Source organism: Sprattus sprattus, assembly GCF_963457725.1.
Source record: "Sprattus sprattus genome assembly, chromosome: 11".
In the NCBI taxonomy this organism is placed as follows: domain Eukaryota; kingdom Metazoa; phylum Chordata; class Actinopteri; order Clupeiformes; family Clupeidae; genus Sprattus; species Sprattus sprattus.
The window spans coordinates 8,062,668-8,134,756 of NC_137909.1; the positions used below are offsets into that span (position 1 = coordinate 8,062,668).

At 41.5% G+C, this 72,089-nt stretch overlaps 1 protein-coding gene across 1 annotated transcript; it reads left to right on the top strand.

Moving 5' to 3' along the window:
• Nucleotides 1–5,480: 5,480 nt before the first annotated feature.
• On the top strand, nucleotides 5,481–47,814 carry gfra2b (GDNF family receptor alpha 2b; the record flags this gene model as incomplete). The annotated part of the gene is made up of 9 exons (XM_080847452.1): nucleotides 5,481–5,520; nucleotides 6,440–6,754; nucleotides 19,326–19,403; nucleotides 23,984–24,371; nucleotides 38,082–38,191; nucleotides 38,689–38,829; nucleotides 39,188–39,384; nucleotides 47,122–47,172; nucleotides 47,662–47,814. The coding sequence occupies 9 exons, from the start codon at nucleotides 5,481–5,483 to the stop codon at nucleotides 47,812–47,814; spliced, it is 1,473 nt and encodes a 490-aa protein (XP_080703578.1).
• Between the last annotated feature and the right edge of the window lie 24,275 nt (nucleotides 47,815–72,089).

Sequence of the window (72,089 nt, forward strand, 5' to 3'; positions counted from 1 at the left end):
TCAGGGGTGGGGGGGTTCTGAGAGTTCTGGTGATGACAGACTGTGGTGACACATTGTCTAAATACATGGAATCGCAATGCCTCTCATCATTTCTGGAGAATAACCTTGTCAGTCAGCGTATATGGAGGTTTTGTTCCCCAGTACCCACACTAAGCACTGACAAACAAGATGCATTCCTGAAAAGATGTCTCTACTCATCGGGTCCCTAAGGAAGACTGGGGAGGCATGCGTGTGAACTGAACACAAATATAGTCACCCATACAAACATTTACCATGAGCCTACAATCCTAGAGAGCTGCTACCTCAATTTAGTTGTACTTGTGCAATGACAAATTCTATTCTATGCCACACACTGGGAGAACACTTGGAATGGAGCATCGGAAAGTAGGTGTTTACTTTGGCTTATTGTTCTGTCAGCATAACCCTCAAGTATAGCTTCTGGAACTGGAAAATAACCCACAGTTACAGTTACAAAAACAGAGTTTGTCAAGTGAGAGCAAGCTACTTCACCATCCCCATCGAGAATAAATTACTAACATTATATTAACCATTTTATTTACAACTGCTTTAACGTAAAATACGTTATATAATGGGCAACCATTGAGGTCTGAGATTTATTTGACCTGGGGCCACATATAAAACAACAGCAGATCCTAGCTGGACAGCACAGAGCTCTCCATTAGCTGCTGCTCCACTGCACCCTTCATGAGGGGACATAAACACAGATGTTAGGAATACTGCATGGCTATTGAGAAATCAAACAAAAGAAGCCACTGCGTACAGCCACAGCCTGAAAGCACTTAACCAACAAGTCGAGTCAGAAAGAAGACAGCAAAGACAGTTATTTACTGCAGACTTAAAGTGTCTGCATTATTCTTTGCTGGAGGGTACACCAACGATGAAAGGTGATCCAAGTGGTGGTACCCTTCTAAGCATTAAAGCAGAGCAGCTTCTTAGCAGAGCAGGAGAGAGAGGATGTGTGTTACAGATGGATGTTTCGATAAATGCAGCATGGCGCCCTGCCTTTTCATGTTGACCCGGGCCAAGGAAAGAGTAATCTGCATTCATAAATGTTAGCCATTGATTGGTGGAATATTAAGACAAATTAATATTATTAATGTTTGCATTATTTGTTTTTAAATTATTATGCTTTCCTTCAATTCAATTATCTTCATGCTACAACATGTATCTTGAACATGTACCCCTATTATATTGTAAAATAGTAAGGGACAGCTACCTTAAGCCTTACGTTAATCCATGCCATCAAAATGTAAACGCACAAACCTGGCGCTCATAAGCAAAAAGAAAATATGGAAAAGAGATGACATTATACAGACAAGGGAGCAAATGGTTAAGTTTCTAAAACAAGACACACAGAGGAGCAAGGTGGGACATTATTGTTGCAACACATTTGCCAACATGTGGTACTTATCATGTACACTACTAATTGTAAACTACTACTCTACAGGCTTGGCTAACACTATCTAGTTTGCTTGCTAGCCACTAGCATATTTGTAAGTTTAAGTGGTTAACAGCTAGCTAATTAAAGTGCGATAAAACTTTAAAAAAAAATTGTCTCAAGACTTATGGGTTGGCACTGCTTTCAATAGAAAACCAGCAGGTACAGTCTATGGACTTTAAAGACCTAAAAAATAACCAAAAAGGGGCAGTGGATGCAACATAAGGGTATACATTAAAAGTGATCTAAGGGACTGAGTAGTGTTTCACTTTTTACATTTGCTCGCTTATTCAATTGTCTGTTTTACATAACACTGACTATCAATATGAACTTCCACCCGCTTCAGAGTCCTGTGTGTCTTGTCGGGATTTCTTATTCAAGACTGACCAGCGGACTATACATTATTCCTTACGAGCCTGTTTTTTTGGAACATTTCTGTTGAAATAACAATTAAGCATGGCTGCTGTTTTTTTTTCCATTGATTGGGGTGGGGGGCCCCACTGAAATAATTTAGTCCTGGGCCCAGGCATCATGCATGTCAGCTCTGCTGATGACTGTAAAAGCTTGAACACAAGAAGAAGACAACAATAATTTTCTCTGCCATAATTGGCTTTTCACAGGCAGCTTTCACCCCCATTAAAGGCTCACACAGTGCTGTTTTTACAGTGTGTTCAAGAGCGGCTTTGTTGACCATCCTTTAATTGCTGGGGAGATGCGATAGCCAGGCACTGGCTTGTTGACACAGCCCCGTTTTTAACAGACCTTAGTGTACTGGCCTTCGACAAACAGTGCATTTAAGATTAAGATTACCCATCACCACTGTATTGACAGTCCAAATGGTCTTTTATGCCCCTGTCTGGCTTTGACTGGCTTCTTATGTGTATGCCCCTGAGGAGTCACTGACTGAGAGAATCGCCAAATGTATTCATGCCACAGAATGTATAACTTCTTAACGAGTGGGCTGCACAGAGACACTGCTGTCAATCAAATTCAATTGAACCATCAGTGCTATCTTTTTCACCTCAGTCTGTGTTTTTCCTTTGTGTTTTAAAAGATTTAGTTTTTGCAGATGTGTGGACTTCAGATGTTTTGCATGAAGAACTTATGTGGAGTGAGGGAGATGTTATTCTGAGTGACTGGTTTACACACTGCCAGGCCCATTAGTTCAGATAGCATATCAGACAATTGCCCTCTCTGCAACAGTTACATTATCCAAGGTAAAAGGTTAAGCAAGTAATGCAACAAGACATTCTGTGGGCAGAGGTTAAAATGCTTAAAACCAAACCAGACCACAATGTTAGAAAGCAAGGATGGAAGAGTGCGTAAAACTCAACAGAGAGGAGGTATGAAACCTCGCACCTTGAATATCCCATTGTGAAAGGTTTCCTCAGACCATCAAGTGGCTATTGACTTTTTCCTTGTTCAATATGTCCTTCTTTGCCTTCTCCTCTGTTTCTTTATCTGCCAACACCTCAACTTTCTGTTCCTCTTTACTGAATCCCATGAAAACTGAACCACTATGAGTCTTTAAGAGGATCCGATCATTGGTGGTCTGGCTGAATACACGAGTGAGACAAAAAACACTACTACACAATGGTATTCCGAGGCTTGGTTCCATAGGTTGTGACCTGATATGGATTGTCCTGAATCATCACATTAATGGCAAAGTCACTGGCATTTATTTGTTCTTTTTCCTCAATTCATTTTCGTAAAGGTCATTGGGACATACCATTGATTTCTGACTGTCAACCATTACCAGAAAGTCCAAAATAAAGGGGCATGAGGACAAAGGTCAATGTTGTCTCTAAATTAAACTAAGGAACTAATCTGGGACAGTGCTTTTTATTCCGATAATTGTTAATTAAAAACATCCACATCTGCTGAGGGGATGACATGATGGAAGCAGCATGCTGAGGTATTAATTGGTTATAGAGCCAATAAACCAGATGTACAATGTAGCCATTACGTCGATTCATGAGCAGTGTAGCTTTATGTCAGGGCTGTCATCATCTTAGATTATGATGTGTCTGCCAGTTCTTCCAGGATCTTACAAGGGGTTGTTGTGATTGTAGTGGCTAAAAGCGACTGATTTTCTGTTAATTGAAATTTGCAGAGCAGGAGAGAGAGGATGAAAATTGCTGTTATTTTGTATTTTTTGCTCAGCAGGACATCCTAGAAATTGCGAACCCACAAAGATCTTGCTAGCGTTTGTTGTGACTGAAATTGCGGTAATTTTGAGTAAAATAAATAAATCAATCAATTGTCAATGATTCAGAAACTCCATAACATTGCGTTTTTGCAGAAATGCCCTGGTAATAAAATTAAAAAATAGCAAACTTCGCATTTTTTTTTTTTGCAAAATGGCACAATCCTGGAGGGACTGGTCAGCACTGCTGGTGAATTGAGAGCATTATTCAGTTAATCTATCATTTCTGTCCAAACTCTTTGTATTGAAAATTAATTCCTGACCTATACAGATCATCACATCCTCAAGGCTACACAGTTATGTAACACTTCATAAGGCCATATTCACCAGGGAGTAGTATACCACATGCAGTGGCGGTTCTGCATAGAATTACGCCCCGAGACCCCCTCCGTTTTGCATACAGTGGATCCCCCGTTCCCCCACTCCCCTTGTCCGTTCCATTTGGGAGACAGAGGTGAACTGTCCGCCGCGCCCTTCTCTATTTCCCCTTTCTCACCCAGGCTCTGTACGGCACCTTCTTAGCGAGCAGGGGCGCCAATTTGCCAATTCCCCACACAGTGATATGACAGATAATAGAAAAGCACTTCGGGGCCAGTTGATTTTTCATTTTTTTTTTTAAAGTGCTCGTGCCGCCCCCCACGTGTCATGAAAAAGTGCTGCCCCGGGCAACTGCCCGGTTCGCCCGTGCCTAAAAAAGTTAAATTAACTGGCAGCATCCATTTATATCAAGGCATTTACAGATATGCCGGTTAATGTAGTATAGGCTAAGAGGCACCGGATGTCATCCTAACTAAGTAAGTGAGAATAGTTAACTCACTGGGAACATGATGCCTGCAGGTCAAAAGAGCAGGGGCTGACCTAAGCTGAGGACACTTTCCCTTTCATGATTTTCCCGTTTGTTTGGCTGTTGTTTGTATGGCATTGGTCATCTCGTTTTGAAAGTGTCCTAATCACCGTTACTGTGGAACAATTGCGTCCGCTCTGACGTGTGGAGCGGAGTACGCACAAGGCTCATAGGCGCAACTTCAGCTCACGGTAGAAACGTCTGAGCTCCACAGCGGTGCAAATGGAATAGACAAACGGAGGATAGAACGGGGTTTTATTTAGACTTCTCCGCAAACAGGACCGAAGCAGTTGACTGTTTGGACACCGATATAAGAGAAGAGGCATGAATAAAGAGAAGTAGGCTACATTACTTCAGTTTAATATCAGCTGGAGAGGACAATCGCCTAACTTCAGAGAGGAGGATCATCATTGCTCATCAATTCTAAACCAGACTGACATCCACTCCTTTCTCATAGCCTGCAAATATGTGGTTCGAACGAGAGCAATGCAAGAATAGCTTGGAGAGAAACGTGTTTGTCCATACGTTTTAGGCATTTGTGACCGTTGACAAAACGGACGCCGCCTAGTTTATTGAACATTACAAAAGTATGAGCGGTCAGCGAGCGTAAACCCCAGAGACGCTATTCAAATATCGACGTTAATAGGCTGATTCAGTGTTTGATTGTTCCAACTTTGAGCGTTAAATGGTTGTGATTTGTTATGTGTTGCGTTGGAAAATATTTGAATGAATTGCAAATTCAATAATTTTGTTTCAAATTTGAAATCTGGAGTATGATAATGGATTTCTAACTATTGTTCAGCATACTAACGGAGTCGTCGGTGTTGGACATGAACCTGTGGTGTGAAAATTGTGTCACTGGAACCACGCTGGATTTTTAACCGGGCAGCGCAGGAAATTACTCTAGTGATTCAACAGTGAAGGACATCTGGGATTTCTTTTCCGAGCTCGGAGTGCGCATTGGCTTTATCATGTTTTTACTTCATACTTTCACTGTCTTCTTCGTACTGGGTGAGTAGCCTATCCATCGGCAACTGTGACCGAATCCAACACATGTTTAGTAAAAATAGCAAGGTTATCCAAACTGTGGATTCACACAAATAACCACTTAAGACAATCATTGTCATTTCTTACAACGTTAACTCTGTGAAGGACACACATGTCTTAACATGTAGTTTGAATCTAGATATTAAACGAGTTATATTACGTTTTCTAAGAGTTCTTGTCGAATTTAGTAGGCTACCTGCGTGTCAGACTTCTGCGGTCAAAGGGACACGACGCAACAGAGGAAATGTTCGGAGAAAAGAGATCTGTGAGATGGTACTGAACAGGACGAATATCAAACCAACCACATTTTGTACGAGGGTTAAAAGTATTCCTTGTGGAACTACTCTTCATGCTCATGGTATTAATTCCAGCTGTCCGTGTTTTAGAAGAAAATACAGAGGCTGTGCTGAATGTACCTAAAAAGCTAACCTTTGTTGATATGTAGATCATTCTCTGATTTTAACTTTGTACTTAAACGGTTGGTTGAGAATATAATTTATTTTCAACACACATAGACTAATCAAAATGATGGACATAGAGGAGTGAGACAACATTATGTGTTATATCATTATATGGATAATACCAGTTGAAAATCCATGTGAGAGACATAAGAAAGGTGATTGTTTACGATCCACCTTTTAACGGGGTTCATGAGCCAACCATGACAAAATTGGTCAGTTCTTTTCTTTGAACATAGGTGTCGCTCTGGTTTAAACATTGGTGTAATACCAATTTTACAGTAATTGTGCAATATCATAAGATGTACCGAAAGTGGCACCAAACATTTTATTTGCAGTGTATTTTGTGTGAGTTTTCGACAATGTGACATAAAAGGCTAATCACTTCAACAAGATACTCAAACACAATCATGATCTTTACCCAGATGAACTTGTACATTCAGTGGCGAGCTCCTCGGCCTTGTCAGGGCTGGGGAGTCATGGCTGGCTGGCTCCCATGGACTGTGTACGGGCCAGCGAGATGTGCAACCAGAACTCTCAGTGCAGCTCGCGCTACCGCATCATGCGCCAGTGCCTGGTGGGAAAGGACCGGACCACCATGCTGGCCAACCGTGAGTGCCAGGCTGCACTGGAGGTGCTGCAGGACAATCCCCTATATGACTGCCGCTGCAAGCGTGGCATGAAGAAAGAACTGCAGTGCCTACAGAACTACTGGGGCATCCACATGGGCCTGACAGAAGGTAAGACAGGGCCAAGAGGAGTCCTATTAAAATACATTTTGATTGACTATCTGGAGAAAGTGTCCTTAATCCTACATAAGGGGGATATCTGCAATGTTGGAGGAGCAGCTTCTACTGTTGGTTCGCCATGCTTGAGGGTTCATGAGATCATATGTAGCATAAGTAGGGGAAAAACACCAGATGGAGGCTTTTTCACAGCAGATATGTAGACATTGTTTTAATGAAGGGGGGAGGGAGGGAGGGGGGGGGGTCAAGGGTTTAACCCACATTAAGGCAAACTGTTGGTAGAACATTCTGTCCCAGATAGGGGGCTTGCATTGTGCAGTGGTGTGGTAAAACTCCTCACTGTTGGTTTGCATGGCTCAGTCTTGAGGCCTTGCAAAATTGAATCATTCTGACAAATTGAGTGTATCATCACATACTTACTTTCTGCTGAGGTCAGTTGCCTTCTCGGGTGGACTCTGGCCTTTTGGCAAGGGTGTGTGTGTTTGAGAGTGTATGTGTGTGCGTTAGGGGGCAACTTGTTTGCTCTGCACAAGATTGCAGTCTGCTTTATCAAGGCAGTTCATCGTGAAGCGCTTAAACTTCTGGGACAGCCTTGGTAGTGCTTTGGCTTCAGGTAGAGTGGGAGAAAGAGCCATTGCAGGATTTAGGCACTGCAGCAAGGCAGGCTGAATTTCTTCCCATCAGCTTTAGCTTTTGACTGGGAAATCTAACAAAAAGGCCTTTTGATAAATGCATTCACAAAAAGAGAGAGTGAGAGAAAAAAAGAGAGAGTTTGTCAGGCCTGGCATTTCAATGAGGCCTCTTGACTTCTTGGGTCTGCTTGAGGCCTGCTCAAGGTGAAAATTGCATACCCCCTTTTGATGATAAGCTGTGTACTAAAAGAGCAAGCAACGCAGACAGTTCAAAGCATAGCACATGAGGCCATCATAAAATGTATTTATTGGAGAAGCACCTACATTATCCCCTTCATTAAAACCTAATTACAGCTAAATACGTGATAATGAACTGTAATGCTTTCTAATATCTAGGGTTCAAAGCGCACTATAGTATTTTCCTCTACAGCTGCTTTAAGATGCAGCCATGTTTGTGGCCTACATTTGCTTTTTTTGTTTCTCCGTTCTTTAGAAGCCATTTGTTGTGTCAACAATGCCTGAAAGATCCCAATTACTATAACTATAGGATGCACTTGAGTGCTTCAAAGGGACAACAACACAGCCAATATTAGAGATCAGTCAAACCCACCAAAAACACACACACAGTTGGCTCGTCTTACAATGATAGACTGTTCAACTGTTCGACTACTGTTTTCTGAGTGCCTTCCATCTCGCGAAAATAAAAGAGGGAGGAAAAGCCAAACAACATAAACGATTTGGTGCACACAGTCTTGAGACCACCCGGCTGAAATGAATGCATCCCTGCTCGAGCCTCTGGCCCACCATGCTTAGCACGAGGGGAATTAACAGCGAGACTGAAAAATGACTAGTCGTGGAGTCAGCCAGGGCTGGGAGCGGGTGTGCGGTTCGGGGGCTCGCCGTGCTGTGCCAAGAGAGAAGCTCCAGGCGAGAGCTGTCCCTCTCCATGGTGCTGAAACAGCATAATGCCTCCTCTCCCACATCGCCCCCACTCACCTCCCCATCGTACTGCCTCAATGCCTTGTCTGTGTAGGCAAAATCCCATTCTATCCTTAACACGGATAGCCATAGTTTTGGTAGAAGAAGCAGGATTTAAAAAAAACAAAGCACAAACACTCTAGAATCTCAATGTAGTGCGTCTACATAGAGTGCCTGAGTGCCTTAAAATCCACATGTAGTGGGGAAAAGCTCTACTGCCAGGTCCCCTGTTGGCTAGCACATGTTTGTGAGGTTTACATAGCTTCAGGGGGAAATGGGCACCTTGCGAGGCAGGTTGTCAGTTGGAGAGTAAAGTGGAAAAGGGTAGACATGACAACAACCCCCTAGATACCCTCAGAGAGCACAGACCAAACACCAATGTATCTGTGGGGCTGAATTGCACCAGAAAGAAAAATAAATGAGCTGTCTGGTCCACAGAGACTAGTATGCTGTTTGCACACATGTTTCCTCCCTAACACAAAGCCAAACAGAAGTATCCATTAACTGAGGAGGATTTTGATTGTGTTGACTTTAGAGAGTGCTCTGTGGTAAATGCACGACAGACATCCATGGACCTCATTAGCTTTCTGATGGCTTGTGTTAATGGATTCATAATGGAAGCAAACACTTGCAAAACATTTTATTTCCAGTAATAATTCAAACATGTCCTTTCCCTACTTTCCCATAAAGACTTACGCATCTTGCATCTTAGGTATTGGTTACAAATTAGCATGTAAGAGAAAAAAATAAAACATTAGGGCAAGGGTTGATATAAACAATTGATAAGAAAATTTCTAAATCATCTCACTGTATGTTTTACAGACATATGAATAGCGTCATTACATGTTATATCTCATGTTCTTTCCCTAATATCAGTGACAGCAGCCAGTGTTTGTATTTACCAAATACCACTGCAGTCATGGAACAGGCCAAATCTGTTTTCTTTCTTAGAAATATATATGAAAGTGAATGTTAATCTACTGCTTATTTCTTAAATCATTCAACGTGTACAACTAAGGCTTCTACATCCTCTTACATCATCAGGGATGGGGAAAACCCTGGGCTAGTCCTTAAGCACAAGACCTGCCACATCTAATTATAAAACAAGCCTAATCTCTCAGACTTTTATGAGCTCCCTGTAGAGGTGAACACAATATATGTTGTATAAAAGGAATATAGCTGAGTATTACATTTATCTTCTCTTAATGAGTTTAAAAAAAGAAAAATAAATAAATATGGCAGTTCTGTGAACAATGATTGATCATTTTAGCTGTTTTAGAAGGCAGGTCGTTTTTGATTCTAATATTTAAACATTGCAACTTCACATTGCAGTTGCACCATATACCCTGGCTAAAATGTGACATTTTTTGCATTTTACCTGAAGAGCCTAGTCGCCTAGTTGGGAGAAATGAGTTTTGCATTACAGCATGTTGTATCTCCTTCAATCAGACAGTGAGGCCAATTATGTAATTATTAACAAGCACTGCAGGCCCAACAGCCGTGTCCACAGCTTTGTAAATCTTTATTTCTGAGCTGTCTATGTTAATTAGGAGATTACATTTCACTTTTTGTGCTGCCATAAGATGTTCTCAACACGACTTGCAAGGCTTTGAGCACAGCTGCTTCTTGTTTTCTATTCTTGATGAAAGACTGTAATTTATTTATTTTTTGCTACAGGACCATCATTGGTCACTGTTATTATGATGTCTAGTGTACTGGGTATGCAGAGGAACATCTCGTTCGGCGTTGTAAAGGGATAGGTCATTACAAAACCAAACTAACACTATTTTCTTTGTATTTCAATGCATCTTTATGCTTTTGCCCCAGTAATATTGTATTATTATAAAGTTTGCTTTAAACCTAACAAAGTCACCTCAAATTGTTTCCAGATCTTCATGTTACATCCACAATGTAACATGGTTACTGGTAATTTGGGATATCGTGTGACATACTGCTGTATAAAAATGTATGCAAATGCACTACATAGCTGAAAGCTCTAGCTATTAATTAACAGCAATCTTGACATCCCTAATGGGCTATATTGAAGTATAACATTTTAAGCTCAGTGTGCATGGTCTGTAACGTGCCATGTCATCTTATAGAAGTTAGGAGAGTGGAAATGTTTTTGATTGGAGTATCACTAGTGAGTCAGCAGAGAGAAATAAATATATTATTTCCTTACTGTGGGGCCCTGAGATGGTCAGGGAGGGCATTCCACAGCCTTGGGGTAGCAGAGGAGAAAGCCCGGTCACCCATGGTGCAGAGCTTGGTTCTGGTGGCTTGAAGGGTGTTTGCGGATGCAGAACGGAGGGAGCGTGAGGAGGTCTGGGGGGAGAGGAGTTCCCTGAGGTAGGGGGGAGCATGTCCGTATAGGCATTTGTGGGTGAGGAGGGAGACCTTGGACTCTATTCTGAGTGGGACCGGGAGCCAGTGAAGTGCTTTCAGGGTGGGGGTGATGTGGTCGTGTTTACGCACCCTCATCAGGATCATGGCAGCGCTGTTCTGGATATATTGCAGTCTCTGTAAGTTCTTGCCAGGGATCCCAATGAGGAGTGCGTTACAGTAGTCCAGTCTGGAGGAGACAAAGGCGTGGACAAGCTTCTCTGCATCTGCCAGTGTGAGTGATGGACGGAGTTTGGCAATGTTCCTGAGGTGATGGAATGAAACCTTGCAGAGGTGTTTGATGTGGGTGTCATAGGTCAATTCAGCATCCATTTTAACACCCAGGTTGGTAACTGATTTGGAAAGAGAAATGTTTTGGCCAGAGAAGGTATTGCTAGTGATGGTGAAAGAGTGGAACTGAGGTGTGCCGACTAGTATGGCTTCCGTTTTCGAACTGTTCAGCTGTAGGAAGTTTACCTTCATCCACGCCTCAATCTCCTCCAAGCAGGTGGTCAGAGTGGATATGGCAGAGGTGCAGCATAAATATTCAGATTCTTCAAGAAGTAGCCCGTCTCTACCCATGTTGCTTTCATATGGAGTTAGAATAGTTTAAAAATTCATCAAACATCCCTTCATTTATTTGTGGATTTTTGACACTTTCCTGACGCAGCTTGATTCATAAGGACAGATTTCTTTTTTTTTTCAGCCAACCACATGAACGTTTATTCAGGGTTATGATTGAATGTGGCCACACTGCGTTGCATCTGCATAGTGTCCAGTTATGTGGATTACTACACCAAAACAGACATCAGCATACATCTGATTGTACAAAGAGGAATCCATGTTTGAATGGCGTCTGGTAGCTATTCACTAAGTGGGTATAAGGTGTTTAGCTTGTTAAACCCCTAGTCATATGCGATTGAACGAAATTAAAAGAATGGCCAAATCATCTGACCTGCCATCTCAAGCAAATTGCTTTCCAAAAGTAGAGCAGCTTCAGAGGGCACTCTAAACCAATGGGTCTAACTCAGCAAAATCCATTGCTATTTTAACCCGCCCGATGGGTGATAAGGACCAACCTGATGCTAACCTAGCCAACCTCACCCATTCAAGCAAACCATTTGGTGATCATGATGGTTTGTCGCTAGGAATTGCGTACATTAATCAGAAAGGTACTAGGTCGGGTTCATTTTGATGCCAGAGTCTTCTGCCACACCAGCAAAAGAGTCAGGAGCAGAAGAGGGGGAAAATACTGCGAAAAGATGCTCTTATATCTTGTATGTTTGAATGTGTTCATTTTTAAATACTGGAACATGAGCCTTCACAATGCATGCATACCAGTTTAACTAGCTAACACTAGCCAGCATTTAAGTTTGTGAGTGTGTGGTTACTGATTAGCACATATCGTTTGTTGAAAGGCTAGCCTTCACACCTGCTCCACATGTAACTCCACAAAGTATAGCATGACTTGTATCATTCCTTAACTCAACAAAGACACAGTTCAATTTCGTTAAGTGCAATATGTAATGGATATTGTTTTATAGTACCCTAGCCTTGGGGGGCGTAAACTCCTGTGAAATTAAAATTATACTCATAGTCACAGGTGGGGCCTTGGGGTGAGCTGCCCATTTCATGACGTCAGCATCGTCCTTGCAAGGTTCAAGGTTCAGGGTGATTTTGTGATTTTGAACAGAAGATGACGTGTTGAGCCATTTTATGGTTATGGTATTAAGCAGACACTTTTTTCCCCGCATGATTTACAAAATATTAGAAGACATTAGAAAAAATAGTGAATAAAAACAGGAAAAAGCAGTTGTAGAAAATAAGCCTAATGAAAACTAATCAAGAAACAATATAAGGTACCAATTCATAATAATAATAATAATAATATTAATAATAAAAACAACAATACCAAATACTAAAACTATGACTACAGAATAGGCCTCAATCAAATTAACTAATTAGACAGATGATAATTCAAAATGTGAGTTTTAAAGCATTTTTTAAATGTGCAAAGACCGTTGCTGGAAGGGACACCACTAGCTAGGTATCACCAATGACATTTTCACTATTTTATACAAATATAAATGTAGTCAATATTCAAGGTGCAATGTGTAGGATGTATGGGGAACTATTAGCAGCAATGGAATGTAGTGTTCATAATTGTGTTTTTATTTGTGCCTGAACTAGAATTTGTCTTTTTTTATTTGTACCCAAATATTTCAACATCAGCCCACAGATGCTGACAATTATTGGAAGTTATGTCTGACAACAACTATCATAGACCAACTTAATAATTTACAGTCCATGGAAGCTGTGACCAATAGTTTCACGACTGAGTAACTAAATACAATTTCTGAATATTCTAACTGGTTTCTAAAGTAATCTCATTTCACATATTATGGCTACTGCGGTTGTGGACGATCATTTTAGGGGTAGCTAGTGGCAGCTGACGGACACACATGCTTGGATAGAGAGGGGTGAGGGAGGGGAATTCAGTTGGTTGCAGTCTACAACCTCACCACTAGACGCTACTAAATCCTATCCACTGCACATTTAACACCAGCATTGATGTGTTTCCATCACAGCACAGCCAAATCATTTAGTTTACAGCCCCTAAAACACATTTAAGTGGGCAGTACCTCTTCAACTAAATATTATAAAACAGGTACACAGCAAAGTAAAGAATCTTAGGATAAGCAAAATATGTTATTTTGCAATTTCAAAAAGAATATCTAGTGATATTTATGATGATTGTAAATGTAAAGGTTTTTTATTGCTTTCTCGAGTATATCTACCATAAAACATTGTTTTGTATTTGGAAGGGAAGGGGAGGGCTAGTCTTATTCAATTCCAGCCAAAAAGAATCTGAAGAATGCCTGTCCAAAAGGCTACCAGGGTTTTCTACATTTTGCAAGCCTTGGATGAGACATAACATCATAACATCCTGTACCACAACAATTTCCTTCTGTTTATTCTTCTCCAATCCCCTTGGCAGTCACTAGATATTTGTAGGCCTAGGTTAAAGGATGTAAAGGAGGAAGCAGTAAAAGTGTGATTATTGGAATGTCAAGAAATATTGTTTTTTTATTTACAATGTATTAAGTGTGGTAGTATTGCATCAATCTAGTTATAAAAAGATTTACAAATATCCCACGAACAAACAGAATGTGATTTATAAATGTCCAAATATGCACACCCTGTTTAACAAATTCAAAACACATCTCTCAAACAAACACAATGTGCTTTTTCAAATGCTAGACCTGTCTATCAAAAATACAATGTGTTTGGCAAATAAAAATGCTACTCACAAACAAATTAAGGACAGTTCCGCAAATGTAAACAAAGAATGGAAATAAATAAATCCTTGTACGTATATATAATCTGTTGTACAAGTGCAACACATTCATATGACAGGAGAAGTGTAGGAACATGCCATAAACCTGTCATATACAGATTTTGGATTGTATTTCTTAGTACAGGAGTTACATTAGGACATTTTTGTAAATAATGCTTTCGGAGGATTACAAAAGTTATGCCAGAGAAATGGCATGCTATAGATTCTGAACACTCTGAGGTTGTTTTCTGTCTTAAGACAGATTTAAACTGTATGACAGGATAGCATAAAAAGACACAGTGCCAAACTCATTTGACCAAGTCATTAAAAGAGGTATAAAAGAGAGAAAGTGTGTTGCTGCCTCTGAACAGGCAGTGAAGGAAAGACCCACACAGTGGTGTGCATTTTTAAGAAGAATTGAGATTTTTCATTCATCAGAGTTAAAATATACACATTAATACTGTTCTGACCTTGTCCCTTCTCATTTACAATGACTTTAAATTGGAAGAGCAACTTTAAGAGCACCTTTGCTTTTTTGTAGGTATGCTGTTATTGCTTTTAGTTTATAAAGCCTTTATATTGATTACACATGAGTGCAAAAAAGATTCTTCTGAAGATATATTCAGAATTTCAGTGTTTTTTATTTTCTGACCTTGAGGGCAAAAGGGATTCTTTTAAAGATATATTCAGAATTTCAGTGTTTTGTATTATCTGTCCTTTTGCAAGACATTGTATTTGAAAAAGAAGTATTTTCATATTGACCTGATATAATCTCTGCTATGTTGATGGAAAAGTGAAGGGTTTCCATTTTGTCCTTCAATAAGGTTGACTATACAGTAGTAGATTAAAGGAGTTCCTACTTTCCTGCAATGTTTATGCAGTGCCCATTTGTATTACCCATATCACCAGAAACCTGGAACCTGAGAACCTCACAGTGTTATATTTTACATTTGAGATTATACATACCAAAACAAATAGGTCTAGTTAGTTGTGGCTCATTACATTTCATGCTTTCTAGAGATAACAGAGATATGGTGTTTTGTTGGCCGTTAGACCAGATTGAAAGAGAGCAAGACCAGGGCTCCATAGCTAAAAAACAATCGAAGTTTGAACACAAATTATATTCTTGTAGTAAAGGGTGCCATAGAGAGAAGACACAAAGGTTTACTTTGCTAGAGATGAAACATAATGAAACAACAGCACTTTTAGCCCCTTACAAGAGGCAAGGAGAGCCCCTCAAAACAGGTTCACATAACAGTTTATGCGACAGATTTTGACAGAACAACCAAGATATTTGTATTCAATCCATTTGGCTAGCGCGTCAGTCTGGTGATGTTTAAAAGAGATTCATAACATCCAGTTATACTCCAAAACATAAGGAAGTCTTACATGTTTGTTATTTCTCATAATTGTAACAAGGCGTGAGGTCTAGTATGGAACAGTTGCATCAACTGGTCTTAGTTGGCATGATATTGTTTGAGCATACGACTCTGCAGATATCATAGAACAGTCATTAAGGAGTACATAAAGAGGCCCAAATGCTTGGCCTACCTGAATATTGAAATAATGGCTAGGCAGACCTACTTGTGAGGAAGGGCCGGTGGAACTCCACAGGTGGTAGCCCAAAAGTACAATTATGCAGCTTCTAAAAGTGTTCTATTCAAAATATAATTTTTTCAAGGATTTTTATTTTTCAGTTGATCTGTATATTATATCCCTCTCTTAAAACTATATTTTTTTAGATTTGAACATTGGAGAAGTGAATCACACATTTTTGAAGGATGTTTAATCAAAGGTTATTGTGCCTCTCCCCTCCTCTGAGCTTTAATTAAAGAGGCTTCTAGGTATAGGGACAGAAACGCACAGAATTAATTAGCTATTGTGCACCTGACAAATTGTGAAACAAAACCATCCTCTCTGCTGCCAAGTTATTTGGTATTTCAGGCTCAATGAATGATGCCGTGGCCCTGCAGCAGATTCATTTGGCTCTACAGAGTCAATGCATCAGACAATTGCCTACTAATTGCATTCTTTGATTTCAAAAAGAAAAGCAGCACATGGAGAGTTAAAGCCCTTACCTGCTTACTGCAGAAGAAATTATTGCGGTTGTCTCCAGACAGTTTTGCGGGACTGAAAATATTTGGGAACAAGCTCTCAACATGAATTACACCATAATTAGCTGCTTTCCCTCTGTAGTCAGTGATTTTGATTGAAACCTCCAATAAGTCTTCCACTACACTGACTCTTCATGTGTGCACAACATCAAATTAAGTTCTGCGACCCTTGCTCCTGTGGAATGAACGCTTACCCTGTGTGCCAACAAATGAAAAGCAGACACAATTTCTTTTGCTCAGAGACATCACAGTGTGTGTATTACAAAAGATAAATATTTCAAAGAAATGACCATGATATAGGCGGTACCTTTTTTCATCTCGTGGCTACGTTCTTGTGTAATTGACTTTCTTGGCGAAAAGCAATTTCATCAGCAAATTTGTAAATGTACATGTTCTATTGGACGGCTCGTTACTTTGATTGCTGATGGCTGCCTCTCTCAGGTGCGTGGGAGGAGAAGAGAGAGACCGGTGCACAGATGCGTTCTACCTTTGCTGGGGCGGTCCATTCTGCTTTTTAATGGTGATAATAACAGACCTTGGATTATACACCCCACAACTCATAGAGGAGAACAAAAGCTTCTTATTTTAAATGTGTGTATGTGTGTGGGTAAGGGACGGTAAATCAGTCTCATCCGCCGACACACTGTTTCACCCACCTGATGTGTTAGGGACTGTGCATTAAGTCGAATAAAAAGGGGAGCAAACAGCATTTTAGAACCAAAGGCACGTACGAAATTATTGAATGGCCTCATATTTGACGACGTTTTCTTTTTAATCAATTATGTTTTCTCCTCATTTAAATAATAGGTCTGATAATAATGGAGATTTTATTTTGGAGTACAACTAATGGAGAGGAGGACTCAGGTAGTTGTAAGCAAAATGCCTAGTTATTTCAAGATTTGGCAAACATTTTGAGACCTACAATGCCCATAAATGTTATGTACAGTTGCTTTGTAGTAAGAGCAGGGCTGTAGAGCACAACAGATTTATTTATGGAAGGGAGAGAGTATGCAGAACAGAAAAAGGGAAATGTGCGAAGGACAGTTAGCAGAAGAAAGAATGCTAGTTTTCTTGGCAACCCAAGTTTATGACTAAATCTGTTACCATGGGTTTTGGTTTAGCCATGGATTCAGCACAGAAAAAGAACCACAAACGATGTTTGGAATTGGTTGGCAATAGAAGACTCTTGATCTAAAAGGCGTTTGCCCTCAGGCTCTGAGATATGCGCTGTGAAAGATGAACAATCACTAGCATGCATATGATGTGTGTGTGTGTGTGTGTGTGTGTGTGTGTGTGTGTGTGTGTGTGTGTGTGTGTGTGTGTGTGTGTGTGTGTGAGCCAGAGAAAAAGGGAGGAAGGGAGTACAGACTCATTGAGAGGTTAATTAGAAATTATTCCAACAATATTGTCAGAGGTAATTAAAAGGCACACAAAGACAGCACAGGAATGCAGCAGCACACTTAGTTAAGCTGGTGGGACTGCAGTGGGAGAGTTCACTGACGCTGACGTGCATGAAGCCATGCCTCAAATTCAAAATAGGAGCTTTTTTTTCTCTCGCGGCCTGTATCCATCTGTCTCTCCGTCACATCGAGATGTGAATTGCAGGCGAATGAGAAGACACAAACAGCATCCCTGTTCCACAGGGGTCCATTACGGACGTTCTCTCCACAAGATGAGAATTGACACAAGGGGCACACAAGGCAACCGATCTTGTATTCGAAGGAATAAAGCCTTCAGCTCAACTTTTTGTATTCAAAAGCCCAAGTTCCCAGGCTTTTAGGCAAAATGTGTATTTAGAAAAATTTGGCTCAGGTGGATTGCAACATTTGCCTGTGAAATGTGAAATATCAGCAAAAGATACATCTCTGTTAGTACATCTCTAGTCACTAGGTCCCTATTAGAACATGTTTGGCAAGATGATTTAAGCAGATGCCCCCCCCCCCTCCCCGTCAAAGGGGTGCTGTATGACAGAGATTATCAAAGGCTGACTGCTTTCACCTCAGCTGAGAAATATCTATGATGCATCAGCCTCCTTTTTGTGGGGGGGGGGGGGGGGGGGACAAAGGTATCTTCTGAGATTTTCCTCTCAGGGAATGTTGAGAAATTCTCTGTTGAGACAGTGACAGCGAGCAGCATAGGGGGATTACGCCGACACCAGCTTAACTCATTGAGGAATGGTGAGGGGAGGAATCACATTAAGGTGGCCATGCTGTGGAATTGATAGCACCAAGCGGCAGTGACACACGCCGATAAACCCTTGATCCGGGATCATCCCGTGAAAAAGAGGTCCCAGCTGGAGGTGGTTTTGGGATGCTCACAAAGATGCTGAGGAGACTAAAAGGTGGCATGCCCAGCCGGGAGAGAGCTGGAGAACAGGGATGGGAGAACCTTAATGATGGCAGACGCTACATGGGGGAGCTGTGCAATAGCACTAGAAGAGATGCACAAGCCATCGGTGGCAGAGGACTGTCCCCGGTTCCCCCCTGAACAAGCTGAGCCCACAGCCACCCGGAACGTCCTCATTCACACTCACTGGCTTTATGACTAATTCGTCAGTTATCACCCCCGAAGGACATGTTTACATAACTTGATGAAACTCTCCTAGTCTGGGCAGTCAAAGCTCTGGTGCTCACAGTCATAATTAGCGCTGTGCACGGCACTGACTGTGTTTCAAATAGATGGCCAGTTTTTCTTGGCATCAAGGGTCACATCTGTCAAAACTATGTTTTGTCAGTGTTATGTCTTCCAATTTTACAAGGGGGGATTTATTGCATTTGTTACGCCACCAACATCTGTCGGACAACCCGTTCTAAAGCTGTGTGTGCCCTTTGTGCAGGGGGTAGAATGCAGGGGTTAGAAGTAATAGTCTCTCTGGAGAAATGCAGTTCAGAATGCAAAAGGAGGTCGAGAGTGAGGGGACAGACATGCAGCTGACATGATACCACAATCCCAATTTGACGACTGGCTTTTCTCTCATACGCAATGTAAACATTACCTTAGAAGTGGACGGGTGTACAAAAACATGTCTGGCAGGTTTCTTCAGTGAGCCTGCTCTAAATGTCTTGATTAAAAAAACCTGTAGGATTATACGTTTCCAACGTCCTTCTCCTTTTCATTTTCAGATGAAGAGTTTTACGAGACGTCACCTTATGAGCCCCTGCATCCCTCAGATGAATTCAGACTTGCCTCCATCATTTCAGGTAAGACTACTGGCAACTGTCTAATTATGTCTGTCCTTCAGTATAAAAAGGTGCAGTGAGCATGCAGAACTCACAGTGCCTGGCGTGTCGGGTCCAGTGTTCTGGGCCTACTGAAGGTTAGCGCTGTCCTCCGTAGTGTGTGTGTGTTTATCTGTCGCTCGCATCAGACGGAGCAGAGCATTCTGTAATTGGATGCTTTTGATATAGAGAGAGCAGAGTTGGAGACAGTGAGGTGTGTGGTGCTTTGGGATTTCACAGAACACTTCACTTCGTCATTGTGAAGGATGAAGATTTCATTTCCACTGCAGAAAGGAACTCTTAAGATAACTGTGTTCTGGAATGAATGGAACTTTTGAGGACTCTTGTGCCTTTGTTTTACATGGATGATTACTGGAAGTGCAACAACAGAAGAGGGGAGTTGCAGCATTAGGTGACTGTCAATAAGTGATAATGCTTTGATCATAACCTTTGCCGGTCATGTGTTAGGTGTCTTGGTAACGTTAAACGGTGGCAGGCTATGGTCATTCTAATGACAATTCTGTGCTATTTTTCCAAAGCATGAATTATGGATGACTGCTTTTAAACACAGAGGGGTGAGTTACAAATGAATCTTTAAGAAAGAGAAGAAACACCCTCCTCCTCCCCCTCATCATTACCTCTGAACAGATTGCATTTTCTGTCCCCATGTGAGCACAAAGAGATAGTGTCATAGGGATCAGGGTTATTGTGACATCAAGAGATGGAGGCGTCCCACTGTGGTTGGCTGAGGTCTCAGGTGAAAGGAGGTTACAGATATGAAAAAAAAGAAAAACATGCTTTGCTCCCTTCCTGATTGGGAAGAACAAAAGGTATCCGCTGTCCTGTCACGGAAAGCTATTTTCTTTCCAATTTCCTTATGCGACAGTTCACATTTCTCATTATTTAAAGTACTCTACAGGTAAGCTGTTGCCTTATGGAAGACAGATGAGGTTGAAATGTGGATCCCCTCCCCCCGCCCAAGAATAGGAGAAAAGATTGGTTGCTGATGCCTTGGCTTTTTTCTCGTGGTCTTTTGGTGTGCGTAATGTGTATATCTGACGTATATTTCTTACCCATCAAAGTTATTTCACAACAACAACAAATGAAGCTTTGCTTTAAGAGGCTGCTGTAATTTCTTGCAGAGTACAGTTTATTTTATGGGTCATTTCATTAAATGAAAACACTTCAGCCACAATTAATGATTTAGTTGAACTTATTTGACCATATCTATGCACAGCTCCTTTTTCCCATCAGTGCCATGCACACATTAATAAGTGGCCAAAAATATTAAATAAAATACACTCTCCTTCCAACACCCTTAGTTTTTTTAAATGTCAATTACCCCCCAACGCATAGAGCATTTACAGAGCTGTGAAATGAAATGTGAACCTCTAAATGGTTTTTCTGCTTACACTCAGGAGATTGTTAGCATGGGACAACAAACTCTATTGAGACTGAACAATCCTGTTTCAAACACCAAGCATTGTTGGTGCATTAGGAGGACTGAATTCAGTATTTATAAACTACTTTGCACAGTATCATTTTTACAAGTCATTTTCTTTTGTTTTAGACTGAATATATTTAAATATACAATATTTACTTCAAAATGCAACCTTTAGGAAATCCTATATCTGTTAGACGCTTGAGCCACGCTTCACTGTCAGTTAACAAACTGTAGCATTACTTTAAAGATTGTAGCTGAGTGTAAGGGTTAAGAGACACCTTACCAGTTTAAGCCATTTCAAATCCCCAAAGCATTTGGCCATGCAGTGCAGGATAGCACATCTCTGAATTATTTCATGCCAACAAAGTAGAGTCAGGCCCCGATTATCCTCCATTACCGGTCATTTTCAATGGATGGACCTCTGGTTGGGTGCTGTTTGAAGTTGTTCACTCGAGCTTGTTCAGTCCCTCTTACCAATAAATTGCCAATGAAGTTGAATCAGTTGCATGATAGCCCGATGCAGAGCAGTCTTCCGGAGAGAATAGGGAGATAAGAGGATAATAGAAAGGGACTTTTAAAGAACAGCGGCACAAGAGAGAGAGGAGTGGAACATTAAAGGGTGTTTTAGACAAGAGTGTTTCAAATCGATTACGCCGGGAAAAAACTTCACTGATAGTGGATCTTGAAAGATTGTTTACTGTTAGTGATAGCAGAGGAATTCAAAAAAGGAATTATGTCAAAGGCTAAGATATTTGAAAAGGATTAGAGTTGTGTGAAATTTGTTGTTATGAAGAGTTATTTTAGGTAGTAGCTTTCAGGACTAACATTTGGCCTTTCCTGTTCAAAAAGTGTAACTTAATATATTGTTTTTTTATCTTTATATCTGAAAAAACACAAGGGAGTGAATGGATATGATTGTCAGCATATGTACGGTCCTTGACCTTGGAACCGCAAGTAGTATATTCCATTTAAAAGGTCAATCAGAGAATAATGTCTCTCCCTGCTAATAAGCAATTGACAAAACGTAGTCTTGATTTGACACCTGTATTTTTTTCCCCTCCCTATAAGCATATCAGCAGAAGAATCATACAGTGTCTTTCAGATTGAGACTGTGCTGGAATTTACTACTCGTAGGCACTAGAGATGGGAGTCGCCAAAACATTTCTTACAGCCATATTTAGCAATCTTCAGTTAGAGATTCCAAACCCCATTGTGGCCATGCAGCAGATGTTCAGACCAGTAGTGATCCCATAGTGAGTTCATAGTAGATTATTCTTCCGTTTTTTATTTTTGTTTAAAAGTACAGAAGTGGTGCGTACAAATAAGTTACTACTCAGATATCTTTATAGGTTTGGACATATACATCATGTCTTGTATGTGCCCATCAAAAATGTACAACAGATACAGTTTTTCAGAATTAGGTCTGTTAAAAAAAAAACATAATTTGGTTAGTCTCCGTAGTGATAATGAGCACACAATGGTTTTCATTTTGTAACAATAGCATTAAATGGTAGAGGATTCAACAATGGCTTCAGTGCAAGGTGCTGTTTGCCAGTTTAACAATCTGTAAATAGGTACACACTCCACTTACATGACCTTACCAAAGCTGGTGCCGCCACGAGATCTGTTTTGAAACCCCATTGCTTGATACCCTCCGCTTAAATAAAACATGTGTGAGAGCGCCGCAGGGAAGGGCTTTGAGCTCTAGATACTGTAAAACCTTGTCTGTCAGGAAAATAACAAGGTAGTCCTGGCTCACAGCTAATTGGCCATTGCACACATGTACACAAAGAATATTTATCAGTCTTGCCGGTTTGGGTTGGGCCCAGGGCATTGCAGCCCCCCTCAAAACAATTTTGCCCCTCAGTTTTGCTGTGTGTTTTTAGCGAAGGTTCGCAATGAGGTAATGAGCAGTGGAAGAGCAGATGAAAACTCTGGGCAGTATGCCGATGGGTGCGAGGGTTAAGACTTCTTAACAAGCATAGACAAGTTTGATTAAATCAGAACCTTGGCATGCACACTCATTACAGATAACAGTCCCACTGCTGAAGTCTCATCCTGATTTAATCCATGGCTTTTCCTTCCTCTGGAATGAGGGCAGCTCAGAGGAGAAGTAGCGAGAAAGGAAATAAGGCTACATAAGATTAGGGCAGATTTCACTGGGTCTGAAAGGAAGTTTGACTAATGAACTATAATCGCCTGAAGTAATCACACTTGATGTGTTCTCACCTTATTAAGTCGACAGCATTCACAAGAGCAAGCAGGTCAAGTCGTGCTGCGTCAACTACACTGAAAGCGAGAAATATACCTCCAGGTTATTTTTTATTAAACTGAAAAAAACTGTCTGTGAAACACAGGAATGAGCCTTCATAAACAGTCTTTATTTAAATTAGCATCCTTCTTTGGAATAAATTAAAAGGACATGCAGTTCATACATGATGTGAAAAACAACCTTTACTTTCTTCACAATAAATGGAAAAAGGCTGTTAGAAGCACAAATGCTGACAACAAAGCATGGTGTCCTTGGCTTCCCGAGAAAAAGGGCCTCTTAGAACACAAACACTCTCATACCAAACAGGAGTGAAAGGTCAGGACATGGATTTAAGAAGAGAGGAGCGGAGATGGAAGAGGAGCCAGCAAAGAAATACTAATGCTGATGAAATCCTTTTGGTCTTGACACAGTATGGTTTGTTTCAATGAAGTTACTAAGACAGTTTAAACACTTTGATCCATATAAAATGCAGCAATCTCGACCCAATCTGCTCAGCAGTTAGCATTAGCTGAATCATAGGCAATGTGGTCATAGAAACAAATTATATCTTTGAAGCTGTGTTGCTTTTATCAAAGACAGCTCTTAATGTTTTTAATCAATTTTAATTTCAAAGGAATTATGTTCTTTGTTAAAGCAACATTTTGTTGAGCCAAACCATATTAGACAAAATGCTAACAATATTAGACAGCACAAGCCAGCAAACCAGTCTGTCGTGTAGTCTCACATCATCTGTGTGTTGTGTTCTACTTCCATTTATGTGAGACTTTCTTTTCCCAGAGATATGTGATTTGCATTTCTCCCAACCCTCCATAACCCCTACATACATGTGCTTCCCTCCTTTTGCAGCCATAGACTCAGCCACAACCAAGGGCAACCTGTGTTTGGACACGGGTAGCCCTTGCAACCCCTGCCTGGACGCGGCTAAGGCCTGCAACCTGAACGACACCTGCAAGCGGCAGCGCTCCATGTACATCACCGCCTGCCACAATAAAGGCTCGCCCATCCAGCAGCCGCAGGAGCCCTGCAACCGCAAGCGCTGCCACAAGGCCCTGCGCCAGTTCTTTGAGCGCGTGCAGTCCGAGTTCAGCTACCCACTGCTCTTCTGCGCCTGTCGTGACACGGCCTGCGCAGAGCGCCGCAGGCAGACGATCGTTCCGTCCTGCTCCTTCGATGAGAAAACCCGGCCCAACTGCCTGGAGCTACGCAGGACCTGCCGCTCAGACCCTCTCTGCAGGTAACACTCACCCAGCCAAACCGACAGCTTCCCAGGTATCATGCCTCCCCGATCTCTGCAAAAAAAACAGGTCCATCTTTGGATGAAAGGTACATCCCTGAAGACATGGAGAAATATTAAGCAAAATTCTTTTAAAATGATATCAAGTGCAAAGGGAGGCACTTGAACATTGTGAGTTGGGTAATGTTAAAAAAGAAAGATGCTTTGGGTAATGGTCCTGGTGGAGGCTAATCAGTTGGACTTGGGGACCAGCTGAGTCACCGTCTGGAGTTAGCGCTTCCTCCCTACCCATAAGGTCATGTGTCACTCATCCCCCCGTGGTCCTATAATAATTACCCAGTCCTTCATGAAGTCAAAAGAAAAACAGTTCTGAATGTCAGCAGAATTATTCATGGGAGTTAAGCATTACACCAGCATACTAAATCTTTTCCAGTGAAGTTTTTAAATGATTTTCACGACTTGAGAGGTGTTGCAACTTAAGGAAAATGTCATTGTGCCTCACAGAGACACCTTCTCCGCATGTTAAAGGAAGACAAAATGTCACTGGATTGACTACACACAAAGGCCATTTCACTCCACCTCCAAACCTACTTTGTTCAATTACCAGAGAGAAATCATCACAAATCCCTCAAGGCCATATTGACTGTGATTGTTTTTCTCTTAGACGCGTCTAACTTGGCTGATGGCACAATGACTAGGTGCGACTAATAAAGCCCCAATTTATGAAGGGAGATTATTCAACAGGTGTTGTAATGTTAGTCACCATTAAGTCACTTGTGTCTAAATGACTTGGATAGTTGGATGCACTATGATTACTTGAGTTTGCTCAACAGGACATACAAGAACATTGTCCCAGTAAATAGAATGAGTGCCCATGTAGCAGGTGATTGAATTTGAACACTGAACATCATCAGCCAAGTTAGACGTGGCCAGCTAAACAGGTTATCATAATTTGTAAATTGCACTGATCACCACTGTGTAGCTGTGTTTAAGTGTTTAATGTGTTGACCAGAAAAACACAGGCTAAACATCCTTTGTAAATAGGGCCCTCAGTGGTTTACCCTGTAGGAGTAAGCTGGTCTGGATGGGTCAATGTTGGCTGCTATGAAATTGTGTGGGTAGGATTTGAGGACATTCTGTGTAAATGGCCTTGAAACCAACTAGTTTTTCACGAGATGCCTAATGCCAGAGACAAATCGCCTAACATTTATCTGCACTGGTATGCCCTCTTATAAATGTCCTCACTGCGACTAACAAGTCTACATATTTAGCTTCTTTCTTAATTTCAAGAGTCATGCCAACTACATCATGAAGTAAATCAAATAAACTGGGAATCCCGTATCCTGAATACAAAACCAAATTAGATCACAATATGTTGTTATAATGTGCGGCAGGACTTGAAGTTGTCTGCCAGCCCTCTGTCCCTCTCAAGGGGATGTAATACACCGTGATTTAGCCGTTAGGTAAGGTTGTCTTGTTTGTACACATGTAGTGTTGTGTCACCCAAAAAATCATCACTCAGAGGCCACTCTCCTAATTATAGACAGGGCAGTGAAGGGTTGGCCTGAATGTCCTCATATAGGGTGTGATTGATGGCCAGCAGTGAGAGTCTGTGCTGTGTGCTTGGCCAACCCTGCTGGGTTGAGTACTCCATCAGTCTGCCACAGACCTCCAGGCATCACCTTGCTCTTGCCCACTGTGGGAAACTGGAGGACATCCAATAGAATGGGCCAGGCATAGCCATCCTGCCAGGCATGGAAGTCCCTGCTAATGTGCGCTATTTAACCCTGACCCAACCACGGCGACTCTCAATGGCCCACGTCAACTAGGAGAGAATGACTGTCCACACCTGAAATAAGGGAAATTATTGGAGTGACACTGAAGATGGAGAAAGTTTGCGGTTAATGAAAGTGTATTTCAAAGCAAAGCAATAACAATTACAAAATGGATGCACAGCCAGCCTCTGTGGTAGTCCTCCTATTCAGAGGGGATTATGGTATTAGTTTATTTACAGTATAGAGTCTGCAGACGCCAGGGATATGATGCTTGGTTGATTCTTAAAAGCTCTCTCTGCCTCTCTTGTTCGCCTCAGATGGGAGTGCACACCCTGACTGCACAGGGACCATCTTGTGTAGGAGATTAATTATTACACTGGCTGCTCTGTAAACACTGGGAAATTGGTAAAAGAGACATTCTCTTGTCAGAAATGCCCGAAGTAGGTTAAAGGTCTCAATTTTTTCTGGGTTCTGTCCATGGTTCTTTAGTGATGACTTCTCTCATCTCATGCCTGAGCACACACACCATTTCAGGATTTACGTGCGCTTTTGACATCAATTGTTCGCAACATTCTGATCAAGCGAGCGCTGAGATGAAGTAGCGGCTTAGGCAGGCATGGGGAAGCCACGGCCACAGCCTGTCATGGCTGTGATTTATTTTAGGTGACATGGATCTAGTCCCTTCAGACTCGGCGTGCCAGCTGTCGTGTGTACATAGCTTAAATGGGGGAGCAGCCTCTGACAAGTGGGTAGGTCATGGACCTGTGACTCCTTTGAGGACCTTATCCCTCTTTGGGATTTTCTCAGCCCTCTGTGCTTTTTCTGTCTACCATTACACACACACACACACACACACACATACACAGACACCCATGCACACACACACACACTCACAAACACACCCACACACACACAAACACACGCACAGACATACACAGACATCCATCATCCCTGTTTAGTTAAGACCTTCAGACTCTCAATGTAGCAAGAAATTAGCAGAAATGTGTATTATGCTCCCATACCAGACAGGTCCTTGCCACCCCCCATAAAGTGTTCCAATAAATACTACAACAATGGCAGCCCAAGGCAATATATGAGTTAGAATCATTTTAACTTAGATTTGAATCATTTGAACAAGTTGGAAGCACCAGTCAGCTTAGCAATAAAATGTGTGGACAGGTTAATGACTTCACAATTGTGGTTCATGTAGCCCGTTCCTAATGCTCTCTCTGTTCAATTCCACTTGGAAATTAAGAAATCGGCTGTCACACCCGTCTGAAATCCATAGAGCCCCACCTTGACTTTCAAATAATGCAAGTCGGACGTGTTCCGCTGGCCAAGCGGGAGTTGGAAAAGAAGGCATGATGAAACAGCCGCAGTGAATCCCGGCAGTTGCTGCTCTAATTGCCGCGGGAACATCTCTCGTCACAGCACGCACTCGAATGAGCCAGGAAGGAAGATGGATATGCTCATCTTAAAATATTTGGCCCTCATACATTTTCTCCCCTTTTTTAGCCTAAATACGGGAGATGGATTGTTTAAGGATGACCATGCTGGGCCTCTGCCAAGACAGGAAGATGGAACTCCTCCGACCATCTGCTCATAAACTATCAGGGATAAGCAGTCGATTAGGTGTTATGGGGGCTCTGCTGCTGCTGCACGAGACTCAAGCTATTTCTTTAAGGCTGAGGAGTGTGCTCATGCTGCTTTATTCCGACGGCTGTTAAAGTCACGGGGAGAGGGAGTTGGCACAGTCTCTTCCGGAGGTACATTTTAAACCGCAGCGGCAATGGGTTTCTGCAAAATGGATGTTGGCAGCAATTTCCACATGGATACAACTTATAATCGTATCTGACCTTTCTTGGTATAACTGTCAGTCCTAAGTGAGAGCAAATAATGAGTGTTTGTAAAAATGAAGCAACCCATTCATCAGTATCTGACTTCCACTGAAGCAGCGTGCCTACACACACACGCACACGCACACACACACATACACGCACACACACACACACACACGCGGGATGTTTATTCAGCTTCACAGACCCTTGTAGACAAAAGGGAGTCTTGTGCGCACTGCAGTATAAAAGGGAGTAATGACAGTGAAGCCCTCGCACTGGTTTCATTTACCAGTTTAATTTGTGGTGATATGCCTGCCATGGGCCCGAAGCTATGTGTTATCTCTAATCTACCACCTTTAAATGTTTTGATGTTAGTGTCTCTGTGTATGTGTGTCTCTCTCGCTCTCTCTCTCTCTCTCTCTCTCTCTCTCTGTAGCTACATTGCACCCCTACAGGAAGACAGCTTGGATGCTAAATCACTTTGACATTAAATGGCCTGAATTAAGATAGTGTCAGAGGATGGAACTTGCCGCCACAAATCATGAACCCTTTCCAGGCGTCTGTGGGTAACATGTCACATCATCAGATTTTAAAACATTTTTCTGACTGACCATCTTTATGTAAATAATGTAATTGAACCCAGCAATTAGTGTGCAAAGTTTTTAGCTTGTATCTTTATTAGTTTCAGAAATGTGGAGGCTTAAAAAAGGGGCCGTGGCATGCAAAAAAAATAATGTTGCTGAGAAGTTCCTGGCCTGGGTGCCATGCGTTTTGAACGCGCTCCACAAATTGCTGCCCTCTTGCTGAACAAACGGTCTTGGATCGCTCCACCCGGTTTGGTCTGGTTATGTCGTCACGTAATGAGCTGAACCTGTGGAACACAGAACTGCCGACAAGTGTCTTGCATACGAGAGGCACAGGTTGATAAATTAAACTCGGTAGCAGGGCGAGAAAAGCTTTCAGTGCCTCATTTTGTTCACGTTTTAGCTCTGAAATTCCGTCTAAATTTGCGAGAACAGACGAAATCACCTGCTCGATCAAGCTAGACCTTGTTTCGGCTTCCGCGTCGGCCATGTTTATGATAATGAGGAGCCTTCCCGCTGGGGTGCATATGGAAATGGAAGGGACCAATCAGCGTGCTCTGTCATATTCTGCCCGAATATCGTCATAACCAGACCAAACCGGGTGGAGCGATCCCAGCGGCAGTCTGCTGGCATGTTATTGTTAACTGTATTCCCGCACGCGCCGTGTTTCTTGCTTGTCTGTATTGTACCTGCTTATCTTCGGTGCGGTCGCCTGGTTTGCTCCGTGTTAAGTAAACTACCAATTACCTACATACTCTCGGTTGTGAGTTATTCCTAACTACTGGCATGGTGGCAGCGCAAAGTCACCGAACCCAACCTCACGTCTTGGACTAAAAAGAGTAAAAATAACGCTCTACGAGGACTCAGAGATGATGGCGATAACGTGCCTGCAGCTCGTAGACGTACTGCTCAACAAAAAGTGAATCATTTGTAACTGATGCTAGGTCAAATAGCCAACTATTGTCCCGTGATCTCACGCAACACTATTGTCAAAAATTCTACATCCATAGACAGTATCTGGCCTACATTATGGGTTTCAGACAACTGGCGCTCAGTTAATTGATTTTGTTGACATGCACCTAGAACTGATGAGCGACCTGAAGATCTTTATCAGGGCCTTATGGCCTTCACAGAGGATAGCCTTCTCAAAGCCAATGTATTGACTCACCACGGCGAAGTTGTGACTGAGGACGAGGACCTATCCCCCTCCCTCGAGAACTTCATAGTTGTGACATGGTTACGTCTAATACACCCTGAGTTACCCAGACTCATCAAACAGCGCTATGGCACTGAGTTACGCACACGCACCCTGGCTTCCATTAAATCAGAGATTTCTCAAGCCCTTGACTCTCTCCTCAACGAGATCCGCTCTGCCGACAATGCGAAAATCATGCGGGCTGCTGCCACTAGCCGGTCACTGTTGCCACGCAGGCCCTCATACGGTTCCTCTGCTAGAATGCCAAGAAGAACTGGCACCCACGAAAAATGATGCCCCCTTTGCAAACAAGCAGGCCGCCCGAGCAACACACATTTCCTCAGCACATGCAAATACTTACCTGAGCAGGATCGAAAATTCCTGCATAAGGCTAGGCAAATTGTCTCTGTGCTCGATGAAGATCCTGATGATGACGCACTTGTATGCCATGAATTTCCTGATGAGCCACTTCCTCATGAATTTCTAGAGTCCACACAGCCTCACACTCCTCGCTCTGTCCAAGTCTGTCAGTATCCATACATCGACACCTTCTACAAACACCAACATGCACGCACCATCCTTGACAGTGGTGCAACTTGCAACATGATTAGACTGTCTACAGCTCACCGGCTTGATGTTCACATCACCCCCAGCTCCCAGTCAGCTCACCAGGCTGACGGTTCCTCTCCCATGAAGGCGGTAGGGGAGACCCGCCTCACATTCTGTCGCGACTCAAAGTCATTTCAGTTTGATGGTCTGGTGGTGGAGAACTTAGATGTTGACGTACTGGCAGGCACCCCCTTCATGTCCACAAATGACATTTCTGTGCGACCTGCCAGAAGATAAGTCACCTTGGGTGATGGGACAGCATTTCCCTATGGCTCCACTGGTAGCCACCATGACATCAATACCGTCCGTTGATGTGTTGCGTGCCCCTCCCACATCAACAACAGTGTGGCCTGGTGAATTTGTAGAGATTTGTCTCCCACCTGATGCCCCGTCTGACTCTGCATATGTCATGGAGCCCCGTCTGGATGCACGACGTGTGCGTAAGTGTGATGTTGCAAAGACCTGGCCCCACCCTGGGGTTGTCTCCAGCGTCGCAGGGAGGATCCGTATTCCTAACCTCTCTAATGAGCCTCACATCCTGAAGCGCCAGCACCAGCACTTCTGCCAAGTGGATCCCCTCTCATCCCCTACCACTCCACACCCAGTACCTGCTCCTTACACCAGCATGCCCATAGTCAAACACCTTTTGTCACCAGCCACTGGATCAAAGCACTCTCAGACAATCAATTGGATCCGGAAAACTTGCTCTCTCCTGCCTTCAAACAAAGGTTCCGTACATTACCGGACCAACACAATGAGGTATTCAACCCTGCTATCCCTGGTTACAATGGTGCCCTAGGCCCTTTCGAAGCCAAAGTTAACATGGTTGAACCACCCCAACGCAAAGGCCGCTTACCTCTGTATGGCAGGGACAAACTTACTGAGTTACAGCAAAAGTTTGATGAGCTTGAGAGTCTCAGGGTCTTCCATCATCCAGAGGATGTGGATGTGCCAGTGGAATATGTCAACCCTTCGTTCTTAGTGAGGAAACAGAGCGGCGGTTATTGTCTAGTGACTGCCTTCACGGACATTGGCCGATATTCCAAACCCCAGCCTTCTCTGATGCCTGACGTTGACAGCACCATTCGACAAATAGCCAAATGGAGACACCTGATAGCAACTGACCTAACCAATGCCTTTTATCAGATACCACTAGCACAGAAGTCCATGAAATACTGTGGCGTTGTCACCCCCTTTCGTGGAGTCCGTGTCTATACACACTCAGCTATGGGCATGCCTGGATCGGAGACAGCTCTTGAAGAACTCATGTGCCGTGTGCTAGGTGATCTACTGCAAGCAGGTGTTGTGGCAAAGCTTGCTGACGATTTATACTGTGGCGGTAACTTCCCAGAGGAGCTGTTGGAAAACTGGTCTTCAGTCCTACATGCGCTCAGGCGCTGTGATTTGCGCCTTTCAGCATCTAAGACTGTCATTAACCCTCGCTCCACGACTGTATTGGGGTGGGTGTGGTCCCAGGGTAAGCTTCAGCCTAGTCCACATCGAGTGTCCACGTTAGCTGCTTGTGAGCCCCCGAAAACAGTTAGTGACATTAAGTTTATTGGTGCCGTCAAAGACATGGCCCGTGTAATTAAAAACTGCTCTGCCCTCCTTGCCTCTCTGGACGATGCCATAGCAGGGAAGGCATCACAGGAGAAGATTACATGGACTGACGAACTGCACTACTCCTTCAATAAGGTGAAAGAGTCACTCTCCTCAAGCTGTTCAGTCACTCTGCCTCGTCCAGATGACCAGTTATGGATTGTCTCTGATGGCGCTGTGAGGAGACCTGGCGTAGCCGCTACCCTATATGTAATGCACAACAACAAACTTGCTCTTGCTGGCTTCTTCAGCGCAAAATTGCATAACAACCAGTTGACGTGGCTGCCCTGCGAGTTGGAGGCCCTCGCTATTGCAGCGGCTGTCAAACTCTTTGGTCTGTACATCATCCAGTCATCACACAGAGCATGTGTCCTGACAGACAGCAAGCCATGCGTACAAGCCTATGAGATGTTGTGTAGGGGTGTGTTCTCTGCGAGCCCCAGAGTGTCTACATTCCTCTCTACGGCAAGCAGTTTTCAAGTATCAATCCGACATGTAGCAGGTGCTGCCATTCTCCCGTCTGACTTTGCCAGTCGCAACCCCCCTGACTGTACTGACATGGCGTGCCAAGTGTGCATTTTTGTGCAACAAACACAGGCCTCAGTTGTGCGCCTACTGTCTAGTGACGACATCCTGGCTGGTCGCGCAAGACTAAAGTTCACGAGCAGAACGGCATGGAGATCCCTGCAGTCTGAGTGTCCGGATTTGCGTCGCACCTATGCACATCTTACTCAAGGAACACGGCCATCTAAGAAGCTTACTAACATCAAGGACGTCAAGAGATATCTCAACATAGCATCCATAGCCAGTGATGGTGTGCTCATTGTGAGACGTGACGAGCCCCTCTCCCCTTCACGTGAGTGCATTATCGTTCCTAGGCAGGTTTTGGACAGCCTTTTAACTGCTTTACACTTGCAGCTTAGCCACCCCACAGCGAACCAGGTGAGAAAGACTGTAGAGAGATACTTTTTTGCCCTCGATATTGATAAGGCTGTCAGTGTACGGCCCTCAGACATACACCTCAGGCCATTGTAGAGCAGTCCTCATCCGATCCCCCAAATGATAGCAACCTCATCTTGAATTGAGGCTATATGCTAGGCAATTTATCCTGAAATAAGTTCAGTTTCTCTAAAAACAAGTGCATTTGCCTAAAAACTAAAAAAAATGAAAAATAATTTTCTCGAAACGTAGAAAAATGTGCTTATATTCTGCAAATAATAGCACCATCATCTCGGAATGAGGCTATATGTTAGACAATGTATCTTGAAATCAGTAAAGCTACACTAAAAACAAGTACATTTTCCTAGATACCATAAGAATTATTTTCTCAATATCTAGGACAATTTGCTTAAATTCAGCGATTTTGTTATTAGCTTCATTTTTTTTTTTTTAATCAGATAGGACAGTAGTGCGAGACAGGATGCTAACTGGAGGGAGGGATTGAGAAATGACCGCAAGTCGGACTCGAACCTGAACTCTTACCTGAATCCCCATCAGACCCATTCATGGCGCAGGGTTGCTATTGCGTGTGCCACAGCTCCTTCCCTAATCTGTTGAGGATATTGGCATTTTTTTGGAGAGTTTTGAAGTCAATGCAAATGTAGAATTGATCATTGAGATAATATAGATTTTGCAGATAGCACAAAGAATGCTTCAAATAATTTTTAATTAGTAACTTCAACCTAGACACAGTTGCTATGGTAAGAACAGCTGCGAATGCTATCTGCACAATCTCTATTATCTCAATGATCAATTGCACATATGCATTGACTTCAAAACTCTCCAATACAAATACTAATATCCTCAAGAGATGACTGTTTTAAGGTTGGAGCTGTGGCGCAAGCAGCAGCAACCCTGCACCATGAATGGGTCTGATGATGGGGACACAGGTAAGAGTTCAGGTTCAAGACCATCTTGCAGTCGTTTCTCAATCTCTCCCTCCAGCTCGCTTCCTGTCTCTCTCTACTGTCCTATCCGATTAAAGGCAAAAAAGCTTGAAAAATAATAATTTAAAAAAATATTTGTTCTAGATATTGAGAAAATATTTCTTACGGTATCTAGGCATATGTACTTGTTTTGAGTGTAGCTTTACTGATTTCAAGATAAATTGTCTATCATATAGCCTTATTTCAAGATGATGGTGCTAGCATTTGCCGAATTTAACCACATTTTCCTACATAGTGAGATAATAATTCTTAAATATTTTTGGTATCTAGGCCAATGTTCTTGTTTTTAGTGTAGCTTGACTGATTTCAAGATAAATTGCCTAGCATGCAGACTCATTTCAAAAGGATGTTGCTAGCATTTGCTGAATATAAGCACCTTTCCCTACATATTTAGATAATAATTCTTAAATATGTTTTGGCATCTAGGCCAATGTTCTTGTTTTTAGTGTAGCTTGACTGATTTCAAGATAAATTGCCTAGCATGCACACTCATTTCAAAAGGATGTTGCTAACATTTGCTGAATATAAGCACCTTTTCCTACATATTGAGATCATTATTCTTAGATATCTTTGCTATCTAGGCAAATGTACTAATTTAGTTTGACTGAGAAGGATAAAATGCTTGAAATAAGAAATTCTGACTTTGACAAAGTAGTTTTGTACTTGTAAGTGGGGATCAAACTGCCTTATAATACTGGCAATTCTAGTTTCAAGCATTAACCTGCTCATAACCAGTAATAAAATCTCAGTAACAAGGAGTAAACCCTTATTCAGATAAGTAAGGACTGAACCGCTTGAAGCAAGTGAAATGTTCTAACACAAAAAATGCCTGTAAGAAGTAATAACTTGTCAGACAAAAAACAAGCATATATTGCCTTGATTAAAGATATTTGATCTTACTAAGATTTCACTTTTTGCAGTGTGGACCGCGTACTAAACGGATGGCACCCAGGCTAAGAAGTTCCATGTAATTACTTTAGAACTAATCATGTTAGGTGCTACAATTCATGCTATTAGCCTGGTCATTGTCTGCTTTGTTTTCACCTGTTCCTAGTTGTGCTTAAACAATGATGTTTCCCCAGTTTGGTTTTCTTTCTTTTTAGACTAATTAACAGAATCAGGTGATCAACATTTAAAATATCTGAAGTGGTTCAGTGTGATGACATAGTGCTCTAGAGCATGAAATACAATTTTCAACTTGGCAAATACGCAACTGTATGCCAAGGAGACACCTAATAGTGTAGAACAATTCCTGAAAATGAGTAATGTAATGACTTTGTGATATGTTAGCAACACGTTTTTATGCAGGCAACCCCTTTTTAAAGCCTCTACATCTCAGTAACTAAAAGCAGCAAATGTTGCACCATAATTGTCAGATAAGATGACATTATCTACATCAAGAATTATGCAAATCCAAGATGGTCAGTCAGGAGGCCTCTGTTAATTTTGACTCACCCCTGTGAGGCATTATTTTACCATTTTATTTCAAGCGGCTTGCTGAGGTTGCCTGAGTGTGTGGAGCTGCAGTAACAGGTGGGGTTGGGGTGGAGGAGTAATATATTTTGACTGGGGATGGGGTTCAGGGTAGGGAGGTTGGTGAGGTATGAGGGCAGTTAGTGAGGCCCCCAGGTGGGGCTGCTAGGAAACACGCGGTGGGGTATTAGCATGGATAATTTGGGGTTTGGAGTTTTGTCGACCTTGCTTAGCAGGGGCACACATTTACATAGCCTGGCTACTAATGTTAATTTCAACATGGAGGAATGTAATTACCAATGTAAATCAGGAGCTCTGGTGGGGGATTTGTTAATCAGGAGGGCGTTTACAAGGCACTTACTACAAGCCAAAAAAAAAAAGTTTAAAAAAATAATAATAATAATTTGCCAGTGAATTGTTTTCCCCCATCTGCCTTTAGCCTTGCCTAATGGGAGCAGCAGAGCCAAGTCTTCTTTGCCATGGTCTAATATGGAGCTCCATTTTAAACAGATTACCTTCAATCCTTCGGGTCATCTGACTGTGCTCTTCCATAATGCAACAGTCCTTTATCAGCAATGCTCCTGCTTCTCACCTTAATGTCAGCCTGCTGATAGGTGAGGCTTCCCCTGGGTGATTCCAGAGCAGGGATATGGGCGACACATTCATCATTTATTTCTATCATGCTGCCGCTATGAATGACAGTTCTGGGTCAAGTACACTAATTTACCGTGCACATATGTTCACTGTGCTAGGTAACAGTCATATTTCGCTTGTGTCTTCATAGGGTTCAGAAACTGATAACAGTCAAAAGACTAGCTCTGCACAGTGTGTATTTCTATGCCTTTCACTAACAAGAACATGGAATTCTTATTCTTATTCGTGTCCTTATTTCACACATACACACTCTCTCTCTCTCTCTCTCTCTCGCTCTCTCTATCTCTCACTCTCTCTCACACACGCACGCACACACACACACAGAGAAACTTTACTTTAATCACCACTGATTAATCCCAATCAAGTCTGATTGGTATATTGAATAATTATCCTGCTTTGGAGAATGTGGACAGTGTATATATATTGTATGCACACACTCTGAGTTTACAGCCATGATTGTCTGCTGCTGTGTACTTATGACATCATCATTTGTCACCTCCTGACTTAAATGAAGGCTTTAGCATGAGTCACTCACACACTTACTGCACAGATGGTTGACACACTCATCCTAGTTACATGGCACACTGCGTGGACATGAGGACGGAAACACATCTGCCTGTTGGTGAGAGAGAAAGACTGAGCAGTAAGGGTGACCTTTAAGCAGAGGGAGTGTGTGTGTCGAGCCTGGGTGGAGGGGAGTGTATGTGTTGGGGTTGGGTGGAGGGGAAAGTGTGTGTTGGGGTTTGGTGGAGGGGAGAGTGTGTGTTGGGGGAGGGGGGAGGTGCATCCTCACAGGACCTGTCTATTCTGCGAGGTCCAGTAAGTACCAGACAGAGAGCACGTGTGTGGCCCGCTAACCTGCTGCGAGGCCTGAGACATGGCCCTGTTAACACCTCACTGCAGGGGTCACTGAAGGTGGAGGGCTGGAAGGAAGGAGCATCCAGGATTCTGAACTCTCCCATCCCTGAGTGGAGGCCTCTGAGCAGCTTCAACACCCCTCCCCTGCGCACACACACACACACACACACACACACACAATACACATACACACACACACACACACTCACACACACACACACACACACACACACACACACACACACACACACACACACACACACACATACACACACACACACACACACACACACACACACACACACACACACACGTCTGATTCACTCACTAAATCAAATAAATGAAAACCGACCCAGCGGGGCTCAGCGAATGAGAGCCCAGGCTGATGCAGAGTTCACATGTACAGCATCACAGCGAGGGGGTTGGCTGGCGTAAGGGAGTCCTTCCAACCTGGAATCAGCCTGCCCTGCTCCAGTACGTGCTGTGAGCCAGAAGCAGCCGTCTGTTTACTCTCTCACATTCACACACGCACACACACACACACACACACACACACACAAAAGTGGTTCACCTTGGAATCAGTGGTGCTGTAACCCGGCTGCAGTGCATGCGGTGAGCTCGAAGCAGGAGTCTGTTTACGTCACAGTCACACATACACACACACTCGCACACACACACGCCTCCCTGCTTCAAGGGGGGGATTTGAGGCATATTTCTCTGGTTTTGGAGGGCCCACGTGCACTCACACAGAAAATGGACTCATGTCAGGAGCCTGTGGCGGAGCAGTTAGGGACTGTCAGGATGCATTTGGTCATGCACAGATGTGCATTGTCTCTGTCAGATCTTCTGCCGATTCCAATGCCCATGATAGCAGAGGCTAGGCCTGCTATAAATAAGAGCAGTGTGTGTGCAAATCTCCACTGTCCGCTTTTATCCAAACGGACTAAGGGGGAAGGAACGAGTGCAAGAGAACGATAGAAAGGATCAATAAGACCATCAGAGTAAGCGAGAGAAATGTATACCACACGCATGAAAATGGCTGAACACATCATTAATGAAGGAATGGTATAACTAATTATGATTAAAAAGTATTTATAGAAATGTAATCAGGAGTAATATTCCTTTAAACAGAAACATCTCTCAATTTTATTGGTTTTATCTCTATTTTTTGTTCCATAGATCGCGACTGGCTGACTTCCACATGAACTGCCAAACGACTCGACTAACAAAAACAACCTGTCCGAATGATAACTATTACGGTTGTCTCATCTCTTATGTAGGACTTATTGGTGAGTAAACTGTAAGCACCCAAACCTACCATTGTATCTCAGCTATTTGAAGGTTAGGTTGATATATAGGCTCTTATATCTTATATTATATAAACTTGCTGTAAGGTAGCATTTATTATCTAAACTTCATGCTGTAATGAAACTCTAGACTCATTTAATGTGAACATAAATTGTGCATCCACACAGCTAAATTAATTATGAATTGAATTTAATATGTGAATTGAAGAAAAACTATTTGGATGCAATTCAATACTCGTCCCTACAGTAAACAATAAATATCCAAACCAAATTGCCACCCTCAGCAATGTTCTTTCTTGAAATTTAGAGTATCTTCATATATTTATAGAACAATTAAATAAATATGATATATTTTAAAACATTTTTAGTGCCTTTAGGTTCTCATTCAGTGCTGTAGGCTGGTGATTGACATGCTTCTCTCTAATATGATGTTCCCCCGTCTTATCCACTTATCTTTGGCACTGGATCTGCCTGACCAGGTCTGGACGTTACACCGAACTACGTGGATGCCAGTCACAGCAACTTCACCATCTCACTGTGGTGCAGCTGTAGGGGCAGTGGGAACCAGGAGGAGGAGTGTGATGCCTTCCTACGCGACTTCAGAGAAAACACCTGTCTCAGTGAGCATCTGCCTGCCTCCTACACTTAACAGTCATGCCTCTGCCCAAGAGAGAGCCACTACACATACTCTTTCATGTTCACGCTAGGGTAACGTGGCATGCTGGTCTTATATTAAGATATAATGAACCTGAATTATTTCTACTTGTTCTAATATCACACAAGGAAACAGCCCTGCATGCAGACATATCTAAACAAATACATCATAATGCGTAAAGGTTCAGCCCTACATGCAGACATATCTTAACAAACACATCATAATACGTAAAGGTTCAGCTTTGGATGCCTCTGTTGAGTTGGCTTATGTTGACCGTTCTTGTCTCCTGTGTCTGTTGTTCCCTTCTCATCATGTTCACACAGAGAATGCCATTGCGGCTTTTGGCTATGGCTCGGAAGCAGGCCACATACCCATGCTGGAGTCCCAGCCCTCTTTGCCCTCCTTGCCACCTGTGCGCACGAACCTCCAGCCAGCCATCATCACCAAACCCTCGATCAGCTCCAATGATATCAAACCAATTGATAATGCCTGCATCTACTCCACCTGTGCCAACCTGAAGGTAGGCAAAGCTGCAAGTTTAAGTCTTGTTGTTCTATGCAGTTCGTTTGTTATGAATGTCTGAAATATGAGGAACCACTCTCCCAGTCTGTTTTACTGTACATATGGATAGACTTATGAAGTGAAGTTTATAATTAAATGCAAGGGTAAGAAAGGAACCTACTGTACATTATGTATACATTATCCATTGGGGCATGTGTCTGTGTGCTTCTGGTGTATGTGCCTTAGGGTTATTTGTCGAGAGGATTCAACACGGACCTCTATAATTGTTTATTATACATTCATGTACATGATGGGATATTATGTAAACTGCGTACGGGAAAAAGCATGCTGTAGCCTTTTAACTAAAGTTACAGTGCATAATGCAAAGTGACAGTGGATGGTAGATGGTAATGGGCTCATGAATAAAAAAGAACTATATAGAGCATAATATGGTCTCCCACCCCAATGTACTATTACAATTAGTTGAACATCCCTACACGTACATTACCAGTGTGTTCTCATTTGAACAACCTGCTACTGATGGAGGTAGTATATCCACGTAAGGAATCTGCAGGCCACAGGTACATCATCCTATTTTATAACTGGAGAGCTGGGCAGTGTTCTTGACTGCCTTAGACTGAGATAAAGTCGTCTCCAGGCTGGTACATTTGAAAATCTCCACGTAGTTAGTCATTGGTAACTCTAAAATTCCTTTCCCATACAGTGCTACAGTACTTAGACAACGTGGCACCCTAAGCCATTTCCTAGCTTACTTGTCCATGATTCTCTCAAATTTCTCCACCTCTGATGTAGCAACTCCATACACGTCAAATACCACCTTAAGTGTGGCAAAAGCTCAAACTTAAATAATAGCGGCCTACATACTATGCATTTGGCAGAATGCCCATTTAATCAGATTGACAGTATAACCATACTAAATGGCCATTTCATCAGATTGACAGTATGACCATACTAAATAGCCTTGGCCTCTAAATAAATGTAACCTGATCTTTTATCTGTCATAATGCAGACATTCACATGGGGAGTAGCTCTTTCACATTAAACACTAAAGTAGCTCACCGGCATCACACTCTCTAATTATAAAGCTCTCTGTACATACATGCACAAATGTATACATGAATACAGATAGATACATTAATACAACTGGGCACATGCATACTTAAATGTCGACATACCTCCATGCATGTTCCATGCTGTTGGTAGCTTGTTAATCAATAGTATAGCAGTGGGAACAAAGCCTTTGCTGACTTAACCTTTCCTTTAAACAAGTGATTTGCGTCGTCAGCCAGAAAAAAAAACATGCCTATGAAGGCATTTACTGGGTGTTCAGAATCATGTGCTGTTGGGTCTTATTAGTGTCTTTAGTGTTGTTTGGTAAGGTAAGTGTATATCTGCATAGACCTTACCTCAGAATTTAATACAAGTGGAAAAACCAGTATTCATAGGTAGTGCGGTTAGATTGCTTGAAGGATACCAGGCTGTGCGTAAGTAAAGGCCTCAGTGATTGCACTTGTGCGAGTACCAGTGGCTGGTGACGCCTGTGACTGATTGGATGCAGGCATGGTTAAGAGCCAGTCAGAATGGATAAAAAGCCCAGGGCATATTTAGGGGTGTTGCCAAGAAAAAGACCATTTATTTAGGACTGCCCACCCTTGACCATCTGCCATCAATAATAAATATGCCCCTCAAAGGTACTAGTTAAACTCAACCCATGTCAACACCCCTAATCCTAATTTGTAGGGCTCACAACTGAAAGGAATCATCAGGTGCAATTTAATGGAATTATGGAAAATAAAAGTTCATTAATCAGGAAATAGATAAACATGCTAATCAGGTGTCATCATACAGAGAGATAAAACAGGGCAGTAGGGGCCTAATTCTACATGCTCTCAAAAAAATATTAGGACTATTTGTGTGGCTATAACAAACAAAATCAATGGTGTAGCATACAACTCCAGGTAGGGAAGTGTATGAAGTGAAATAAGTGACATATAAAGGTGAACAAATTGAACGTTTTATTTTTTCACGTCGTACAAATGGATGCAATACAATTAAGATCCGGATAACACCTGCTTCTCCTGCTGTTTTCACACAAACAACTGAAAATGTCATTAGTCACTGCTTACACATCTACTCCTATGATTTTTTTTCAAACTCACATATTTCCCATGACCCCCGCGTGAATGCATATGCAAAAGTCAGAATGCTGACACCACAAGAGAATGTGCATCTGAGGCTGTTACCAAAGGGGGAATCTACAAATGAACCCATGCTTTTTGGGCCAGTCAGAGATCTGACACATTAGATCGGATGAATGGTATGCATCTAAGGACCACCGGCTAAGCTTCTTGATTTGCTTAGACAGACCGTTGTTTGCGTGGCAGAGGCGTACCAAAGGAGCGTGGCAAAGGAGTGGCAGCTCCTATTCTACATGGGCTGAAAAACAATCTGCGGGGATTCCTGATTTAATAAAGACGGATTTCAAGAGTGACTGAAACCAGTGGCCAGTGGCTGGGGTACCTTTGTCTGTGATGAAGAGTGGGCTGAAGGGTGAAGACTGTGTGGATCGGTATGAGATGAAGTGGGTTAAGCATTGGAAAGGCTGGAGATGAGAAGCCAGAGACAAACAAACAGTGTCATGATCTCACATGTGTGGGTCTGAGACACAGGGATGTAAGGCTAAAAGTGGAACTAGGGCATGTAAATTCCCTTCATCTCAACAGCCCAAAAAGCCAATAAAACATGGCTGTAGGTGTAAAAATCAGTATGCTTTGACATACATCCATTGCATTTTAAGGTGCTGCTTAGGTAGTGTGTTTGGACATGAATCTGTTGCTAAGTGTTCTAAGGTAGAAGGTGAGAAGGCCTTTCAGAGCCAGTTTATAGAAGAAGAAAAAGAATATCAGATAGGTATATATAAGTGGTTAAGATCTTAATCTTATTGTGTGTATGAAATGTTTGTGTATCAAAGCTGGGGAAACTGAGTGAGTGGCTGGAGTGAAACACTTTAAAGAAGGACCAAGCTGTCCAGTAAGACTGGAGTGTCATGGGAGTGAGAGTTTGGAGAGCTAGGTCAATCGAGATGGGCTAGAGATAGCTGTCACGATGGTTTACTGAAAGATGGTCTCTGAGAAACTTGGCAGTGGCGTGGGGTGAGTGTCTTCTCCTGGTGCCTGGAATTCTGGAAATTGAAGCGAGAAAGAGTCTCAACTCTGTTTCATAGCACCCGCTGGGTGCCGAAAACTCAGTGGACGGCTCCATCGTGGCAGTGGATGGGGAATGGGGAGAGGTGAAGGGGGAAGGGAGACTGACTGGAGCTGTAAAAGGAGCTGAGGAACTTCCAGTTTAAATAACACAGTTCTAATGCACAGCAAAGCTAGCAAAATGCTAACTGACAGCGCAAATGTCCCTAGTGTTCTTTCAAGCAGCACATACAAATGTGCAGCACATTGCCGGTCATGAGCTGGTCACACACCACTACTGACATGTACACATGTTTTAAATCTAAAGATCTTATCTCTTTCACAGGCTTTTATCGACATTGTCCTAGAGTGAAAGAAATAAGCCGAAATGTAAGCAGTAACCACCAATTAAATGTATACTATTGCACTACACATGATACAAAACCATAAACCATATGGGAGCATATATATCATATGTAAACCAGAAGTGCAATTTTTAGAGTAAAGAAAAGAAAATATTTAGGAAGGGTGAGTAAATCACAAGTGCTAAGATGCATCTTCCACGTGACATGATATATGGATTTTGGATAGCAGTGTTTATCAATCATATACTTTATGACACCATGGAGAGAAAAAAATCCTCAAAATAGCCCAGTGAAAACTTGCATTGTCCTAGTTTAGCACAAACCTGGGTTCGGCAAACCTGCTCTGGAAACGGCATATTGTGAAGAAAAGTGATCATATGGGCTGTGCTGTATGGCCCGAGTGTGGCCTAGAGACAGAGTACACCGCTCTGTATAGTGGCAGCACAGAGTCCCATTTCCCCCCGTGCTGTCCAGGGACACTGATAATGGCCCTCTATGGTGCCCTGGTGCCTGGAGGATTTGGTGATTATGCAAATACACTCATAGATAATTTAATGAGCATCTAACTCCAATATTCATATAAACATATTAGTCAATATGGTACAGTCAAATACGCTGGCTCTGTATGTAAGTTTGAAGTACTGAAAGTAGTGTTGCTTACATCCACGTCGCTACATCACAGATCTCCGCTGGATGATGTGTTACATTGTGAACACGCGGTATTGATGTGGATGAATGCTGTTGCATCATTTATGAGATCGTTTCTTATCTCTCTTAGCCTAGGCGATCTAGTCCTTCATGCAGTCTTTGCTTCTCCACTCTTTAGATGATTAAAAAAGCAGTGTGAGTGTGTGGAGTATATTATGTGCTGGTCTGATGCCCAACGTTTTTTAGTGGGGCACCAGGAAAAGGAGATGGAGGAAAATAGAGGTGAGTTCAAGATTCAAGGAACTTGCTGAATGGATAGTAGAAACCCTTGGCCCTGTAAGCTCAGCATAGGAGACAATTCATCAATGCAATACATTCACTATCAGTGTATATTACCAATGGCTGAACACTTCACTTTAACCCCAAACATTCCTGTTTTGGCCAAAAATAATAATGAGTCATCTGTCGACCATACAAAGAAAAGAAAAAAGTCAGTCACATTTGCTCTGTCAAACCCTCTCAGATTGGGGCACATATGGCAGTCAATAATGAAATTACAAAAGGCATTCACTTCAAAAGCGGTTCCTGTTCAGTAATGGTTTCCCCCAGCTTCCCCCAAATCACAATATTTCAGTCCTTTAGAGAGAATTTGAATGTGTCTGTTAGTCAGTATACGCTATACTGTTCTGTATGGTTGCAGAGCCCGAAAATGGCCAAATTCAAGTAAATTGATGGCACATTATGGAACATCATGAGCTTGATATACTTTAACACACCCATGACGTGCACATGAATATTTCAAATCGTGTACGCAATTTGAAAGGAAACTGTACGCACAGATTATTACAGCTAGAAAGAAAATTCAGCAGTGGTCACAGGATGAGAGATAACAAAAAAGTCTGTGATAATATACTGTTTTCTCTTAATCGAAAGGTCAGAGGGGAGGAAGCAAGAATGAAAAAGGACACAGGTTGTTAAGATGCTTCAGGTGTGCTTGTCTGATTGTCTTTTGGAACCTTGTTTAGTGTGTCCACGAACAGAAGTCCAACAAGCATTCAGACTCTCAGAGCAGGCAGACTCTCAGTCGAACCTCTCTTGTGGTTAACCAATGGTTGGTCACATGATCAGTAAGCGTATCCCTAATCTCATCAGAGACGGCTCTCCTTCTTTTTTCTCCTCCCTGTCTATTTGTTGTCCTCCTCCTCTTTCTCCCCTTCCTCCTTGAACTTGTCCTTGTCCTCGCCCCCTGCCTCTCCCTCCCTCCACTCTTCTAAACAGGTCATCTGGCCTCTGGCCTATTTATAGGCCTACACTTAACAGGGCTCAACATTAACAGCTGTCCGGTTGTCCTTGGTAACCAAATTGAGACAAGTGGAAAATATTTCATCACTGTATTTGTATGATATTCATGAAAAAATGAAATATATTTCTCAGTGATATCAAAACACCATCTAAGACCTACTGCACTAGCCATCAATTACGGCAAAGTTTAGTGCGACTTTATTCCCACATGAAACGGAAAGTCATTTAAACCGTTTCAACCATTTGTGTATTCAAACACTCATTTTTGACTTTTGTAGTACACACATACACACTCAAAATGAAGGCAGATAATGATGGCAACCATTTAGTTGGATTTGGCAACCAAAAGTTCATACCTGGTTGCTCTGTCTTTATGGTGAGCCCTGCTAAATCTTTGATTGCTGAGTGATCAGTTAAGCAATTAGTGTTCGCAAGTTACTTCCTATTCGCAAAAAGTTTGTGAAAACTGAGTGAAAGAGTATTAGGTGTGCAGATTTGAGGCAGGGTTTTGCTCTTTGAGTGACCGGTTTCAGAAAGTGTGTGAAATGTAAAGATTAAAAAAGATAAAAATAAGTGTAATTCTGGCATGATGTCTAAAGGCATGCTAGCAGTGCTTGGTAGTCACACCTGAATTCACAAACTAACTCTGGTAAACGCTACCAGTGAATGAGGAAGTTAATGGGGAGGAGGTGGGATGCTGAGAGGTGAGGCTGAATGTGAAGTGGGGGTGAGTGACCCCATGAACTCCTCTTGAACCTCGTAATAAAACGTCCTGTGATGCACTGTGATCTGATCATACATGTTCAAACAGAGCAGGTGTTGTGCAATAGTGTTATGAAGGTGGACTGTACATGTAAATAAACAATTCTCTTAAGCCATGAGGACTGCTACACAGATGTTTTTCTATAAGGCATGAGAAGGTGGGAAGTGGTGGATAAATGTCTGGTTTAGGCAGGATTGAGAGTGTGAATTTATGCGGCATGGCGCTGGGCGCATTTATGAACATGCGTCTGTTCGCCTGAGTGATTCCAGCATTGAAAGTAATTTATTGGATAATCCATGTTTGTATGGGGGCTGCATTGTGGGAACGCGGGCATTGTGCAGACGCTCGTCATATAATGCTTCCAGCGCTCACTGAGCCGGGGACATGATTATTAGTCTCCAGATACTGCAGCAAATGACTGCACTCTCTCATCCGTGCTGAAGCAAATTACCAAAAACCCCACAGACAAGAATATCATGGAGTCACCCGGGAAATAACTGGTTTAATTTGTGTCTCTGGCAATTGTACTTAGAGGCACAAGTCTATCTCTGACAGCAGTTATTCGTCATAGGGTGCCCAGTGCCCCACTGATTGCTTCATGCACTTGCAAGCTGAGTGGGTTGAACCTTACCTCTCTCACTAAAGATGGTGGTGCTGTTCAACCAAGGTGAATATTCACTTTTGAATCATAAATCCCCCACCACTGGCTCCATAGTATTCATAATGCAAGTTTCATTTCCTTGAGATGAACCTATATTTTTGAAATAACACCTTTTCATTATTTTAATCTCTATTGACCCTATATTTTAGAATTTATGCAAGCACTTTATTTTTAGTGAAAACTTTCCCAATGAAAACAGATTTGATATTCAGTCATAAAGAATAAAGATTATCCCAATAACCATTTCCAAACTACACAGTAGATTTCATTTTCTTCCCTGAACCACAGTAAGCTCTGTGAATAATTGATAAAGAGACAGCGTTGGAGAAGGATGCTTTCACAATTTAACACAGAAGACCATAAGTGTGTGCATTTGATGATATGTGTAGATTTTCCTCATGTTGTATGACAGAATGGGTAGTAATGGGTAGTTCACTCTGCAGAATAAAAGCCACCCTAGCGCGGATGGCACCAAAATACAAGAGCAGCTGGGAAGTGACGAGATTTAAAGAACTACAGCATCTTTGCATTTTACAGTCCATCTGCCAAATTCAGATTGTGAACTCCAGGTGGTTAAATCAACTTTCCAGTAGATGGGCTGAGTCTCCTGTTATGACATAAGAGCTTATGATAAAGAGCCATATGTTTTACTTTTTTAGCATCAAGATTCAAACGACCATGCCTGGATTCAGCATGAGAACCAGAAACTGAACTTTTTAGTCATACACAACCTTTGCACACTGAGGCGACTCAGTACGTTTGTACCTTTAAGTTTGAGTTCTGACGAGTAAAGTTGTGTGTGTTTGCTTTGCAGGACAATGGTAAAAAGTGCACTCCCTCGGATGTTTATGAATGTGCAAATGAGGTAAGTGCATATGGTTCATGTTTGGCTAGTCCTCAAGCTACAAAGCATAAAACATTACTGTATCACCTGGTTTAAATTAGAAGGACGTTTTGTCACATGGATTGTTGATTGGTATCCTCTCAAAGACCTTTAAAACTCTATTACTAGAAGCTTTATGCTTGTTACATAACATCCTGGTTTACTTCCAGTGGCCAGTCTAGCACTTTTACCATCGAGGTCCGTTTTAATGAAGTTTCATTTGTAAAGTTAAGACTTTTGGTACGTTAGTATACTGAATGTCTGCATTAGAGCATTCTCTGCAATTGGAGATTGAAGAAATACATGTAAATGTTGTATACATTTAATTCTATCCCCCATGACCTACAAATTCAAATAAGCATGGTACGTTGGCTCATTTCTGAATACTGAATGTTTGTGAGGAGGTTGCCTGTGTGATTGTTGGTTGGCTCTTCGCCAGTAAAATGGCTGCCCTGCTATCTCCCCTGGCAGAACCTGCTGGCCCCCGGCATGGAGGGCTCTATTGACACCATGGGCTCCCATCAGGCAGCAGACGAGAGTGCCAGGCAGTCGTCTGCAGACCCCCACCGCCTGTCCACACCAGTGGCCCTCCTGACGGGCATCATCCTCAGTCAAGCCGTGTAAACCTCCTGAGTCCCACCCTCCACCCACTGCACCAGGATCATCAAGAACGCACTTGAGAACTTGACGCCAACCTCACTCTCACTCTCCCATTGCATCGTCAAACAACCCTAACAACCCCCCCCCCCACATCGACGTTAAGAGTGAACATCGTACAACATGCTTAACGTGCTTTTAATAAAAAAAAGACTGCCGTGCCGTGGAATTCACTCTTACCTCAGCCTAGGAGTGTTCAGAGAGCTCGCTTTTTTTTTCTGCTCACTCCCCGACCACGGGAGGGGTGGAGCATCTTGTGAGAAACAGCAATCTCTGCCAGGCTCCCCGCTGCTCCAGAGATCACTTCAAGGTAACTGATGGAGAGAGAACAGCAGTTGACTTTTTTTCATGTTCAGCTCAATTGGGAAGCAAAATCCCACAAAAAAGGCATGAGTAAAGACACAGAGTGGCCAGTGTCAGGCTGAGAGACACTGCTGTTGTGTTAATTGTAACCTTGTAGAAAGACTCCTCAGTAAAATGCCCTCTGCATCTCACATCAGCATTCACAGCACTCCTGTCTCGCCTCGCTCGCTCACTCACTCGCTCGCTCTCCAAATTCCCTCTTTCCTTGAAAAAACAATCTAAATCTATCTACTGCCTTCACCATAAAAAAAGGGTTTTATGGTAGTTGTACAGTCTATACATGGACATGATGTAGGTTTGTGAACTCTTTTTGGAACACCACATTCTGTTGTTATGTCACAGATTTAAAAAAAAAAAAGAAGAAAAAATGTTTTTTAAAAAATCAACTATTCGATTAAACATGTAAAGATCACACCTTAACTGTTTCAAGGGTGCATGGATGTCACCTAGCCCCACCCTTAATGTGTATCATGTCTTTGACTTTAGATTACCATTTTCCTTTGCTATATTTTTCTGTCTTTTGGTTCCACTCGTTTTTATGAAACATTTGAAGTAAATAAAGAATTTAACTGTTTTGAGAGATGGCAAAGAGATGTGCTGAGAACAGGAGGAGGATTGCCGTGTGAAACACGTCATGTCGGAAGAGGACTGTCTGTGCGAATGGAGCCCTCTTCTTCTTAAGGCTGTTATTATGTGTAATCTACAGAAAAAAGAACTGGAATTATATTCAAACAAAATGCTCGATGGAGAGAACATGGCTACATTTGCAGAGAGAGTACATTGTTCTATTGGTGTATTTTCTAGTGTGCAATCTATTGTGTGGCCTTACTTTTTTGTCTTTGCTTTGTTCCTCTCTCTCTTTTAAGCAATGGGGTGTGGATTATGTTAGTTACGGAGTGTAACCAAGGAGTGATGAGAGGCCTGGAAGAGCAGTTCGGAAAACACAACTCTGTTGTGTTTCTGTTTTGTACTGCTCTCAACTGGGGTTGACAGACAGCTGAGAGCATTGTGTGAAATATCTGTTCTGACCTAAATTAAATGAATAAATCAGTCATTTCTGTCTGGTTTTTGTTTATTTCATTTTGAAATGGATATCCGTCACAGGCACCAGGTGAAAACACTGGAGTGGGATGAGTTTTAGTCACTTGGTAATTAACCATTTTCTTCAACTATAGGCCTATGTATATCAACATGTGGGACAGATTTGAGTCTATTTAAATTAGACATGTCATTTTCTTATCTTGGCCATACAGAAAATAACTGAACAAATCAAACATAATTGCAGTCATCATAACCATATTAATATCCCTAACCATTTTTCAGTATTATCATGACCCCCCTCTGATTGTTTTTATCTTTTCTACAGCCATATAGCATGAGCCAGTCACTTGGCTTTTACATATCTAAACTTGAGCCATCCACTCGCTTTTGACTACAAATGTTGTACAAATGTCTGACTATGATTTTACCTTATAGTTTTATAGTCAATCAGGTGGTTATCATAGAGTAGGACACTGCCGCCACCTTTACTTGAGAAATTGGGACAGGCGTACACATTATTACAAAACTCTGCTTGAAAACAGGTCCCAAAAAATCGAATTGAATAGCATTGTGTAGAAAGTCAGACTAAAGCAATCATGTAAGATGGGAGAACAGAGAGGGAAAGAAGAGAGGGGGAAATCAAAAATACAGACACTATCAGCAAGCGTGAATTAAAACTCTTTCAACTCTTCAGGCTGGAGAGGCTGAAAGAGGGGGGAAATTGCTTAAAGTGTGCTTTTAAACAGAGAGCTTTTCACTACTGACTATTTCAACGGCACCCGAGGTGACTTAAAGCACCCAGGCAAACGCACTCAGGGACGGCGCCGCCAGACAGAAACCGGGCCCGGTTGTCATAGCGCTCTGTCTCTGTAGCCGGTATCCAGCAGAATATAAACACTGACCCACCAGGCAACCACTGTGGGTGACAGTGGGTACCTTCAGACAGGACCAAGTGTGGAGTGCATTTATGATTCATAATTGGTGCTGCCCAAGGGGATGTTTTTGAAAGAAATCGCCAGAAGCTGTCGAGTTTGTGTTGTGTTTGTGTACAACCATAGACCCTCATGTGGTCAGGAAGGACTCAAAACGAAAGCAAATTCATGCTAAGCGACTGCGAGTGAGTAATGCTTGAAGCTTGAAGCTGATGAGGCAATTTGCTCCCTAGATGCCTTAATTCTCCTGCTATAATTGCCACGAAATTATTATGGTTCACTTCAGTTAAAAAAAAGGAATGAAAAAACAACACAGGAACAGAAATGGCATTTTTATTTAGATTATTACTTTGTGAGTGTCTGCTTTTGGTCACAAATGCAAGATTTGTCTATCCCCAATATGTTATTGAAAAGCTCACCACCCTGTTGATTCAAAACATTTCACGGTACAGCCAGCTATCTCACAGCATTTTAGTCAATGATATTTCTTGTCTGTATTCGTCTGAAAATACATGAACATTTTCTGTGGTAATCACCAGGTATACACAGACAGCAGCACATACAGTTAAGACAGAAAAATATTGTAAATATTTGTTTACTATTAACCCATGAATTAGAAACAGAATTCAGCAACTTTGAAGTTGCTTGATTAAGTTTGATTGATGCAGTGTTCTACTGAGCACAGAATACTTATTAGAGACCACGGATGACCAAGTAAATGTAATCAGAGGCAGCATAATGGCATCATATCATGAATCTTAACCAAAGCTGTAACCTTTATTCTATAACTTTGTACAAGAATGAATAAGCGCCTCAATCAAAATAGAGTATGCAAACACCCAACTGTTTAAATGAGACTGTTAGGTTGAAAATGTTTCAAATTCAGGTTTGTCCTCATGGAATACGTAAACTTTTTTTTATTATGCAGTCAGTAATCTCCGTTAGGCCAAGGTTACTTCTGACTGAAGTTACGTCACAACTGCAAAGGGCTTCATTACTATTTCTCACTGAGTGTAACTGAGACTGCACTAAGACCAGAAAGACGGCAGATTTAACAACGCCGCAATGTTGGAAAGTAATGTGAATTGTTAGGGAGGGGCTCATGCACAGATTTGTATTTATTCAAATGCAATGTCCTGAATATAGCAGATTACCCCAGGCCTTGTTCAGTCAGTTACATCTCATGGCTTTATTTAAAACCCCTAATCAGTAGACCAATGTTCACTATCACTATCAAGCAAATCACTAAAGCTAGCAGTTCCGCTTCCTAACTGCAGATCAGTTGTCCTTGCCTTATTCCCACAGCCGTTCACATTCACCACACCTTCCAGTTTTAGAAAGAGACTGGGGTCAACATGAACAGACTGCAAATCCTGATATGAAAAAGCCTGCGATATTCAGTACCATGTAGGTTTGCACTATCACTCAGGTAGCTCAGTGGGTAGTTGAATATAATGTGTGTTTTTGCTTGATACAGCTGATAATAGTGAGGACAACATATTCTTTACCAAAAAAGCTGATTTTGTGCACTGACTACACGCTTTCTATCTTTGGAATGCACTTAGTGTGACATTAAAGACATGGCAATTGTTTCGCAAAATACAACTTTCAGTGGCCATAATTATTTTCCTGGTTCAGCACATTTCAGCGAGTGCAGGTCATGCCAACACTGATGTGTTTGTAAATACATTAAATGATGTGCTAAATGCATGTTGTGATTTGCTGTGTTATTAAGTGTGAAGGTGGCAGAGTTTCACAATTGGATCCTTACATTTGATCAAGCAGATGTGCTAAGGCATTCGATTTATGATACATGTGACACAGAGCTCTTAAAACTACATTTTGTTTTGCTACTGACTTCTAATGTTATAGAAAGTTGTAATTTGAATGCTGCTTTTATATAAACCTGTTATCCACTTGTTTCTGGTCAAATGTCAAAGTGGTACAATGAATACTCCCTGCACCATTTCCTCCAATTGCACATCACTAAACTACTTCCCCATGGTTCGGCTTGATAAAAATACGAACAGAGTGGAGTACTGAAGAAGTGCTCATGCCAAAGCCACATGGAAATGGCTGATTTAAATACCTTGATAGGAAGAGTCACTCAAACTAGAGGTCCTTCCGGAAGGTTCTGTCTAGCACCGCTGATAACGTTAATGGAACAATATGACCCGTGGTTTACACTCTGCAGTCTATTATTCCTGTTCAGAGATTGGATAAGTTACTACAGCAGGGGGGAATAACATTTACTGACGTGTTGTGTTTTGTTCAAGAAAGCGGTGTAATTGAAGAAGTTTTCAGCCCTTTTTTCCTTTGACCCTTATCAGGCATTAGATGGCTTCATTTCTTTCTCTGTTGCCAAATCACCATAGTAACCCTATTGCTTATTATCAAAGGCCTTTCAAACCAGGTGTCCCTTTGTGCGCCAACCACTGTTTTCTCAGTCCCCTATAGACTCATCATGGAAATACAATTCTCCCACAGACCAGAGAATCTCAAATGATATAACCAGGCACTTTATTTTCAGGTTATAACTGAAAATAATTTAGCATATAACAGTATTGGGTATATGAATGAGAGGCCGGCATGTGTGTGTGTGTACTGTGTTTGCATTTGTTTGCTTGAAACGCTCACCTTTGAGATGTGGAAAATCACAGCCTCATGTCCACAGAGCTCTGAGGCAGCGGTTAGTCCCTGAAGTGGTTGTCAACTTGTCTGTGAACTGTGAGCCGCTCTTGGACTGCAGGTCATACCATCCCCCGGGATGCAAGTGCACTTTAAGACTCAACTACTTGCTCTTCTACAATCAACCTCAGCTTTTTTTTTTAAATCACAGCTGAGGCTTCTACAACATATCAAAGTCAATTTACACTATTTATGAATTCTGACTGAAGTGGAATGATTTGTAGCAACACATTCAAAATAAAAAACAACTTGCCAAAGATGATTAATTAAACATGTAGCATATTCCATCCGTTTAGTTTAAAGCATTACACAACATAACGGAATGAAGTTAGGGAGGAGCTGTATATCATTTCACTCCAAACGTTCCAATGAGCTTCAACAAATAAATAAATTTAGAGCCAAGAAAGATATGTAGATATCTTCCCAAGCATTAGAACATCGTCTTCATTTTAAACGTTGCTTGGGTAAGTGTATCTTCTGACTAACCACACAGTATATTGCTAGAATCTGTATCGGGTGTGTGCATTGGCCACTGAACAAAGCCACTGAGAATAATGAATACGTTTATATTATATGGTAGATGTGAAATAGAGATGTGGTTAATACAGCTGATATTAAAATGGTGACTTTTCAGACAGGACAATTCAATAGGAAGGAAATTACTCTGCTATATGGACTGGTGAAGGGACAGAGATATTGTGCTGAAGGAATCAGAAATAGATGAAGCACAGCGCGGTCACCGTAAGCCAGGGAGGAGGAAGATAGACAGAGAGAAAGCGTGGCACATACGTGCACTTGCCATGTGAGAACGCAAAGGCGCTCATGATCGGAAGAATAAGACAGCCTCTAAATGCTTTGAACCTCCTTCTGACAGATCCATAAAAGCTTTGCGGCTGGTGGGCCGAAGGGTGACCAAAGGGGGCCTTTAGAAATGACAGCCATAATGATCATCACACATTTCGCTATTTTTTTTCTTTTATCTCCTTTAAGGGGGAGTGTGTGTGTGTGTGTGTGGGGGGGGGTGGGGGGATGAACATGTCAACAAACATATCTGCTGATAGAAATGTCTGCGCCTGGAAGCGGCGCAGTCACTTTGCTGCCATCACGTCGAGGGCGAGTGCCACGGTTGCACATGTCAGATGAGACGACGGCAGAAAGACTGATTTGGTATGGGTACATGATTTGATTTACTCACTGCTGGGACTCTCTGCCGAGGAATCAGGCAAGACTGTGAGTGTGAGAAGTCCAGTGGAAAAAAAAACAACCTTTTGGCACATCAGAGAGCCTGATTGGAGTATGATAAGACTGTATGTTTTCCAACATGATGCAAATTCATCATGAATGCAACATCGCTTCGCTTTGATTTGCTTATTCAGACAAAGAATTAAGCACAAGCACAGCACAGCACACACACTTTCCTGACTTCATTCCTTACCCAAGGAGGACATTTATGGTGAATAATTAAAGAAAAGCATTTGGGAAATCCCAATATATGTGTGCAAAAGAACCCTTGTCATCCGCATCAGTTTTCACCAATTGCTGCATTTTAAGAAGTAAAACTGCAGTGCAGACAAATCTTTGGGAAAGAAATATTCATCCTTTATTTGAGCCACCCCCGAAGGATAAATCATAATTGTTGGGTAGCGCTGTTGCTGAGCATTAGAAACAGTGATGTAATCAAAGCCCACAAGCAATACAAATATATTTGGTGAGTAATCTAATTACAATCATTTAAGTGATTGCCACAAACAATATTTCATGTTGTTGTCAGTTGCAAATACTAAATCTTTGACCGACTGCATGAAGAAAGGGCAATTCAAAATATGATATGATGTGAAATGGTGAGATATGAAATGTTGGTTAAGTAGCACATTAACCCTAATGTTACCTCACCACAGCGGTTCAAGATGCATAATATGTCTTTTGATTACATCATTAATGAAGGGTCATTTGACAACACATATGTTTGCCTTTATTGCACAACAACGTGGAGCGTTGGATTGAGCTTTGGACAAGATTCATGGGATCCACTGTTCTGCAGCCTTTCAGAAGAGGTAGGTAAAACGAGTGAAAATGTATGCATCACGTGACGGCGGATGTTATTGATGTGGGTTATGTTGATCATTGTTGTTGCTGCCACAAGTAATTGTGGGACGGCATTATCTCCTTTCCTTTGGTAAAGGATGGTCCAGTGTACCCTATGCTAGAGGAGATAAGAAAGGAATCACCTTTCCTTCAGCATTTAGAGAATTCGACCAGCTCTTATCATGGCTGCCACTTAGACACTTCTAGGTCATTTTACTCAGTTAGGAACCTTCTCAAGCAAAAGACTAGTGGATGTGCGTTTTCTGTTAAGCTGGTTATTATAGATATGTAAACTTACAGCCAAGTTTGGCAGGAATGGGCTGCCTGATTTCTCAAGTAGCTGCTGGTCTATTTCTTGCCAACTGCCAGCAATATATTTTTTTCCTCAAATTCTCCTCTGTTGAAACAGCATCTGCAAACTGAACCAAAAAATATATGCCTTTGCTTCATATTACTGAATATGCATGTCAAGAAACCACAAACCTTTCACACAAACACACCACATGTAGTTCCATCAGATTAGACACTGTGGCAGGGTTGTGCATCTTAAGCTTCACCTGACCGTATTTGTGCAGCATTTATTTATATAATAAGCTATCATAACTTTCAAACACATTACTGGGGTAAAGAAATGTATTTTATTAATAAGACTTGCACATATTTAGATTTCTTGCAACTGCAATTCTTACAATAAGAGATAATTCTGCTTGACAAAATTACTGACAATGATTAACAATCTTCCTCTGTTTGTCGCCTTTTTGGAACACTTTTATATGATGCAAATGATCACCTCTGTTGGTTTTTAATTGGATTTCATATTGGTTTTCATCTTTTGGTGACATGAGCTTTCCTACAAAATAGATGAAAATTCAAATTTAGAATAAATATGGTAAAACACACCAGAACACCACCTCAGCACAAACTTACAATGTCACATGGGTAAATAACAAACTAAAAAGTTAACAAATGCTTGTCACCAACCCAAGTCACGACTCACTCTTGCACTGGGTGGTGTGGAGCAGCCTTTCCCTAATGAAGACCTTCAGCTGGGATCTGCCAGAGACATGACAGCTACGGTGATTCTGGGGGATGACTTTGTAAAGCCAATTAACGCGGGGGACTTCGATCAGAGTCCTAACTATCATTCATCACTCCCATCCTGCTCTCCTAACCCCTCCATTAATTAGGTTTTATTAATTTGTGCAGGGCAGGAATTGCTCAACCCTCGGGGGCTAAAGCACTTAAGGTAATCAGCCACCATGAATGTGAAAGATGTTCAGCTGAAATGAATAATTGACCAAGTACATATAAGGACAAGATCTCTGTGGGCGTATCAGGCACAGACTCACTGACACAGCAGAACTGCCTGCCATGATACCATGTCCAATGTCTTGAGCAAATGAGCAGCTGTCCTATTCAAGGCTGTATGCTATCTGGAAGCAAAAACATTGCATGCTCAGCAAGAAGAAAAGCCATCAGGAAACATCTAGCATTATCTAGAAAGGATACTTTCATCCTGATGCTTAGAATCTTGCTTTGTTATGTTTGTTTACAGCTGAGATTAGTTGTTAGACTGGTCAAGACGTCCTGTTTCCTGCAATAACATTTTAGCCTTGTCTGACTATAAGACCGATGGAGTTGCATCAGTTTCTGCATTCTGTGCAGGCCTTACACCCAGACTAGGCTGTTCTCAATGAACAGTGTTAATTGACCTTGAAATATAGCAGTTGTTTTGACATCAGTGGAATGGCCTCTCCATGTTTGATGCTGACAATGTTTACTCTCCTGAAAACCTTCAGCTATTTACTGATGCAACTGCCTTCAGTTGGATTCTGAGGTTATTTCGGTCGATGCTGTTTCAGCGCTTGAACCTTTTTAGAAAATGTATCATGTAGTAATCGCTGCACATGCAAGCCAAGCTGGTCAGGCAAAAGAGTTGTTATACACAGTGACAATATGGCAACAGTCCATGCAATAAAAACCCCGTTGCACCCATTCGTCCATGATTTGTCAATTTTTGGAACAGTTGGTTGTCCTTTAAACTCTTTAACTCTTTAAACGCCATGTTTACTGTTGCATATTTTGGGCTATTAAGATGCAAATGTTCTACTGCTAGCACTAGCCTTAAGCGTTCAATTCACCCGAGTCTGCACTTCAGATCTTTAATACAAAAATGAATGGTGTCTGGATCTAACAGTATGTCCTATCAAACATTGGTTACTTTTCTTTCATCGTTCCTCCAAATCTCATATTGTTTAATAACACTCTATTTGTAACTGCCAGTGGATTGTCTGTTACCCACCACTGGTTCCTGGCACAGATTTACTTTATATCTTGTTCTCGTGCCTGTCAAGGCGTGTGGGAAATCTTGTCCAAATGTATACAATGACTTCATTTATCAACATACTTACTGCAAACCTTCAGTTTGGGCATAGAGTCTGAGCATACTATTCTCCTCAACCCTTGAGTAAAGTACACTATGCATGAATTATAATTAAGATATAATAAAGGGGTGGCCTTGGGGAATCAACAGCATTGTGAAATTGATATGACCAAGCAGGAACAGCTTGTCACGTTTTGTTGTGAAGGAGGACAAAAAGGCTATTTTGCAATTGTTGTTCTCTTTTGGGAGAGATAAGGTAAAATTACTGGGGTTGAATTTATGAAAGGTGTTTAGCCTTGTTTTTTCTACTCAAAATACGAGCCATAAACACTTAAAAAAAAGAAAAAAGCTTTTACGATGATCATTGTTTGTAAATTGAACTCGTCACACATTTAGCTGTCCATTTGACGCCTAGATTGCTGTTGAGACATGGCCAACATGCTGAATTCCTGGTGAAATAGGCCCTCTGTGTTGTTCATAAGCCAGTAGAATTATGCTTTTGAAATCCTATATCTCATTAGGGTTACCCTGAAGCAGGAGGAGCTGGAGAAGTGGGAAGAGCAGCAGAAGCATCCCCCTTAAATTCTCTGGCTACGGCATGAGGACTGAGTTCTATTTTTACCCACTGCACCTAGGCAGTGTTCAAATGACCCTGCAGCTCCCGGGGGGGACTCTTGGTACACAATACTGTAGAACCTCACAACAATTATGTAGGCAACATCTCGCACAGCAATACAGCCTAGGTATACATTACCATGAGCACTGCTAGTCATAGAGAGAAAATGAGAGATTATACAGAAATGAATCACGCAAGAGCAGGAAATGTATGTGAGGCAACAATTACCCACTGCAGTAGGCCATAAACATCTCACTGTCAGCCACATCTATTGTCCAAAAACGACGCACACCATTACCACAGAGAAAATAACCACTCCCTAATGCATATAAAGATAACTGTTACTATAACTGCTGAACATAAAGGAAACAATGTGTTGACAATGTGTAGGGATCTGCCTAAAACGTCTGTGTGGCATATAAAAAACAAAATGCAATTTTTTTTAGGTCAATTTGCTTTTATTTTGACTATCTCTGTCATCCATAATTGTGTTTCTAAAGATTGGTATTGGGAACGGGGGTTGATTCACGTCAGCATGTCACTTGATCTTTTTCAAGTGCTACCTAGTAGCTTGCTGGAACAAACAGGGTGTGATCTGCTGGGCTGAAACAGTGCCCCTTGCATTGTTCCTGAAAATGACACCCGATGAGATGGCAATTCATCACACCGGTCATAGAAATAAACAAATACGTGGAAAGAATTAAATAAGAAGGAGTAAAACATGACAAATATAACCTTAAAACAAATGATCAGTGACCTTGGCTAGCATGTCAAGGCAGCTGGGAAGAGACTGTAACCAACATTTTATAACGAACACTGTCCAGATCAATCAGTAGAGGCTGTTGATGTATAGTAGATCTCATAATGGTACTCTCAGAATAATTTCATTAGTGTGTAATTAGAAGCTTAATTGAGCCCTCTGGCTCAGGGGTGGCTACCTTGCAGGGGCACGCTGCCCAGCCGAGTGAACTCAGTAGGGGACAGACGAGGGGGACAGGACTCAGTGATGCACCAGAAGAGTAAAGAGTACGGCAGTTCAGAGACACGGAACAAGGCATCCAAATTTAACATTGTTATGTGCTCAGAAGTGGGAATAAATCCAGTTAGCTAAATGAACCTTATGCAGATTCACTGTAGAAAGTGTATTTATGTTTAAATGCATTTTAAGAGGCCACTGCAGCTTGAGGAGGATGAGAAGAAACAGATTGTTTCCCCCTGATTGCATCCTGATATATCCTTCTAGATCCTGCTCCTTCAGTGACCCAAATCGACTCTCTGGCATTATTTTCACTGTGTTTGTCGATGTGTTTCAGCAAGAGGTCATTTGGAGCTGTTTAAAGGTTAGCCTTCCTACAGTCTTCAGAGAAAATGAATATGAATGTTTTTGCTACGTTAACATACTGCAGAGCTAAATATTTCATCGTGGGGTCACACTAGCAATTAGTGTGCAGTTGAATTTGCCCATTTATTCAACAAAGAAGTCATCGAATAGATTTAAGGACAGAGAACTTTGACAAAATGGTCCCAAATGTGAAAGTGAAAAGTGGCTGACTACTAAAGCACACTAAAGTGCTTCCATGATAAATGTGAAGTATGACTAGTTATTTTGTCTGTTGGCACTTCATAATGTTGATTTCAATGGTGTTGATGCTTAAGGGCTAGGCCTAGGTTAGAAAGTATGTAAGTCAACGCTAAAGAACGTCCATTCATGGCAATGACACAGCAGATGGGCCTACAGTACGGTAATGTTTGTTTCTCAATGAAGGCGCAATACCATCAATTCTGCTCCTGAGCCCCCTATGCTCTGCATGTTCTCCGTCTTACTCCATCCTGAATACTTGATTGAACTTGTCAGTGGCACTCTTGATTAGCTGACCACACCTGGTTTAGCTAATCAGGAGCATTATAATTGCAGTCTTTGTAATCAGGTGTGCTTGGAGCGGTACTAGACAATATGTGGGGTACCTAGCTCTAGGATTGAGAGCCACTGTTGTGTGTTGTCTGACATGCCAAGTATGTATCTTAAGATGAACTCTCTTAAGATGGGCAGACACTGTGATTTTGATCCACAGTGTACATTGTGTGAACTCACACTCTCACACTACGTGTTTGTATTGGCCTTTCTGCATTGAACTCCAGAAGAAAGCATTCATAGGCTGATTTCAACCCTTTTAAATTTCACAGTTGCTTGGTTACTATTGGACTAGCCTCGCGTTGGGTTATACTAACATAATATGACACTTTAAATGTAGCATATTTAAATTTCACACAGAGCACTAATTTTCATGTGTATGTTGACCTCAATTGACCAAACACAGACTGGTGGTGTGTTTACCTGACAATGTCTAGTGAATGTCTTTAAGTCAAATAGTACAGCCCTGGTGAAATACACTGTGAGACAAATATAACCACACGAGGTGTTTAGTGTATAAACAATGTCAACACGTCAGGATGCTGACTGGTGGTTAAAAGTGCATAGCCCCAAAAGTTGTTGTAAAAAGAAGAATAGTCATCACTGTCAGATTCTTTCACAATTTTTTGGTTGATGTGGCATATACAATATAATTTAGTACAATAGACATGACACAGTATTAATGCAGTGAAAGGGGGGGGGGGGGGGGGGGGGGCAGACAAGGGGGGTCAAACCTCAGTACTGCTCATTTCCTAATTTTCTTTTCTCATAATAAATCCCCAATGTACCACTGACAACATTCCCTTGAGAAGTTTTGTGTGTGTTAATACAAATTGCAAAGGGGGTACACTTCATCATGGATTAAATGTCCTGCTAATAAGGATGACCTATTGTATCGGGAAAAGTTGAGTTCATGTAGGAATTCAAACTAACACCATTAACATATGACACGGTCTCTTCAGGCTTTGCAGTATACTTCAAATTTAAGATTGAGATTAAACCCCCCAAACTTTAGAAGCATTAACTAAAATTGAGCCAAAAAGTCTTTCACCTCTGATTTATCCATCTTTAAACAATTCGCCCATGCTCCAAGGTTATCTCTCCATGACGTCCATAAACTGTCCACAAGTGGACAAGCCTATCCTGTGTGACACTTTGCATTTCCCCAAAAGCCTTCAGTGTAAAATTGCAGACCTCTCGATCTGAAAAGCAGACCGCTGTGATTAAAACTGTCAGGAATTCATAACAGCACGGGACCGTAGAGTATCTATCTACAATCGAAGGCCATATCCGTCTCTCGCCCCCATTAAGAGCATGTTGTATGTACAGTACACAAGTAAAAACATTGCCATTGTGTTGCTAGATACTTTAACGACTGAATAAAGGCATGTAAGTAGCATTACAGTTATGTTTTGCATATCGGCTTTTCTGCATAAAATCAACCAGTCCTTTGTAAAAGTTGATGTGAAGTGGCAGTTGAATTTCAGCTGAATTAGGCCCTGCTTGTGGCAGGGAGATGATGTCACTCCCCATGCAGTATAAGTACTGTTCTTTCCACTCCGCAGTGCCTAAAGCAGTGCACAAACTCTGTTCTGGCTGCACACAAACACACCTAAACTACAAATATTTACATCTTTCTAGTCATCATTCAATAGCCTACACATCAGTGCATTTGTTAATGTTCTTTAGATTACCTTTCAAACACCACAGCTGTGACTTGACTATGAAACATTTTATTGTTCAGCAAAGTAGTGCAGGGTTGTAGGCTGGTAAATCTCATCTTCACTGCCAGTGACTGTGTTTTTCTCCTGATTTCTCCATCTCCCCAGACAGTGGCCTCAGTTTCAGGTCAAGATTGAAAATGAATGCCGCATGTTTAAAACAATGCAGGCATGAGTCAGTGCATCTGGAGGGAAGCTTTCTTTTTCTGATTATCCAGACACTCACAGCTATCTTTATTGCATACAACACTCCTGAGCAGATTCATCTTGTCCAGCAAAGCCTGGGCTTGTATTTCAGAAACTTTAAAATTATTTGTATGCTAATATATGCTAACCAACACATTATCAGAGGTTTGCTCCCAGAGAGTTAAAGATTCTGGCAAAAGGTTCTTGATATTTGAGCTCAATGGCCAATTGAATTAGACCCCTCCCAATAGATTATATACGTGAATAGATTATGGCTCGGTCCGAACAAAGACACACAGTACAGGATGGTGTTTATTTTTAGCGCACACAGACAACAGACAGCTAGAGGACCATCAGCAGCAATTAGCTAAATTTGACAATCAAAGTTCTGTCTCACAACGTCTTTGTGCCTTGTCTTTGTGTCTTTTATATTGTGCCTGTTTTTGTGTGCTTGTTTTGCTCTGTTTGGTACGGCTAGCTATGTACTTAGCTTCGGGATAAGTGCCTGGGCCTAGTTTGGGGCCTAGAGAGGGCGCCGATATTTTAGCCTAATCGGCCAAGCAGGTGCCTGGGGTGCCAGCTTACTCAAGTCCCGGTGAGTACGGCCTGTATCTGTTATTTGTTTGAGTTATATGTGTTTATGTTGTGTTCACTGTGTTGGGGTTGACAGTCCCCCCTGTAAATAAATATATATATTTTATATCAACCACTGTGGAAAACTCCATTCTGGACTGTGAGCCTACGTCCCTGTTAGGGCTGAGGTGTTGCGCACGCGCACAAACTTTCCGTTTCGCGCCAGCTGCTAAAAAGAGTTGACGTGCTCTGAAATATCATGTTAGCATAACGTTATTGTGTTGCCGTGTGCGTTGCCGCCAATGTAAGTTTGTAATTTCATGTTCCTGCTGGCCTTGCTTTCTCGTGTTGATGTTTGGTAGCACTGGCAGTAATTTTCTGGCATACGTTGCAACAAACTGTTTTGGTCTGTCTTCGACGCTGATCTGGATATCCAGTTGTTTCTGTGTTGCTGTTAGCTTGGAGTTTAGACTGCCAGGCAACTTGTGGTCTTGAAGTGCCATCTTGTGGTGTAGTTAGGTACAGCATTGTAATTACGGTATTGCTGATACACTGGGCGCTGGTACTTATATATTATTATTTCAGTTGGTTTGCATAGCAATTCTGTTTATTGAATTATAGTGAACTTTATATTATAAATGTAAAAAGGTAATTGTGTATATTGTTCAGATCTGCATATATTTATGTTCATTGATACAGATTGCTAATTATGTATATTTATGTTATATTCTGTATTTCTCTACTCTACAGAAAACCACATGAACATTTTTATTTTAATGTATGATTATTTCACCGCAAGCACCAACTGCACTTGACCACCCGCTGGAGGCTCACCTCAAATAAATCTGTTCTTACTGCACCTGGGGGTTGTGGCTGCTTTCTGATCGGAGTGCATAGTCAGATAGGGGCAAACCAGTTGGTAACGCATACGTACTTCACAAGTGGTCCTTCGAGCCGGATAATTGCCCAGTTTACATTAGATTTCATCCCTATGTTTAATACACTTCTGTAATTTCTACATGATAAAATGCTGTAGCCAGTTTTAATTTAAAGTAAGATTATATTCAGATAGTAAACAGATAATGTAAACCTATAATCTGCAGATGGAGAGTGTAGTAACGTGTGTGTGTGTGTGTGTGTGTTTGTGTGTTAGAGGTGTACAGAGACGTGATTTTCTATACCTGTATCTGTTCAACCAACAAAATGATCATGATTATGACAGTAAGTTTGTGTAGTTTATACCAGAAGTCACATTAAATGGTGTAAATGTTGGATTTTCTAACCTTATATTCATTGGCAATGCAATTGTTGTGCCTTGAAAGCATCAAATGTATTTAATATTGTTACATAATTAATTATAAAATATATTTTCACATCCTCAAACTATACTTTTCATCTCTCTATCTTTTTTATTTTTAACCCCACCACCCCCATCCTTTTAACTGGGAGAACTTCAACAATCAGACACTGAAATACTGTTCTATAAATTGAATGATTTTGTTTTGCTTTAGAAATAAAAATGATTTACAGTAAACATAATCATCTTAAAAAATAATAATCTTAAATTCCAATGATGCTGCATTTTTTGTTCTTGATATGTTACTACTTATAAATTGTTGTTATATAGTGATCACTTTTCAATAATGTGTTATTATTGAAATCACATGATGACAAGTTCCAACCTCATCGTTAAGTTTGCTGACGACACAACCATTGTGAGCCTCATCACTGACAGTGACGAGTCAGCCTACAGAGAGGGAATTGATACCCTGACAACATGATGTCAGGATAATAACATATCTTTCAACTATTATTTGCACTATCGTAATATTGCACTACCTGTTACTCCCACACTTGATTTGTTTTTATAGGTTTATTAGGTTAGTATAGGTTTTTATATGTTTATTGTATGTTTAGCATATTGTATTGTATATTTATTTAGTATATTTAGTAGGTTTATTATATGTTTATAATATGTGCAATTTATGTTCAGAGTACTTACGGTATATGTTATGTTATGCTATATTATGTTAGGTTGCTGTGCAGTGTCTTGTCTTAAGAATTTAAGTGCCCAGTCTGACTGTGTTGTTCTGATCTGACAATAAAAGACTTGATACTTGAAATTTGAAATCAAAGTCCTGTGTTGGGCATTTTTATTTTGTGGCCATCCACATATGACTCAATTTGAAGAAACATAATGACTGACACACAGACACGTCAATCATGGAGCTGACTTTTTCCCACAAATAACAAGCAATTTCGGGTAGAAAAAACATCATCAATAGCATTATTTGTGCTTTCAAGAATAATGTATTCGGATTTCTCTAGTGTAAGTGTGTGTGTGTGTGTGTGTGGGGGGGGGGATTTGAGAGATACAGCCTGGCTGCTGCTCTCAGCCTGAAGCGAGGATAATACTGCATCTGCACTGAAACAAGAGTTGCTTGCACAAAATCTAAAAGCCTTGATCAGACAAACCGTAAAGTTATGTAAAGGCATCTCTCTGTCTCTATTTCGCTCTCTCTCTCGCTCTGCTTTTAAGTTGATGCTGCAAACAGCTTGAGTTCTGTCATTCTTCATTTTTTCTCCAGAAAACTGTACTTGAGAATGGGAAGAGGTTGGAGGTCTGCTTAGATCGACTGCAGATCACAAAGAATGAACAGTGCTGGTCCCATTGGAAAGCCTCTTCCATTGTGTTTGTCTATTAGTGGCATGTGTAAAAACAACGCAAAGATCTGTTCCAGAGTGGTTTTGCCATAAATGTTTCAGTGTCAATCCGATAAGATTAAATTATTATTTTATTGCCATGTTTGACCACGTGTGCCTTTGGAGACCTTTAGACACTGTAGCTAAAAGCCTGAGGTCTGAATAGCTCCGGTCTCTTGAGTACATGAGCCATTCTTCCATTATGGAGCACCTCAGTGCACAATTACAATATGTGGACTCAAAAGGGAAACAGCGCTTGCATGTAATTTGACAACATATCTGTAGGTTAGACTGCTGCCATGAAGCTGCCTGCACTAGATGTGAACATGTAGTTTTTAGGCTACAGTTGGTGATATAATGAGTGATTCGTTTCTAAGACATTATGACAAAGACAGTGACACTCAAAGACTAGGACAACTGAGGAATAGCCTCGTCTACACCTAATTGTTTACACAGAGCTGTTGATTGAAACCATTATGGGCAGTACACTCTCCACACATTAGAGGCGCAGTCCGTGATTCTAATCAATACTCTTTTTCACGACTTATTGTTCCCTATGGTTTTGTAGCTATCTGTTCAGTGTGTGCGTTAAAAAAATATGTTGGTGTTCATATACAGTCCTGGCACTGAGCCATAAAACAATTCCAGCCAGGAGCACGAGCCACTTCTGGAGTATGGAAGGGAGGTGTGCATGGATGTTCAATGCCAGAATTGTGGACTTTGCCTTTAACAGTCTGGTCGAAAGGCAGGGATCCAACCATTTGGCTGTAGCCTACTGAGGACAGTGCAGGTGAGGCCACTGGGTTTACCACAGCCACATGAGATATTCCATGACCAGAGAAAATTATGGTTTTAGGTCACAGAACTCAACATGCCAAATAAGGAACATGCCAACATGTCTAGCATGGTAAGTGATATGTTTAAAAACGCACACGTATAATGAGAGGAGTGTGTATGAGTAGACTTTCTGGCAATGATCCCAGAGACAAAAATATGTGGTTACCTGGCTTACCTTTGACTTCCACAGAGGGATTGTAATCAAAAGCAACTGTGTGTTATGAGGTTATTCGTCAAATATTATTATTAACATGACATTCCTTGAAATCCAACAAGTTAAAGCCACAGGTCACTCACAAGCCTTAAGTCTCAGGTCGACCATGAAATAACCATTCCAGCAGAATTGTGTGCTTAAAATCATTAGGAAAAGAATCAAGGTTAAGCACACCTGCTCATGCTCATTTTTGAACATGCACAAAAGTTCTCATGGAGCTCAGTGTTCTTCAACGTTTAATTTAAACGCTGGAGAATGTTTGTGGAACGTTTTACTAACGTTGCACGCGTTTGGCTATCGTTAGTCAATCGTTACTCTAGCGTTACTTGGTTGTTATTAATCGTTTGCCTTGCACTGAACGACTCACTGGCGACCTGTCAACGACCACTGAACGGAACCCTAGCGCTCGAGCGTGTGACTTACGTCAAACGAACGTCATATAGCGCACTTACATCATTGCAAACATTATTCTGTGCACTTCATTGCAAACATTATTCTGTGTAAATCTACGTATCCCATGCTATTGAAATTAAAATGTTATATTTTTTATGATAGAACTGTCCTATATTAATGGGTGTCTTTTCAAACATGAAAGTAATAAGAATGATTTATCTTGAGGTCTAAGTAAGCAAGGTGGGAGATCGGATACAGTCTTGATTGTGATATAGCCTGCATTTTCAATCATTGGTCAGTCACCATCAATGGGTTTTAATGGGTGTCTCAACTGTACTCAGTCTACCCTATATAAACTGATGCTTTTTAAGTAGGGTTCAGTTGATTTTGGGTTACCGTAGAGAACACCCACTATGGAGGATCCAGAAAGACTAAGGAGGGCTTGCTTGAGCCCAGCATGAAGTAGATGTACTGAACTTGAACATAGCTGATATAGCTGGTGCTGTTCCATGGCAGATGGATGATATGAAAACTCTTGTGACATGGACAATGTGTGTGGATGTGCTGATGTTTTCTAATAATAAACATTAAGAAACACAAATTCAGTGTCAAATTTAAATAATTTAATTTATATAAAACCCCAGTTTTTTTCGTAAATCACAGCAAAAATAACAGCAAATCTTCGCCCGAAGACATTGCTAGTGAAAGAGGCTTTGCATCCTTCTTACTTTCAGGAGCATTTATCATCTTCTTACTTGCAGCAGCGCTAGTAGCAGAAGCCCCCCTCACACCTCTTTGTCGTCTTGGCGGCATGATGTTCACTGTTCAGATCAACTGAAACCACTATGATTTCCAGCGTTTTGTACCCGTTTGACCATAAAACCCACACAGCAGCAAAACGCTATTCTCGTTTTTCACACTTTAGTCACACGTTCAACACACTCGTCTAACGTTGACTTAGCGTTCGTCGAGCACCAGTGACACGTCAGCACATGTTTGTCGCACGCCAGTGACACGTCACTTTGTCGCTGTTACAAGCTCCTCATGCGTCAGTCCCAAGCTAGTCATGCCTCAGTCCCACGCTATTCTGTCGTTAGTCACACGCCAGATGTGTCCAACTCGCCCTAGATGCTCAAAATTGAACGATAAGAACGTTCAGAGAACTTTGACTAGAACGTTATGGTGTGACAGGGCCTTCTTTGAAAGGACAGTGTCAGGAGTTATTATTTTAAAACAAGAATAATTTAAGCTTATTCAAACTTAAATTAAAATGGCTTGAAGTTTCAGTGATAACTGGACATAAACTAAACCATCAAATGGACAAAACAATGGTGTATGCCAAGCATTCAAATTAGCTGGGGACACTAAAATCCCTAAATCTGTATAAATATGTTTTCCCTTTTATATATTAAAGCTATTTTAGTTTGTTTTCTGATACAAATCTATTATGATTCCCAATCAGTGGTCATCTCTTTGGGTTTAGGAATGCCTGCATCGTGTGCCACCCACTAGTGCAACAATGAGCCATCGTTCAGCCTTTTCATCGCCGTTTTTGAGGAATTTTTACAACTCCTGATCCAAACGATCTACATGGGCAAGATCTTATTGTGCTGCTGTTCATCACACAATTATCTCATGCTCGATGAGACACAAAGAACCAGGGGAAAGCGTGGGGATGTGACCTGCAAGCAGATGGTGTGAGTCATCAGGCCCAGCATGCCTCACCACAGTCACTTCAGAGGTGTGCTAGCTCAGAGGGATTTTCACCTCTGAAGGGGAACTGAATAGAGTCAGAGTGACAGGTAGTATTGTGGCTAACCTGAAAAAAATCATGAGTACCATTACAGCCTCTTACATTTTTCCACTATTGGTGAACCATTTTAGGCACAGCATATCTTTTTTATTTACTCTTTCAACAACTGATGGTTGTGTTTGCACTATTAATTTCCCTAGGTAGCTGTGCTTACAGATGGCCACATGGTCAGGGGCCGTGTGTTCTTGGTTGTTTGAAAATCATTAACAGATTTCCAAATTTAAATGAATTAGTATAAACTGTTCTTGGCAGACTGCACTCCATGTGCTGCAAACAAGAGAGACAAATAAAATGCAGACGATAGGCAAAAGCCGGTATTAACTTGTTCAGGACTCACAATGAAGTTGTAGTTCATCTACATATATTACATATGCAAAGTTATGCATGTGTGTGTGTGTGTGTGTCATACTTAACCATAGCACTAGGATGAATCTCCAATGTAAGGCGCATCTTTGTTGAGTTTGACTTTCAGCACTGTGATATATGCATACTTATATACAGTGTATCTTTCAGATATATTGCTGAGCTGCGGTGTTGTATGTTTTGTTTGTAGCACATCCCTGTCGTTGCTGCAGCTGGAGAGAGAGAGATGTTACTCCTGAGAGATCCTAGTCTAGCATGGCTCCACAGGGTGTATGCTGCAAGAGAGCAGCAGGCCTTCAGAGCGCATTAACAGCCTAGCAGCATGTAAGACCTTGTAAGACCTTCTTCCAGTGGTCAGTCTAAGGTCACCTAGGTCAGCCTTTTTCAGCAGGACTTTCTGGAGGCCTGGTGGGCCACTGTCTCCCTATTTGTCACTAATTGATGTATGTCTAAAAAAAAAACCTGCCTCAGTTATTAATGCTGAGAGCTCCTTGGCATCTCTGCTGATATGGTTTAGCATATTCAAGCCTATCTTGTCAGTACAAAAAAAGAATGTGTTGAATGAACACAGTGTAATCATACCACGTATTTCCATCTAATCAAATTAAGTGAAAGTAATATGTGTTGATGTTCTATGAACAAAACATACATTTGTAGATGAAACAATCTTTTTATGTTTTTTATGTTTATGTTATCTTATTTTCCTTGCTTTGAATCCAAATGTTTGTCTTTAGTTAGTGTAGTTTAATAAATTACTACATTGTATAACTGTCTTACTAGAATCAGTGTTGAATGAATTAGTGACATTTCATAGTTGTACTATCTACTGTGTCAATGTTGTTATAATTAGAGTTATCATTGTTGTAGCCCTAGTACGTATTTAATTACCAAAAGGTTACCAAAGGCCAATTAATGAAAGGTTAATTGATATAAAGTAGAAAAACAAAACAATTTAATGTTTTATACATTCTCTTATTTAGTTCTTACATACAGCAAAGGCAACCATTTTTACACTCTCATTCCTTCCTTTTGACGTCCTCTTGGATACTACAAGTTATATTCATGCTACTCGCCTCACTGTCACCACTTACTTTTTCTGTGGAGAGATGGCTTATCCAAATATCAAGCATTACTTGACTTGTTCTTTTTCAAACTAATTTACAGAAGAAGCTCCTTTTTGAGAAAACTGAGGCTTGGTCTTTGTGCACCCAGATTTAGAAAGATCTTCTGCAGTAAATCAAACGTGTATTTGAGTTCGGGTTCAAAGGTTCGAAATTGTGTATGAGTCCAAACTGTAGCGCACTAGCCTGAGTAATGATACCCAAACCACTGAGAACCTCCACACTTTCAATTAGGACTCCACTGTCCTCTCGGCCATCCGCAGGCTATGCACTCAACCATTCAAGTTTGCTCCTTGATACTATTGGCCTCAGTGTTTGTATTCTGTGGGGGAAAAATACAACAAAGGGCCCATTAACAAGTAATACAATGTGAAAGTAAAAGATACAGTTCAATAGAAGACTGGAGACGAAACAAAATGGATTGAAATATGCATTTTTGAAACCCCCTATATTTTTTATGAATAAAATAAATAAGCGCCATTAAGAAAAATGAAAAGTATACATTAGAATACACTACAAGTCTGAAGATGCATATTAGGGTATCCTTGTCAATCAATGTTATCACATGGTGAGATAATCCCTTTAAAGGTGCAGTATGTAAGATTTAGTGGCATCTAGTGGTAAGGCTGCATATTGCAAATAACTGAATACCTCTTCCTTTTTCAGGGTGGCAGCCAGGTGACATAAAAACACAAAAGGCTCTCTGTAGTGCTAGTGGTTTGGTTTTTCCATTTGTGGAACTACTGTAGAAGCATGGTGGCACAACTTGGCAGAGGACCCCTACGTAGATACAAGGGCTCATTTGAAGATAACAAAAAAACGATTCATGGATGCAGGTATATGCTACTGAAACAAAGTTATGAAAACTATATTCCATTTCTGCTAATTGATCAACCTCAATCTTACACGCTGCATGTCACTTGCTGATTCAGTTTTTCTTCCATGTGTAATTTCAATCATACACAGGGAAACAATCATTGTGCTCAAAGTTAGAGGCTTAACACAAATGCCAGACCTTTCACTGTAACATGCATTTTTCTCAGTGGGGGTGGGCCTACACACAGGGCTGTGTTAACTATTTACAACTCATTCATAATTCACACACCTTGGAGATATTGAGTAGGAGATAGATTTGTTTTCTTCCGTGGCGAATACTGGTCAAGACCAGTGAAGGAAGTACATAGATGTGGTTCAGTGGAAATCATCATGAACAATTGGGATGTAAAGGTACAACAAAGATACATGTATTCCTGAAATACAAATAAGATGGAAAAAGTTTTGGTTCACAGAGTAGCTTGACTCTTTTTGTGTTCACATATTAATTCCCTCTTCTCCATCTGAATTTAACCACAAGCCTCTCATAACTGTCAACACTTCAGCTGTGACAGAGGGGGAATTGAATGTCTAATCTGTTTTTAATAGTTTACAAGGTCACAAGTGATTTAGCTCTTCATTAATTTAGAATTTTCAGTCATAACAACCTGGCAATTCAAGTGACTCAGCAATTGATCAGTCAAGTAAGATAAAGCTGGATGGGTTGGGACACACCTATGGAGTCTTCTGAAGGTAATGTGTTTATGTGCTTATGGCACAGTCTCTCTCATCAAGCCTGTTCTTGCTACGTGTTATGAATAACCAAGTGAAGTAAATTAAAGTGTGGCTGCCTGATTAATCCCATCTCCTTATAGCCAGTGTGGTCTAATGTAGTATTACTTAAGGTGAATCAGTTTGGCTGTTCACGAATGTGGGACAGAAGGGGGACATCTGACCTATAGTTACATAAGTCGGGTGATAAAGAGTGTGGCTTTCATTGCATCGTAGTCTGTGTTTCATGATCGGCAAGTTCTGAATCACCCTCAACATATATTAATGGTCTAACAATTCTAGTCAAGGTAAGGTGGTCAGCCAGATCTGAATTCTCAATCAATCAGTGTCTGATCTAGTTGTGTATGGCAACAGACTAATCTTGCCCAACACTGTTTTTTATGGTAATCAGATAATTTAAATTCAGCCTTTTTTGGATAATCTTTGCAAATATTGCAATGCACCCACAGAGGATTTTCTTAACATGTTTTTCCCCCCTGCTGCGGTACATCTGTATGGAGCCTCATGGAGTAGTAGCTAGCGCACAGCAGGATTCAGTAACCCACAATGTTTGTATGCATTTGAGTGAAATAGTCATCATAATTGCACCAATGATGTGATTAATAGGTTGATATAATGTTGATGACTGTGGATGATAGTCAAAAATGGCTGAAGTGTCGAAAATGAATACCAGCTAAGCTAGAAAAACCAACA